At 33.0% G+C, this 72,089-nt stretch overlaps 2 protein-coding genes across 2 annotated transcripts in view; both read left to right on the forward strand.

Annotated features, from left to right (window-relative positions):
- Nucleotides 1-8,911: 8,911 nt before the first annotated feature.
- Nucleotides 8,912-28,693, forward strand: LOC111042860 (neurogenic locus protein delta). The gene is given in 8 exon segments (XM_022327568.1): nt 8,912-9,592; nt 13,988-14,254; nt 17,339-17,396; nt 20,131-20,406; nt 23,621-23,681; nt 24,297-24,621; nt 24,966-26,179; nt 28,028-28,693. Coding segments are annotated over 8 exon segments (2,385 nt in total). The 5' UTR covers nt 8,912-9,532; the 3' UTR covers nt 28,152-28,693.
- A 40,371-nt stretch (nt 28,694-69,064) lies between these two features.
- The window catches only part of LOC111042867 (putative glutathione-specific gamma-glutamylcyclotransferase 2), a 9,997-nt gene continuing 6,972 nt past the window's right edge, over nt 69,065-72,089 (forward strand). Inside the window, exon 1 of the mRNA XM_022327575.1 lies at nt 69,065-69,705. Coding sequence (XP_022183267.1) covers nt 69,553-69,705 — 153 coding nt within the window. The 5' untranslated portion in view covers nt 69,065-69,552. The remainder of the gene's footprint in view (nt 69,706-72,089) is intronic.

A 72,089-nucleotide genomic window follows, 5' to 3' on the forward strand; every position in this document is an offset into this window, starting at 1 on the left:
ATTTTTCTGTACCGTATTATCTTAATAACCTATTTATAGTAAGTACTAGACAAAAGCTAATAAGTTATCCTTAGTACACATAATAATTAATAATTATTAGACATAAGCTGTACATATAAAAATTTTAAATGTATATTATATTAATCAATTGATTATACCTGTTAATTTTGTGTTAAACATTTTTTGTTTTCGGAAAAAATAATATATTCGTGCATTTAAAATGACAATAGCTGATTTATCCTATAACAGTACCTATCGACACTTTGATGCAAATAATGTCATTTTAATTTATAACTCCATGCACGTACAAGATTATGAATATGAATGATCAAGTGTTGATTATTGCATGTTTTTATAAGTAAAGTAATTATTAAGTTGCGCTGAATGTGATGAATATTATTTTTACATATTTTAAATTTAAACGACCAATGGTTATTATTTAGCGCAATTGGTAAACTCCCATTATGCGCGTCGTTTGTATGATGTATAATATTTTTACTGTATGTTTTGACGGGTTGACAGCAATAAAGTAATATTATTATATTAATATTACCCATTACTATTATTATTATTACTATTATTATTATTATTATAAGGTTGTCTCATCAGCCGTGATCCGTCTAAACGTTAACATTTACTCGATCGTTATCTACAGTGTGAACAATACATATTTATTTTTACCATATATATACGCGCGGTGTCTGTCCGTCATAGAAAACGTCTGTGTGATGTCCGTGCTACCTACCGCTACCAAGGGATACCTATCCCACCCCTTTAAAAAAATAATTTTTTTTTCCGAGGCAGCAGGTAGGCAGCCGGCTCCGACGTATTATTACATGTTTTATGTACCCTCCTCGTTAAACCGGTGGCCGACGTGTACCTACCCTGCTGCAGTAGTGTACAACAACTATATAAACTAAAAAGGGTTGAAAAAAATGTTTGTTGGGATCGTGTGCTGCATATATAGACCACAAGCCGCCGCCACCACCGACACGTTGTCTCGTCCTTTTCAACAAAATTATATGTGTACTGACGTACATGTATATCGTTAATTTGTATGTACATATACTACCATAGGCCATGTAAGTTAATGCACTAAAAAACGTATAAATAAGCATACACTCGTGCACAATAAACAGGCAAATATGCACTAACAAGTTCGGAAATATAAATGCACTTCAAATCTAAAACTATATAGGTGCACTTGCGAGGTAAAAAAATCAAAAGTAAATAATCTGAAATAATAAGAAAAACCCATTCACAATTCATCCCATTTAAAAGTTGTATTTTGTTCCTTATGATTTTAATCGATAAAATTGTTTTCCTAGAACTGCTGTAAAATTGATAAAACTTATAAGTACGTACAAATATAAAAGAATAATAAAAATGATCCTAAACAAATATTTTAATTGAATTTTTATAAAACAACATGTACTTTTAACTCTAAAAGATCTTTTACAAAACATATAATATGCCAAAACACAAAAAGTGTAAAGATGCAAAAATAAACTTTCCGTTTTTTATTAGTATTATGTTAGGGAAACTGATTTTCACCTCACTTAGCACGTTTTCTTATGTAGATAGCAAAAAGAAATGTGCAACTGCATCATGAACTTACAACTTCTACGATATTACGATTTGAATAATATTATGTATGGTTTACATCACGTTTCAATATGAATTGATATACCTATAAATTATATAGTAATAATATACATATAAATATATAATGTGTATGTGTGTGTGTGTGTGTGTGTGTGTGTGTGTGTGTGTGTGTGTGTGTCTGCAAAGCTGTGAGAAAAAATTGGATACAATCAAAAATACTCTGTTGTGTGCCAAATTGGCAGTTGGCACACTCACCATATATACATAAACGACCGTTTTGAACGGAATAGCAATCTTGTTACTGTTTGGATACGAAGTGTACGGTCTAGCTATGAGATCACACAACCTCGTTTATAAACTATTAATGACCTCCCAGGAAAATATAACTACTACGGTTCACTGTATAGGTATATTATACCTACATTATTTAGAGTCTATCGATCTTTATATTCGTCGTTTATAGTATAGGTACACTATGAATTGAATACGAAATAATATATATTATTATATTATAATAAAAACGACGTAAACAGGTTTACGATCCATATACCTGCAATGTGCATCAAACAAAGGCATACAATTTAAAAAATAAAATGCATATAATAAAGCAGCAGCAATCGTCTATATATTATATAGATACCTATTATATTTCTATATATATTATTATACTTACATGAGCGCGTGTGTAACCCGTTCAAAAAATTATACGACCTATATAGAGTACCATATACTATTTAAACGATCGTTTACGCGTATTCACTTTTAAATTTAAATTTAATATTCGCGAAAACGTCCACTTTTATGTGTCCTGCATTCGACGTGAGCTTCTTATTCTTACCATGCGTGTGTACATAATATACTTTTTAAATATTTCTGTATCATATATATACTATAACGGTAGATAGCTAATGTAGAACCTTAGGATTTATTAAACTCAATTGTTGAGAGTTCTCAGATAGTACCTATTATAGCTGTTTAAAAGTTTTATGCTTTACATTGTAAGTTGGTTTTATTAATTTTTGGATCATTTATAATCCGGAATCCCGATCGGTGGGCAGTTGGGAATTAATGGACAAATTTGAGAAAATCCAGAGGAGGTTACTCAGATTGCTTATAAAATGAATGCAAAACTGTTCTCTTATAGTGCAAAGTGTGTATCGTATGTGCGATTGACTCACTATAGCATATATACGCACCATATTGGCTGATGTAAAATATATAATATTATGTATTAGGTTATCAACAGAATAAATAGTTAAATAGTAAATACTCAAAATTATCAGAAGAAAATAAGTGGAAAGTGGAAAACCCAGAGTCCATGTTACCTTCCACCAGACCTTAAACGCACTCGTTATCATATTATTATGTTAAATTAAGTCTTATAAAAAATAATCGTATGAAGAATTCATGCAACTAAGTTCAACTTCGGGTTTTTTCATGATCCTTTAAAGTGGTCACATAATATTTTACATAATCAGTTTATCCTAGGAATAAGAAATAATTTTAACTTAATGCTTATTATTAATTATATTGCATCTTTAATGTATGATCTATATTTTGAATTAGGCACGTGATTTAGTTAATTGGTATATAATTTTAATTTATAAGCTCTGCAAGTTCTTTCGGCATTCGGGGTGTTTATAAAAATAAATAAATATAAATAGCTAAAAAAAAGGGCACCAAAAAACGTAGAAAAAACATTTTATTTTTTTAAACAGAAATATTTTATTCTTTTTGATGAGTTAACGAAACACGACTTCTATCATCGAGCGCACTGCGACGGGAATACAATATACATATACAAATATATATATGAATGCAAGCAGGGGCGCTCGGTCGGAACCCCTCCTATTATGTTAACGAGGGGTTCGGAGCCAAAAACCGTTACAACACCCAGTAAAATAATAATAATATAACGTAAGCTGTTGCGTTTTCTATATAATATGCAGTGCGTATGTGCACTGGACACGAATCACAAAACCAAATGTACGTAGGTACGTCTTGCGAGCGTATATAATAAAATATATAATAATATAATCCACGAGTGATTTATTAAACGTTTTCATTCTTTCGCATCCGCTGAAAAGGTTTAAAAGGCGTATTTTGTTACTCGCGCAATAAATCCCGCGTTTACATTAAACGTTGCCGCAGCGGCGACGGCGATCGAGGGATATTTTGTGTACATGCCATACACCACGGGCTGTCTAAATAGTACCTATTTTTATATATATAATATAATATACTTTACACGTTTCCTGTCAGCAAAACGTCCGAAAAAGACAAAACGGCGTTGTGTCTTTTATAATAATACATTACCTACATATAGGATATACGACTATAATATTCAGGAGGTATATATTTACTGCCTCTGCTGCAGCTAGGTGTATGGCGGACCCACGTTGCGATATTCTTCTTTCCCGCTCTCATTCGGTCGTCCAAGCGAAGAACATTCGTAGGTATACAGAGTGATTCACCAAGCTTGCTCGACCATATTTTTCTTCAATAATGCAGTAATTAAAAATCTGAATTTTCTGATTCGAACGAGTAGCTGTTGAGTTATTTTAGTTTATATACCAACATTAATATGGGTTAATAGATTATTAAGATATGGGGCTATGGTAGTTTAAATGAATAATTAATATCAGTCAATCCACATTTATAATTTATAAAAATGGTCCAGGTATAATAAATACTATAGATCCAGTATTACATCTATTTTATATTTTTGTAAACCATTTTTAAAGACTATGTATACCCTTAGTATAAACATTTTAATAACTGAAAAACTACTACTTTGAATTTCAAATTAGGTGAATTAACATTTTCAAAAAAATCATAAACTAAATAATGTATGGTAAAAAGGGAAGATTCTCATTTTTAAAACAGAATTTTGTATCCCCAGACAGACACTATCATTAATTAGCTCAAAAAAACTCATGGGTTTGAAAGTATTGTCTTCAAAGTTCAAATACATTTAAAAATTTCAAAAATCTGAAATTGAATACATTTATTGCAATTAAATGAAAAATGGAATAATAATTCTTGATAAATCGCCCTGTATATTAGTAAAATCCTATTTTAGGTACAATTCTTTTGTGTAGGTATAAATGGCGCGCAGGCGTAAATCGTAGGCATAAGAATATTAGCGTATAGATATTAATTAAGGTTATTCCAGATGTATTCCCGCATAAATTAATTCTACTCTAATGCAACGTATATACGTATACGGAGTGATTAGCTAAGCACGGCAAACCTTTAAGAATATTCTTAAAAAACATACACCTAAAACACATAGAATATTTAGACAGCGTTTAAGGAGTATAATATATATCCTGTGGCATTACCAAATTCTTTCTTTCAAATGATTTATCGCCTTTTTTCGAGTAGTTTTTGTGTTATTTAACTTTATGTACTAACTACTAAGGATACGATACATATCCACGATATAATAGGTTTGTAAGATGTGGGGGGGATACATTTATCTATTACCTACCTATTCAATTTTATATAATTTATAAACATTGTCTGAATATAAAAAGAAGGTGTATATTTGGTATATATTTTTAAAAATATCTTTAAGAATTATTGTCCTTATACTATTTGTTTTAATGACACTGAATTTACCCATTTTGATACATCAAAATTTAAAAAAAAATAGTTTCCTTAACGATTTAAAATGCTTTGGTTCTCATTTGAAAAAAAATGTTTATAACACCACTGGATACTATTCTCAAATAATGGTGTAGAAAAATCCAAGTATTTGGAAACAAGGGTCATTAAATGCTACACTTGAAAATTCCAAAAACAAGAACTTAAATAAATGCATTATTAAAGGAAAAATGGGAGAGGGGTAGGAAATTTGGCATGCTTAGTGAATCACTCTGTATATAATATGTTTAAATATTGTATACATAATATTAAAACTAAAATAATTGCGCGTTCGTTTAAATCTGCAAGCTATATAGTATATTATATTTTAATTTATGTACCTACCTATAGTGAATAGATATATGGCCGGTGCTGCTGCAGTAGTGCAGTGGTGGACGGTGGTGTCCGGAAGTTAAACTCTTCCGCTCGCGCGCAGTTTCATACACGGACGCGTATAATATTATACAGTTGGATAACGTAATATTATTATTATTATGTTTGTTTGCTAGACCGTCCATCGCATCGCCCATTGTTTTCGTCCACATAAACGCTGCGGGGCATATCATCATCGTCAGTTCTTATTATTAATAAATTAAAATATTAATATGCAGTTTCGACTACTTTCGAACGTCTCGAAGCATTCTCGGACGAATGTATAGATAGCTGTATATCTATATATATATATATATATATATATATTAATAGGTATCTTTTACTTTGTATTTTTGACTTTTATTTCAGCAGTTTATTTTAATTATAAAACTGCAGAATTTGTGAGTTCCATTAAATTATTCAGGTCTTGTTATTATATTATGTATCTAGCTATAGGTGCCGTAATACAGTCACTTTTGGTCGTATATTATATTATTATACAGTAACGAATGCAGGTTTAGTTTATATTTAAAATCGTTAGAACATGGAGGTAGGTAGTACTTATTTTATACAGTTGAGTATAATTTTACTTCTTGGTTTTTTCCTCATAATGATATAGATTTTTTTACGATAAGTCTGGCAATGAGTGGACCATATCTCATGCATTAGGTAATTCACACATTCCAAATCTATAAAATGTATATACGAGACATATCTTGGCTTTACTCGTTTATATATGTAGTATTTTCATATGGCTCAATAGTTATTTGAATCTGAATAAATGAGTTTTTAGTGCAAGTTAAACGACGAAGGACAGCGATCATGTACAATTTGGCACTATAAAAATTGGGTTAACGTTGATTTCCAGCGCGGCAGCGTGATAAAATTAAAAAAAATCACACGATGAGATTCAGCAACATTTTACCATGTTGAATTCTCATAATTTTTCGACGCCTAAAACAATAAAAAAACAAATAGTATTATTATATAATATAATACATGCTTAGTTCATTTAGATAATGTTTTTAATCCGTTTATTATTGGTATATAGTATATATATCATAATAATTTAGGTATGTATAGTTACTATGTTAATAAAAAATCTATTTCTCCTGTTTTAAGTATTTAAAAGAAAACGAAAAACTGCCATTCATGGTTTCATATTGTAGACTATACAATACTCATTATACTGGATATGTAAATGTTTAATAACCAATAAAATCGTACTGTATAAATAGGTAAATCAATGATATAGTATGGACACTATTCATCATGTATACATTAAATATTTGGATGAATAAAAATGTTAATTGTCAGAATAAATAACACAATATTATTCACTTATGAAAGTATAATAATAAATGTAAAAAAGTTTATAAAATACAATAAATCTGAAAACAACTGCTGTCTTTCGCATAATTTTGTATGGCAATATCGAATTAAAAAACACATATCACATTATCGCTCTGACCAAAATCTTAAATAATAATAAACAAAATTGTAGCAAAACCATACCAAACTCCAGTCTCTGTATTTTATTTGATAACACGAAACACTTGTACATTATGGCCGTGGAGCCGGTTGAAGACTGATAGATAAGACAACATAGGTACGGCATATACCCAAATAGCTCAAATTTTTGTTTGGCGTAGTTCCCACGCCTCCTAACTAAAGTTATCGACACACAAATACAAATTATTATTTACATCAATCACGTCATAATTTACATTCAAAATCTATTTTATATCCACAAACTATATTAGATGGCAAAAATTGAAATCCACATATTTTTTATTGATTTTAATTTTAAAGTCGTAGAAAAAATTGATATTTACACAGATTCATCATCCATTTAGTCTTCATGGAATGAATATGATACCACAGTGATGGCGAGAGGACGACTTATTGTTTCGGAATAATTTTCCGAGAGACCGACGACGCGACGCGCGAGTAAAATAATATTATAATATATAGCACAACATACACAATAACATTATTACGACATATCGTGTCCAACGAATACGGGAATTGCATTTTTAAACGTCCCACGCGAATTTTTTTGTAGGCACGCAACACGGCGGTAATTTAACATTCAAATCGTGGCGCGTTTGACGGAAAAAATCGTATCGTGGTCTCAATTTTTTCTAAGAAACAACAGGTCCTATCTTATAATATCAGACAGCTATTATGATACAGTGATGAATAAACAACGCATGCACTACAATGCATTGTACAATTATAAAAAATATATAATGTAATAATTATGCTATTGGATGTAAAATAAGACTGCCTAATTCCTCAGAAATAAATGATTACCTTATATACGTAACACTTCAAAAATTCCCTTTACACTATAAAATAAAAATATTTTCGAATCATTTTGGACTTAGGAGTTATGACTATAGTATGCCAGTTTATATTACACTTGTATTATATATAGATTCGTAAGATCGGTTAGCAGAACATTTTGATTTTAAATTTTACCGCAATATTGAAATTTTGAAGTAAGTACTCATTGAGTGTACTTATTATAATAATAGTTGGAATAACAGGAGTCATTTTTGTATATAAGATGCATGTAATAGAACGAATCTAATATCGAATCCGTGCATCGTATAATAGGTATTATATAGAATGGAGATTTTCCTAGTATACTCAACCCCAATTTTACTTTAATTATGATTTTTGGAATTTTTAAGCATATAGCTTAAGGCTTATGTTTGAGGACTACCTATATTTTCAATTATTAAGATTTTTCGTTAAATTGTAAAAGCAATCCAAACGTTTGGTAAAATTTACAGTTTAAGTTTTAATTTAATTGTTTTTCCAACTTTTGTGTCAAAGCAGATTTTTTTCTTTTATTTGGGACTCGGTTCGAATAGTGCACACGGATAACGTAATAATATAATAATTTGTATACGTCGTTTGGGCGTTTGGCCATCGCGATATCAGAGTATAAATATATTAGGTACGTCTCTGTTTCGGTAGAATCGGTGGTGGTGGGGGTTGGGTGATTGTGAAAATAATAATAGTAATAATCGTAAAAAAAACTTATTGTAGGTATAATAATAATAACGTATAAGCCCCGAACGCGGCACAACCACCCCGCGACGAGAGAGGGGTGACTACCGTGCGATCGGCGGCGTGTGTCACCTGGTGCCCGGGGGGGATGGGCGTACGGTGCCGACACCTGGCGGCAGACTGGAAACACGCTCACGCACGGGCACCGCCGCCGCCGCCGCCGCCGCCGCAAGAACGTATCCTCCGGGTCGGACGACGCGGCCGGTATCGTATAATATTCGTATCCGTCACACCGTCAGTCCGCCACAGTCGTCGATCCGCGACCGTTCGATAGCGCTCGCGCGTCTCTCTTGCTCCTCGGCGCCGTGTCTCAGTGGTTCGCGTTATCGAAGTTTTTTCCACCGACAACAGAAATATTATATTAATAAATTGAACATTCGTAACGTAAATTATTTATAATTATTATTATTTTTGAAAATTTTTTTTCACTTTTTTATACGGTTTGTGTGCACATGAATTATTATATCACATTTATTATTACCTCCTTTAGTGCTGTGTGATAATTAATTTTATACTTATAAATATTACTCATTTAATCGTGCGTTTTTATCGTCTACCACGGGTGTTCGTCTAAATATTATTATCGTTATTGTTGTTATTATCATTATCAATCATAATAATAATCGATCGTGTGCTTATAGTCACTGAATTTCGCGAAAGTGTTCTCTGCGATGCGTTGCGTTCCACGTACACGCGTTCCGGACAACGTCTAAGTCCAAGTCGGCGGGATATTCGCCGCGTGTTCTGAGAATAAAACTAAATATCATTTTCGCGCACACAAGTGTCGCGTCCGTTATCAGTGCGCTGTGCGTCGACGACGACGACCATGCGGTACCGGTGGTGTCTGTATTGCATTGTATGCATCATCACATTCGTAGTAACAAACGTGAGTAGACATTTATACATGTTATTATTGTAATAAAATATCGCTAACCGTCTTATTACGCACATTTTTTTTTGCCTTCCTCGGATCATTATTATTATTGTTATAATATTCCCACGAGGACCACACCGATAGATTGTTGTCGACCAGGGTCGTGCCCCCTCCTCCACCCGCTATAACGTTTTTATCATAATAATATCATTGTCGCCGAGTGACGAAAATAAATCTGACACAAAATCTCGTCGGCAGTCTGCAGTAGTTGTTGTTGGTATTATTATTTTCCACAACCTCGGTCGCGGTATTACACGGATGATATAGGTAGGTATGCCAAAAACTTGCTCTGACCACGGGACCGGCCGTCGTCCATCACTGCACGATAACGCGCCGACAATGTCCCGAATCCCGATAATAATAATATCGTAACGCACACGCGTCCGAAACACACCGTCATCGTCACGATGGCAATTAATAATTATCATTATTATCAAGTATAATACTTACGAATTCCTATCGTCTCGACAAGCCGCGGACGACCGTTCTCGTTAAAATCCTCCTGTTCAACGTCAACCAGACTCAACGGCCGGTATAAAATATAATTAAACAAAGATGCCCATAACCCGGTTTTTAATAATAATACGGTCCGCTGACATATATACGGTCTCGCGTTCCCCACGCGCGCCGCGTACCTTCCTCTCCACCTCATCGTTGCCTCGTTCCGTTTTATTTATATCTCTCCCCGTTCAAGAAATATACATATACACTATATTACTATCGTCATAACCGATGTGATACGCGTGTGTTGGTATATATATATAATAGTTTTTATTTTTTTATAACTATCGTTTTTTCGATGATTTTACGCGCTAGGAGTGTTAATAATAATAATAATAATAACAATATAACCCCATAAAGTCCATCATCGTCGGCGCGGCGGTCCCATATAGTATTATGGACTATGGAGTATAGACCATCCATGGTGGCCGACCGTCCGGCCGCAGACTGCATTTTGGAGTTCGTTTTTAATTTCTGTTTATAATTATATAATAATTTAATCGTTATTATTATTACATTGTTTAGCTCGTGATAACGAGTAACGACGTCGTTGTCGGATATTATTGTTACGTTCGAGTACTCGACGTAAGTAATTCCGTCTCTTCTCGGAACCGTCGCGGTCGTTATCGGTACTTGGTGAAGGGGTGAAGTGATGGGATTACCTGAGTGCCGATTAGATATTTCGCTCCCCCGCCATAGTACTACCAAACAATTCATTTGTAGTCGCCGACTAGACCATATGAGTATAGGACAATATTGTTCTGCTCGGACGTTGACTTATTGGTTTAGTGTTGCATTCGAACTAATCAGCATAGTCGCAGATAAGGCACATGACGCGTGGTGCGTACAGATAATAAAGAAACGTATAGGGCCTTACCCATCGATAATGAAGTGTGCCAGAAGAGGGAAGAAAAGAGCTAAAATAACCTTAAGGTGCTATTGAAATATGCTTATCAACAAAATAAATTATCAGAAATGTTCTCTAAACTGAAAACAACTACCTTCCTTGTGTGATATCTAACGTTCTCTTCGGACCACAGACTTCTGCAGAACATCTTAATGGCTTTTTTTTATTGGCTTTTGAATTTTTATATGGATAACATTTTTACCAACCAAAAAACACCGCAGAACAGCTTCAATAATTATTATTTTGTATTCGTTTTATTCTGAGTTAGTTTAATCTAGTATAGAATATTATAGAAATCTGTGCTGCGGGTCCACAACGATGTTTAATCCGTAAATTAGGATTCGGCAGCTAGCTAGGCCCATCCATTTCCTTATTATCTCGGTGGTGTGCCACGTCTCCGAGATTTCTACATCGTCTGGGAAACTGCGAATCGGAATGCGGGGGCGGTGGGATAATAATGTAATCATCATCGTTAAATGATAATGTTTAGTCGTAGTCGACGGGCGATTATGACGCCTCGATCGTACTCTCGTTGTGTTGCTGGCCCTGCCACGTTTATTGCAAAACGCGAATCGAAAGGACGACGGTGTTGTGTGTATGGAACAAAAAAAAGAAAAAAACCGTATTTCGGTATATTTACAAACACGAGTGGCTCTAACAATGAGCGCATTACCTAACTTTATTAGAAAAAAAAATAAATAAATAAAAAGAAACTTTAAACGTGTCGAGTCATTGGTTATTATTGTTTTTTTTGTTTGGAATGAATGACTTTTATAAAATGCAGTAACACACTCGCGCGTCTTTAACCTATGTCATGATGTTGTCGGCTGAATAAGACGCGTGTCATCATACAGAATTTAGAGAACGACGACGGTGACGATTATAATAATAATATTATATACGGACGAAAAAGAAATAAAACACATCGGGTTCGGGGGCGCGATGAATTTGTTGGAAATCAAATAAATAACGATGATGTCGGGAAACGACTGCGACCGTAGAATAGCGACAATATAATAGCTTACCAACAATATACCTAGGTAATAATATCGTACGTGGCCGCGGTATGTTATGTAGGCCATTCATACACCTTATAGAAAATTGTGATGTAAAATAATAAAAACAACGAGTAAATCGCCTGCTATTATATTATTATTATATAGGTGTAATTTACCCTGCGCTCAACGTCTGAGAATGATCGGTTTTTTATGATAATTATTAACGATTCAATAGAGCCGCCATGGCGCGTAGCAATAAGTAATAACTTACACGACGATATCAGTTTTGGACTCATTAATTAATTAATAGAACACACATCAGAAAAATAAAATAAAATCGACGAATACTTTTTCTTCATAACGGTATTATTATATATATATACAATGTCGTAAAACGTGTACGATTTGTTATGCGGTTAATTACTCGAACCCATTTAGAGGTGTACGCCGTACGTACAGTGATAGCTGCTATACACCACCACCCAGCGCCACGATCTGCAAGGGAATTTCTGGTTTTCTGGTCTAACATAATAATAATAGTAATAATAATATAATGGCAATAATAAAACGCGTATGATATTATGCCCAATAAATTACGATTACGCGTCGCCGTTCACACACACACCTCTCTATAATATAAAACGATCAAAACCAGAAAAATGCGTACCTACTGCCGTCGTCGCGTTTTCCAACCGGCCCCATATTATTGTAGTGTGTGTGAGATCGTATATCGTAGAAATGCGCTTCATACGGGACACGCACGCACACACGTACACATATATTATGTGCGAGTCTACACGACGATAATAATATAATACTCTGCACGTAATAAAAGTATGGTTACCGCCGAGATAGCGCCGCCGCCACCGCGGTATATTATCATCACGCTCGTCGACGACAATTTTTTTCACCTACATACGTATTACGGTCGGCGAGGGCTGTTCGTGTGTGTGTAATGTTGTAGATTCACGCCGTCGAGGAGAAAAAAATTCGCGTGTTCTCAGGCTATTCGCGTTTCCTTCGAATTCCACTTCATATTATTGTTACACGGTATTAATATTCTATCGGCCGTTGTCTGTCGTGGATTTCGTATCGGTAACTTTTTCGCCTCCGAGAACTACGCGTGGAGATGCATGCAGTTGGTTTCTTTCTTAGTGCCAACAATATATCATTGTTATATTGTTAAGAGGAGAGATAGCCATACCACCACCCCTGCATGTGTATGTCATCCTATCTCATCAATTGCCTTAAATAGGTCCTTTATGGTTTCTTTTATATGAAAAAATAAAACGAAAACGCGTCCCTACCGAGTAAAAAAAATAATTCCAGAATCGTTGTCACATACGCGTGCGACCTTTGATCTACTCTTCGCGGTTTCCAAGCAGGCGATCCTCGTCACCGTCATCGTCGTTATATTGATATCCTCGGGCAACACGCGTACGTGGTGCACAGGACATTCCGATTTAGGTAGTCGCGCTTTCACCCATTGTTTTGGCTCGCGCCGCCGCTGCCGTCCTTTGAGCGGAGACGACCTTTATGTCCTCTCGTCAACGTCACCACCACCTGTCGACGCGTCGTATCTCTGTCGCCAAGCTCGTTGCGCATAATATATAACGACGTGGGTCTGAGTACGCGTTTTTCTCGCATTATTATTATAATATTACTGTATTCTCGTATATTCCATTTTACCCGTTGGGCGTTAACGTCGTCGTCGTTGATTGTGAAAAACGATTGCGAGCTCTCCTCCGCATAAATATAATGCGTGTGACACATGCCTATTATTATTATTATTATTGTTATTATTATTATTATGACCGTATACGCGTTCGTTTTCGTACGGCGGTCGCGTATTTTCGCGTGACGATATGTTGTTCGGAAATAAATAAATAAATAAATAGTGTGCTAATAGAATTTAATGAAATGTCTGTGTTGTCTATATAGGTGGATTGCAATGGCGTATTCGAGCTGAGGATAAAATCGTTAAGCAACGAGTTGGGCCGAGAAGCTTCTGGCCTGTGCTGCGGCGGCGTGTGCGGTACGCCGTGCCGGACAAAGTTCCGGGCGTGCCTAAAACATTACGAGACCAACATAAACGTAAACTCCACGTGCACGTTCGGTGACGTCGTCACGCCCGTGCTTGGCGAGAACAGCCTGACGCTGCCGGCCAACGCCACGCCGATAGCGTTCCACTTCAATTTCACATGGCCGGTAAGAATATACTACGTGTTACACTATACTACATAGAAATTATTGCTTAAATGTCCTAAATTTGTTTTATTAATATGTATCCACTTGTAAAATCGATATAAAAACTATAACATTCACATAAATATTTAAATACGTATGTATTGTAGATATTCAGTCTTTGAAATTTAACAAGCATTGTTTCTTTTAAATATATCATTTTATATATGTGTAGTACTGTAATTTGGTAATACATTGTTGCATTTGGTTTGTGTTTACTGATCATTAAAGTAATAAGTTGGGCCGTATCGATTTTTTTATTTGTTACATGTATGGAATTTCAAATCCAAGACTCAATACAAATACTCTATTGCTTGTAATGGCAGTGGAATATAATTCCGTTATATATCTTAAAATAATATTTTCTCAAAAATTCCAAAAATGCAAAATTAGTAAATAATCTGTTTGACAAGACGTGAGAGAAATATGTACCAAAACGACGATCATCATACGTCAGCAACCATTAGAAGAAGTAAAAGCCAACGAGCATTGAAATCCCAGCCCTACCTCACAGTGTCTATATCTCGTTGCTCCAGCGTATTGTTGAGTTACGCGTGTATAATACGTGTACGCACGTACATGACGTTTCCGTGAGCAAACACAATAATAATAAAATCGTACGGAACGAGGAAGAGGAGGCGGCGGCGACGACGGTCTTGTGCTATAATATTATTGTCGCTCGCTTCCTCCTTCGTCTCGCCACAGGAAACCTATAATATTATATTATTATACCGGAGGGATAAGATAAATGGGATCTATATGTGCACACATACCGTGCGTATTGTAAGCGCCCGCACACACACACACACACACACACACACACACACACACACTACGTACCATTATGTATAGGACATGCTCGCATAAATATTCGAGAAATCTTGTCTTGTCTTGTATTCCAACAAAAGGGTTGACCTGCTCCGGTATATGACGGGATAGGTATCCGCCGTTGGGGTTCATCACGCCGGATTACTGCTGCAATAGATATATTATATTATATTCTTTTACCGTCGCGTGTTTGTATGTTATGTACGTTTTTTCCAGAAGCCTTTTCTTTTGTACGCCACACCCCGTCCTATGCCCATACGTATTATGTGCGCGTTTAGGGGTAGCGGAATTAGAGATAATAAATCCTCCCCGGCGTGGCTGCGGACCGTTTTACCGTTACGTCCCGGGGAGCGACCTTAACCTTCAAAAATGCTAACAACGGACGGAAGAAAAAACCCCTTTACGAGGCGCGTACACAATATTATAATAATAATGTACCCGTGCGATTCGGTGTGCCGGAGATAGATACCCAGGGAGTGTGAAATCAAAACCTGTCAGGAACGGTAGAAATTATGGGAGTTTTTTTTCCGTTCTCGTAATATTCTTCAGACATAAGACGTATATTTTATTATATATAGGTAGAATACACGATAAACACACTGGGAAACTAACTTCCATTCGTGTATTTCTCTGTACATTCGATGTCATAAATACCAGTTTCGAATATTGTATATGTTAAAATCGCTCCCGTTTTATTATATTTTTATTTTATTTATTTTATACACATATATGTTTGATTTTTTTTAATTAGATCTTATCACGCACTATTGATTAAAACTGGTTTTATTTCGTGCTAGAAAATTAGTAGCTCTCCTTGGAAGGAACGCCTACTCGTTAAAATCCCGATTTTTCGTTCGATTAAACGATTTGACGTGTATAATATAATAGATATCCGCTTAAAGCTCAAGAGCTTTGCAGGAGGGAGGCTTAACTGCTGCTGCAGCAATGTGACTCACGCATGTCATCTCACTGGGGAAATAATACACTGCGGCATTGCGGTCCATTTGGCGTTCGGGTGGTGGAAGCTGACCGATTTCCACGGGGAGTTGAGGAAACCGGAAGGGGTGCATTCGTTATAATGTTATAATATATATAGACCGAAATCGATAGGCTTACGCGCTTCATCTCCCATATGGCACGACTTCAGATACTTGCCACTGCTCGTCTCCATTTGACAATAAATAGTAATAATAATAAATAATAATAGTAATAAATAATAATAGTACACATGGAAAACGAGTTCGAGTGCGTTACGATATTTCTCTCTCCCTCTATGATGTGTGTGTGTGTCAGTCAGTCTGTTGGCGCTACTTTTTTTCCCGTTCCTCCTTTGAAAGTCATCATCGTCTACAACCATAATACAGGTGGATATTTTAATTGGTTCGGAAATATTTCGAGATTACCTGTCACACGACTGGCAATTAGAGGGTATCCGATTGTTAAAATAATTGCGGCCGAGCGCGATGGGCGTGTGTTGTACGGACGAATAAAAATTAATCGATCTTTTCATTATTGGAATTATTATTATTAGGATCTCCTTTACCTGCAGACTGCTGCTTGTCAATGCGCCTCTCTCTGTATAATAATAATAATAATAATAATAATAATATGTGAGAAAGGATAGGTTTTCTTCGTTATTTTTATTGTCCCGAAACAAACCTCAAAGAATCACAATAGTTATTTCAATACTATATATGTATACTACTACTTCAAATAAGCCCACTATATAATATTATATACTATCTTTATATCATCATTATTATTATTTTTTTTATGGTCGTCTGCTGCGGCGCGCGGTACACGCCAAACCGACGACGATTGTACTCCGTTAACAGTTTACACGATCAAGAAACTAGATGCACAAACATTATTATTGCATGCGGGCTATTCCTGTACGCAACTCGATAAATTATTGGGTTTTTTTAAACATTTTTTTTTTTGCATAATTTACCCCGGTATCGATTTTTAATCGAAACCGCCTACCACGATGGTATTTCGTGATTATAATAATAATAAAAATAATAATGAATAATGATATTACAATATTGTTAAATACGCACGCGTCATGCTATAATAATAATATGACGTTTACCACGTGGCTTAAACGCCGGTACCGACGACAAAATAATATTATAATATTATGATAAATGATAATACAGGTTCGTCCAAAAAAACCTCGTTTAAAACGTTGTTAATTTTTGTCTTTTTGTTTGTTTACAGGGTACATTATCACTCATCGTGGAAGCGTGGCATGAACCTTCTTCGGCAAGAAATTCAGGTACATATTATATTATATTTTTTAACGATAACGAATCGGTTTGTTTTAGGTTTCGAACACAACACCTACCCACGTATTACGTTTTATTTTTACGATTATCTGGTGCGCACTCGGCCGCGTGTGATCTCGTATACATAATATTATTATTATTATTATTATTATGCGTCGTAGGTAAATGTCGGAAAAAAATATTATGTTTCTGAGTCAGTAGGGTCGTCTGCGCTCTGTGTGTGAGTATCTGGGTCTATATGCTATATACCCAGAAACCCTATACTCTCCGCACGCCCTCGAAATATATGTGTCCTACCCTTCTGTACAAGTCACAAACAACACCTGTTCGGTGTATCCGTTTTCCCACGAGTCGTACGCGCGCACATTTATATAGGTACATATAATAATATACGCGTATATATTATAGTAAAATCGCGGCCATTGGCGACCTTGGACCGCCGTGTTCCATTCATAAAAACACGACATTAAATCGACAAGTCCGTAAGCGCGCTGGCACTGCACGACGACGACGACAAAGATTTGACACAAACTACTCTCGTGAATTTAAATGTCTTAATTACCTACTCTTATTTCCGGTTCGGCTCGGCTGTTTTATATTAACGACGACCGGCACAATAATAATAATAATAATACTAATACGTCGTCTTCGTGTAGTATACGGCACATGTGAAAACACATTTTATCGTATATATATATAATAATAATAATAATAGTATCGTGTACTACTCTAGCGGTGACTCAAACGCCGCCGCTCCAAAGTGACTTATCGACATCGTCGTGCGTTTTGATAAGATCTGTATGGTAGTGGTGGTGCCTGTTTGTGCATCAATATTTATTCTGGAAAAAAAGCGTAAACGTTTAAATTTTTTTACGATTGAGTAATATATTATTATTATTATTATTACATAATATTATATTATTATATATACACTTCTGCAGCGTTATTGTTTATTTATCTTTGTTTGCCATAGCGGCGGTAAACTTAAAATTAAAAAACTCCGGACGTCGGTGGGTGGGGAAGGGTGGCGTGTGTGTGTGTGTGTGTGTGTGTGTTTGTATGTGTTGGCTCCGTCCCCGTATATACGCAGTCGTCTCAAATAGTCGTGTGCTTATATACATAATATTATATAATAATAATTCTTCAGATTTTTGATGCGACGAAATCGCATGGGAAGAAATCGTTTGGCTCGCGAAACGGCGAACGCCGTCGGACGAAATCGAAAAGGGTGGCGGCGGCGTGTATACAATTATTCTTAAAATTCATCTCGCGTATGCGTATAATGTATAAAAATATATATAGGCGCGCGCGTTCCCGTGTTCTTTTGTGTGATTTGTGTGTGCTCCGTTGGACAAAAAAAAAGTGGAAAAAAAATGCATGTCGTATTCTTCGCGGCGGCGGCAGGGTAATCGCGAAGCGCATAAATTTCAACGCTTTTGTCGTTGAATAAAATCCGGACCAGACGTCGTCGTCGTCGTCGACGGGAATTCTTTTCTTTTCTCTCTCCCCGCTGCTGCTGCTGCTGCTGCTGCTGCCGCCGCCGAGAAGCCGTCTCCTCGTCATTCCCTCCCCCGCCACCCCTTTTCCGACGATATGCCTGTATTTTATAATAGACCTTTTATTTCGTCGTTTCTCGGGTTTGTATTTTTGTATATTTTTTTTTTTTTTTGTTTTCCTTTTTTGATCCCGAGCCAAGCCCCGGGCCCCGCGGTGTCTCGCATCCCCGTGCGACATAAAATACGGCGGGTCCAGAAATAATCTCGTCACGGAAATAATATATACGGAAATCGGTGGAAATGATAGGAATTCCGGGCTCCCGGAAACGTTTTTATGGGTACCGAAAATAAAACATTGTCGAGGATGCTGCGCGCATCGATGACAACGACACCGAAACACGTCATTTTCGAAATAGTTCCACTATTATTATTACTACTATTATGTCGATATAAATAATATTATAATATAATATCCGTAGCCGACGCCGCTGCCGCCACCGCCTCGTGGCTTATTGGAGAGTCGAAATCACTTTGTTGTTTGTGCTGTATTGGCTCTTTATTATTATTATTATTATTATTCCATTTTATTCGGACGTTAGAAACGGCCGAAGAAAACGGTAGGCACGTAGCATTCATACGGCGTGTGTAAGTATTATATGCGCGCGCGCGTGTGTGTGTGTGTGTGACCAATTGTTGGGCGGTGGGTGACCGTCTTATTCTCCCACGGTGCCTCTGCCGACGTGTCTGCCGCGTTCGTCCGCCGGCGCCTCCTCCCGTTCGTCGTGTACACACATACACAGTACACACACACGAGCTCGCACATATTATATGAGAACCGAATACTTTTTACACACGACACATTGTTTTATTGTAAATATTTTTATTTATTATTTTGAGCTTGAGATTTTATTAAAGCCTAAAAAATCGCAAAAAATTCCCTACAAAAAAATGCAAAATGCCTTAAACTAATATCCACTATAAAAATGTACGTTAAAAAGTTCGTACAGTTCAAATATTATTTAACTGAAACGTGTTGTTCAATGGTGATTGTTTTCGAGAAGACACTATAATAAAGGAACATATTGTATTAATAGCATACAAAATATATAGATATAATATGATAAAGGTGTGTCTCATCGTTTGACACTAGCTATTCTAAATTTAATATTATGAATTCTATTTTCATTCCTTTACAATTTTATTGATGTATTTTTTCTTTCCCTTGCAGGAACGACCAACGGTTCAGCGCTGATCACGCGAATCACAGACCAACGGTTCCTGAAACTCAGCGACGGATGGGTGCAACAGGAGTACGCCGGATCTACCGGCGGCGTCCGATCGCGACTCGTGTACGAGCACAGGGTCCGATGTGAAGATAACTATCACGGCGATGGATGCGCTAAATTCTGTCGGCCCAGGGATGACAATTTCGGACATTAACTGTGCTCGGACGACGGAGATATGATATGCATGCCCGGCTGGACTGGTAGCTATTGCAGCAAAGGTACGTCTTTATTATTGTTGTTATAATCGTATTATATTTCGTTGTTGTTGTAAAACTATACCAGATGGGTTCTCGAACAGTTCGAAAAAAATCAAGTTCAATTTCAAGTTATTTGCTATATTATATATTGTTTAAATATGGACTGTCCGTATCCTATACTGTTTATTGTTTAAACTTAAATTTCAAAATTCAAAAAGTTATGATTAAATAATTGGTTCGAGCTGGAATTTGATTTCGAACAGTTCGGGGGAAAATAAAGTGTAAAAATTGAAGTTCTGCCCATCCCTAGACTCATAACCCGTGTTATTACCGCTCTCGTGTGTATGTGTGTGTGTGTGTCTATGTACGCGCGCGCGTTTAAATTATTTTAATATCGTTATTACCACTTGCGTTTGGTTATACAGCGAGACGGAGGCGTGTTTTCCTCGGTCGTTGAAGACCCTCCTAGGACGTTTATAGGTGTATCTATATACGCACGGCGCATTTTACGTTTCGAAATTAAATTTCATTCGGGGCGAGTAACTAATTAAAAATAATAAAAAGGGAAAAATATTATACTATGATTGCGCGGACGCGATTTCATTGTTTTGCCTTCTTCCACGCCACCGATCTCTCTCCATATAATAAAAATAATAATATAATATGTAATAATATGCGTTTTAATACGTGTGTCCGATGATGATAATAATAATAATAATAATAATAATAACGAGATAATAGGTTGTACCCCGCTCGTCGATGACGATAATAATAATAATAATAATGGTATTACGGAGTAGTAGGAGGAGCAGGAGTAGGAGGAGGAGGAGGAAAATTGTAAAATTAACCGTGCCATGCAGCAGTGGTTGTGTCCGGCGTGCGTTTTATATGTATAATTTATCGGTATCCGATGATGATGATGATGATGATGATGATGATGATGATGAGTGGTGTTGTAGTCGTCCCGTCCATCGTCGGACGGGCGACGGGCTGCCGCCGTCGCTCCGGTCAACCTTCCGTCGCGCGGATTCTCGTCGTCGTCTCAGCAGTAGTAGTAATATTAATAATAGTAGTAGAAGAAGTAGTAGTAGTCGTAGTAGTAGTAGTAGTAGTCGTCGCCGCCGCCGCCGTCGTCGTTGCCTTGCCAGTCCTTTTGTGCACGGGCAGTGGTGGTTCCGTCTCTCGGACACGCCGCCGCCGCCGCCGCTCCGGTAGTCCTCCAGGTTCCCACGGTAACGTTCGTTCCATAGCTATGGGCTTCTCTCGCGCGCCGTGTGTGCCTGTCAGGTTGTTATGCGCTCAGTGGTTCCCAAACAGGCGGCCGTGGCCGCGACCGACCGGCATACATACCTCGACACCGCCGCCGCCGATCACAATCTCTTTATATTACGCTCCTTTTGTTTTACACACGAATAATAATAATAATAAAAAAATACCGTACGAGCACACATGACTCACATCGCGCGCGACAGTTTTTTTTCTCGTGCGTACGCGCGGAATACGTTATTAATATAATATTATATAGGAAAAAATGTATTATTTATGTGCGACGTTAATAAATCACGGCCGACGACGACGACGACAATAATTACATATTCGGTATAGGAGTCAGTGGTTGTGGCGGTTGGAGGTGGTGGGGGAAATGACGAGGCGACTGGCTTGTGTTTTTTACGAGCGAATTTCGGTCGCGTTTTACGACCCTTTCACGATATATTATTGTAATCATTTTCGACCGCGTCTCTTTAATCGGACCGTTCCGCCGATTGATTCGGTTGTCGTAGTCGTTTTTGGGCGAAAACTCTACCGACCGACGATCGAAAGTTTCCGACCACTGGAGCTACCGCCGCCGTCGCACACGAGTTCTTATAACCGGTGACACAATAATCATATACACACAGTGAGAGAGAGAGACGAGTCGGAGAGATAGCCTGTAATTACACGGTGGGTATCGGTTACCCGCCGCCGTCGATGTCGGTCCCGATCGCTTCGCCCGCTCCTCCGCCATCGACCACCAGAACCGTTTATACGAACGATTATTAAACGCCATTGTTTCTGTATATCCAGTTACCGGTTTTCGTTTTTTTTTCCCCTTGCCTCTCACTCGCTCTCTGTCCATCTCCGATTCCTTCCTCGTTTCATTTATTTATATGTTATATTATACATTATTATATATTATATTGTATTTCTCTCCCGCGATCGCGGCGGCGGATCCCACAAGAGAGTAATTACGTTTCAGAACCCGTGCAATTTGTCGCCATTCATAACGTTTTGAAACAAGATCAGCAAACAGATATATTATGTATACATATACATATATATATATATATATATTATTATTATTATTATTCACGTATATAAAAAATTCTTACCGACCGGTCACGAAAATCGCATTAAGTCTCTGCGGCGCGGGCGCGCGCTATCCCCCGCCGCCGCCGCCGACATTCTTGGCCGCAATCGTCGTCGTCGTCGTAATTCTTCTGCTGCAATATCACCGTCATCATCACTACCGTCCTATTTCGCTTATGTCTTGCAGTGTATACACAATCGTATAATATTTAATATTTCACATCATATATTATTATTATTTTAATTTTCCTCGGCCGCGATTTATCGTGCAGTTCGCCGGCCGCCCCGCGTTTTCCCAGCGGGGAACAATAGCTGTATATGTCCGCTGCACACACACACACACACACACACACACACCCATTCGGGGTGCTGCAGTGCAGTATTATATGTGTACTCGCGTATAGTGTGGGTCTGACACAACAACAAAAACCCATTGGGCCCCGGGGTGGCAGCTGCAAAACGCGCTCGGCGGCGGCCACTTGTCCCCCTGCAGCTCTGCAGCAAACAGAGTACACATATATATATATAATGTTAAACTGCACACACGCCGAAAAACCGTCCGCGCGAGCCCCTCGTCGAGTCGGACAACATCTGCCGGGTTCCGGTTTCGCCACTCCCGTCTCGGGGTAAAAAAATTAAATTCAATGTAATATATATATATATATATATATATATATATATATATATATATATGTATAAAGCTCCCATATATATATATGCAAACGATAAATACATCATATAACCCCGGGTGCGCGTGCGTGCGTGTGTACCTACACATATTGCACCTAGAATCATTGAATATAAAGTGTGTGCGTGTGCGCGGAAATTTTTTTTTTAAAACGTTTTGAATTTTGAATTAAATTTTCATTCGTTTTTGTTTTTTTTACAGCAATCTGCGCACCTGGCTGCGACGAGAAAAAAGGAACGTGCATGACTCCAGGAACCTGCCAGTGAGTATACCTCTATATATAATATTATACTCGCGTATCTATAAGCACTGCGAACCTTTTATGTATAATATAATATAAACATATACGAGTCCATAAGTCTTCTATTTGTGTGCCGTCGCTTTTCCGTTTTATACGTGCTGTGTATTTCTCTATGTATGTATGTATATATGTACGTATAGTATTAGTATTCTTTTTATTTTTTTTTCGAGTCGGTAATTAAAAGTCTCCGACTGGTTCACGGCCATCCATATATCCGACGACCTTAACCCCAGCACCTCTCCCACATAACCGGTCACCGTCATCGTCATGTATATACACTTATACTTATACTATATCGTTCCTGTTGTTTATTTATGGATCGATCGTGCTGCGGCTATTTATCTGATTCAATCAGCGCGCCGAGAATATATAATATTTAAACGTTTCCTCCGCGCGTCTCTCGAACTCCCGTACCCCGCCGCACCCACCCCTGCTCGTCACGGACCTTCATCTAGCCACCACCGCCACCACCCACACCGCCTACCCCACCAAACTCGGATACGAATATATACCTGCAGCTTCAAAAACAATATACAGCAATTGCTAAAAACTCGTGTTTTTCTCTTTCTTCCGCAGATGTCACGCGGGCTGGACAGGAGCCAGATGCGACCAGTGTCAAATATATCCGGGTTGTGTGAACGGTTATTGCCAAAAACCATGGCAGTGTCTGTGCAAAGAAGGATGGGGTGGTATGTTTTGCAACCAGGACCTGAACTACTGCACCAACCACGCGCCTTGCAAAAATGGCGGAACGTGCTTCAACACTGGCCAGGGCCTGTACACGTGCTCGTGCGCCCCAGGATATACGGGACCTGAGTGCAACGTCGACATGGGACTGACCAACAGACCGGGAATGGACTGTTCTACTGGACTGACGTGCCTCAACGGCGGTACGTGCAAGGTGAGCGTCGAATCTTTTTCTTTGTATTATTACCACATATAATCTGTTGAAGTTTATTATCTGGGTGGGGGGTGAAAATAGCAAAAATTAAGAACCAATCAATGTTGGTTGAATTAAATAATCTCCGTTGTGTATATACTCATTACTCACATGTATAATGTTATCGTCGTATAGTAAACTAAAGTTTAACTTAAAACTAAAAAATGCCATCTTCGGGTGGTGGGAGAGAAGGGTACATTTTACTGTTGTGTCTGCAGCTGTCCGTTCGTGACGAGCAAAATACTCGTATTATAATAATGTATTATACTGTCCAGTCTTGAACGTTTTGTGCATTGTTTCCGCAGAAAACCGGATCCGTCTCTAGCTGCACGTGTCCTAGCCAATGGAAGGGCGTCAGATGCGAGACGTCCACGCAGCCGGCCTGCGCGAGTTCGCCGTGCGGGAACGGCGGTACTTGCGTCAACGCCGCCAAGACCAACAACGGAACTGGAGGCAACAACAACGGGTACGTGTGCCATTGCCCGATCGGATTTTCCGGACCGACCTGCCACCAGACGACCAACCACTGTCAGCCGGACCCATGCCGGAACGGGGCTACTTGCGTGCCGAGTAAAGACAGTTCCAGTTACACTTGCAAGTGCGCTCCTGGGTTTGCGGGGGCACACTGCCACCTTCCCGATCACTGCCAGAAGAACCCTTGCCTGAACGGCGGCACGTGCCAAGCGCAGGCGGACGGTTTCCGGTGCCAGTGCGTGCCCGGATACGTCGGCGACCTGTGCCTGAGCGTGGTGGACTACTGCGTGGCCAAGCCGTGTGCCAACGGTGGTACATGCGAGAACCTGAAGAACGATTTCCGGTGTGGTTGCCGACCCGGTTTCGGCGGCAAGGACTGCAGACGGTACGTCAACGAATGCGTACTGTCGTCGCCGTGCGCAAACGGTGGCACATGCGTGACCACGGGCGGCAGCGACGGCGGCTTCAGGTGCGAGTGTCCGGTGGGTTACACGGGCGCCAACTGCACCGACGAGCGGCCGACCACGCTGGGCGACAAATCCAAGCACGTGTCCGCGGTGGTACAAGAACAACCCGAGATGGTGCAGGCGTCCGTCAACGGCGTGCTCATGGTAGTGCTGTCCGTGTCCGTGCCTGTGGCCGTGTTGGCCGCCATCGCGGTGGTGTTGTGCATGAAGAACCGCCGGCGCCGCGACCAGAAGAAGGCCGACGATAACGCGAGAATGCAAAATGAACAGAACTCAATACACAGCGTGGCCAAGCTGGGCGACCCACACGTCATCAGGAATTCGTGGGACCCGTTACCTGCGGCGGCCCGAGAGAACGTTTACTCGGAACCGCTGTGCTTCGCCGCGCCCAACAAAATACAGCAGCCGTCGCTGACGCCGGCCCAGTCGTCGTCGTCACTGCAGAGGCAGAAGCTGCTCAATACCGACAGACAAAACCGGATGTCGTTCAAGGAACAGGACGCGGTCAACGCGTTGGACCGCAGGATATCTGTCATATCGGTCGACTCGGCCGCCAACCAATGCAACAACACAAATAAGTAAGCATCACATTATAAAAATCATTGCATAGTATTGCATCGTATCGCATGATAATATTTAAAATAAGTTAAAACGCGGTCTACACTGTGAAGTGGGGAGCCGTCAGACTTTGGGGATTCAAATTCGGAAGAAAACTTAAGAATTGGTTTCGAAAAATTATACTTATTTTTACTAGGTTTTTCACGCGAACCTTTCTGTCATTCTATCAAATTAAATTTTCATGAACAACGCAATAGATCTAGGAGGTACCTATCCTCCTGCAGGCTTCGAATAAAAGGTTTTTGGTTTGTCGTGTTGCGAAAATATTTTTTTTCAAATTGCAGTTTCCGGGGAAAGAAAACCTTTTCCATTATATTCTCGTGATGACGATGTTTTATTTATATTTTTTCTTTGTCATGCGTATGAAACGTTTTTGGGGGCACATATATAATATATCATATACATTATAAGCTCGTCATGTTTCAACGTTTTTTCGTGCTATATTTGTGTTTGATATATGTATGTATACATCTAAGTAAGTCGTCCGAACCTTATGCGCTCTCCGTAATGACACACGTTTCAACTACGATGAGTTTCCCAAACCTCCCGAGTCGTATATATAATATATATATATATATGTTCACCACGCGTATGACGTTATCTTTTTAACAATAAAGCGTAATGCACATAAATATTATATATATACGCGTGTGTTCTCCGGACCTCGAGTAATGCTCGCGTCTGTGCGACGTACTTCACTCGTACATTTGTGTTATATTTTGTATTTATATACTTTAACAAACGTCTCGGCGGGGAGCGGTGGTGACTGTGTCCGAATGTGTGTGTATATAAAACATGTATTATAATACCGACGACGGGTCTCTCTCTATTGTATCGGCCGAATACAATATTGTATTGTCGTATTATTACGTGTGTGAGGTCTTAATGTTGCGGCGGCGGCGGAATGTCTTGATAGCACGTCAGTAGGTACAAAATAATAACATAATGCCGCGTGTACCTACCTACTATGTTAGTATACTAGCCTAATATTGCAGTTATACAGTATAATAATAATAATAATAATAATAATAGATAAAGAAATGTGTTTGATAGACACAATTATTATTCGTCGTCGTCGTCGTCGTCGTCTGGTACGGCCGCGGTCCGACGATGAATGTGTTGATGACTAGGCGCAATACGACAACGGGCCAATAATAATATATTTATATTATATTGTCGAGGACTTCATTTATATCAGCCCGCAACACTGTGACTTGACACAACGCCGCCGCCGCGTCTTTTCTCATGCTTATAATGTTACGGGCATTGCAAATGGTCAGTTATTTCGACCAAACTGCTGTACCAATCTTTTGTCGATCATCTCGTCGGACCGCTGGTAATGCGATCATTCTTTCGAAAAGTGATTTGAATTAAGTATTATGTCTACTTGAGATTGATCTAACCACTTTTTTCAAATTTCGTTCTTTATCTCTTATATATTTTGTTTGAACATTTAAACATTTTAAAATTATTCCACCTAAAATGTGGCCAACAGATCTCCAGTTCCCAAATCAGTTCTATCGCGTTCCATTTATAAGATTGACAAAAAGTACAATAATACAAATAAACATAGACTATTATAACCGCCCACGCTCGCAGGTGGTGTCTACTTGTATGTGCTCGTGAGGAAGCGCTCCGCTATATCTTTTACTGCCTTCACCCCCTCACACATTAATAATCACTTACTACTAAAACATGTACAAGACCCTATATCATAACCCTTAAAAACTCTCCCTTTGCAACAATCCCTTTATGAGCACACTGTCCGACGAATGTATTTATTAAGTTTTGGGTTTGTTCTGTTTCAGCGAGGTATCGCCCGTCAAAGCTCACCACCACTATCATCGCAACATACACCAGCAGCTTCAGTACGAAAGAGCGGCCGTGAAATCGATGATTTTAGACCAACACTCTTTCGCCACACAAGTTTAGACTGTTTATTAAGTTATATATATTATATATATATAAATATTTTTTTTTGTAAGTAGACCTCTTGATGAATCTGTCAGTCCATTTTTTTTGACCCTCTCAATTTGTATACACACACCACACACACACACACAAACATTCGAAAATGACTGGCTTACGCCGTAATATTACGATTAGACTACATTTACATACTAATATATCTATTTCTCTAACACCCTCATCTAATCCCGCCCTACCCACACTAACATCATCATATCGTATAACTATATTATTCCCTCAGCGTTAAAAGAAAACCCCGTAAAAAAACGTCGACAACTGAAAAAAAGAAATGTATTCTAATCTCAATCAATATATCTATTTATATATATATGTATATATATAATGTACCCATCATTAAAAAAAAATTTTTTAAATAGAGCCAGGGTGATGATCTCTAAGGCGTTGTGATCGTTTTGTTGTTGTTATAATCATATAATTATAAGTATTATTATTAATTTAATTAATGTGTCGAACAAAAAAAAAAAAACATGTTCCTGTTATTTAATCCCTAAGTCATTATTTTGTAGTTTTTTATACGACTTTTTTTTTTGTGCGAGTCTTTAGGACGACGAATTATTTGTTAAACATTAATGTAATAATTAATTAAAAGTAAAAGCGTTGTTAGACGCGTATTATGGTATATATATACATTATACGCATTATAAATATATATAAATCTATATATATATCGTAATCGTGTAAGACAAAAATTATACTTAAGTTTTTTGTACTGTATTTTGTAAAAAAAAAAACCTAATTCTTCGTTTGTATATTATAATATCGGAAGTGTAAATAAGTTAAATTACAATTCTAAACAACGATCATTTATTTTTCGTCAGTGAATAAATTTGTTAAATTGACTCATTTAAATGTTTTTTAAATATATTATTGTTGTTCCTTTGTTAATAAATGATTGTTTCAAATGATTAAAAACAAAAACAAAAAAAAAACCACTATATTATTATTATCATCGTAGTCATTACTTATCGTTTCCTTTCCCCAACCGTTGAGGTTTCCGTCGTGCGGTGTTCTCTTGTCCGCCGCGACGACGGGGGCACGTGCGCCGATCGGCTGCGGTCTGCAGAATGATTCCGTTTTCGCAACGGGTGCCCTGCACATGTACACAAAAAGAATTGAATAATGATATTATTATTATTATTATATTATTGTAATACGGTGACCGGTGACCGCCGCCGTGGGCATCGACCGCGAGTAAAATAATAATAATATAATATTATAATGTATTGCATCTCGTGCGATATCTATTCTCGTATCTGCTGCCCGGTGGGAACGTGCGGACAAACCGTAAACGAACAATAATAATAATAACAACGTAATGTTCGAATAATAATATATGATATTATTATAGACGTACGGAATGCCCATCGTCGCACCGCAATTGGATTTATTGAATCGAAAAAACCTCAGAAACGAATTACCAGCGGTGGCCGCTGACGGACGACGGCCCGATACAATGCGTATATACGCGCCGCTGCACGTCTTCGATTTATTACGAATAATATCATAATATTATTGTGATAAATATAAGCGATACGTTCTCAGACCGCAGACCTCCGGCGATATGCGATGCGCACCAACATTTATACGGCGGCAGTCCCGTGCCCACGTTTAACCGGAAGTTTTCATCGGAAAACTCATCACACACGACAGAGGAGATGATCGATTGCGGTCGACCGCGGAGGAGAGTGCCGGGCCGCGTTCTCCTTTCGGGGCAAAATCGACTCGGATAGGTATATAATATAGCGTCTCGTATGCCGATCGACGGTCTACGTGAAGGTAATACGCACTTGCACTCCACACTTTGCACCTCGGTGGTTCTGGAAATAATTATAGAATAAGGGTGCAAAAGTGATAAGGAAAATATGGACTGGTTGGTAATATAATAATGTAATAATCGATATAAAAATAATTAGGATACGATGTGAGGAGGGATGTGCATTAGTATATTTTTTTTGTTAAAGACGAGGGCACTCCGTCCCCGCACGTCCACCCACAGTTCAAAAACTTATTATTTTAATATGGTCCGTTGGGGGATTTAACGGAAACGCGGGTTAATTACTTTTTTTTCATAGCTTGGCCAAGAGGTGTCAGCGGAGAATTAGTTTTCGTGTCAGTATATAATCTGTGGGTTACGTTGGCGTTCGTGATGTCTAACACTACATTTATATGAAATCTTTATATCGGTATATCAACATAACTAATTTTTTTTTAACTAAAAAATGATACTGGTCACTTATTTATTAATCACCATATTAACACTGTTACAATATAAAAATAGTATCAAATATTTCGACCACGATGTACAAAGTACATTAAAGTAGCCCGAATAGGTAAAATTAATATATTATTGTCACGTATTTCTATTATATAATTTGTTATGATGTCAACCCCGGTCGACGTTAGTAAAATTAAGTACCAATTGCGTTGTATTTCCGTCCTTCTATGCCTGTGTTATTTGCAAAAATGCTACAGTTTCTCAAAATTCACAATTTTGGCCTCAACAATTATTTCTCGGTGGCGCATTTGAACCATTTTAGTTAAACCTACCGACTACCATATTAATATTTACTATAATAAGACTATAGAAAAATAAATTACTAGGTGCTATAGGTAATACTTAACAATGAATAAAATTAATTTATATACTTATTAAAATATATCCTTAGAAGTATAGACCTTCTCAGCTCAAATTTTTCATTGTATACAAAGATTTTTTGTGTACCTACCTAAGTAGAGTGAGTTCCCAGATTTTTATAATCGAATTTCTGTTTATTAATGATTTTTTTTTATTTTTAAGTACGGCCACAAGTGCACACCCACCGTTGTCAGTCGTAGGCCCTATGCCTATATACTGCATAGTGTCTAGTGGTTAATCTGGCACACCCACCGTCGTTAGTCGTAGGCACTGTGCCTGTACATCGCGCCTAATGGTTAATATGGCCCTGGACTTACTAATATATAATAGATATAATATATACTAAGATATTTATTGAGAGAGTTCTAACCGCCTGTTCTTACGGTCTTGCTGAGAAATAAAAAAAAAAACGTCTAAATTTAGACAGCCCTCTGTGGCGCGCAGATTCCAGCGGCGATGACGACGATATCGTCATCGAAAATAGGAATTTCGACAAATCGATAGTTGGAACCAGACCAGATATAATATATAGTGGAGACCTCGAGTGTAGAGACTATTATATTATTTATACAATTATATTGTGTGCGATGTATACCGCATTTTCCAGCGACATGCGTGTATTATATAATAAATTACACTTTAAAATAAAATTCGATAGTAAATGTTTACGTCTCCCGAGTCCAGACAACACGGCGAAATGAGAAATTCTACAAGAGCGACTCGACAAAATCTGCCGCAGCTAGCCAGCCGCCGTGTTTTCCTCAAAATCAGTTGAAAAAACATGACATCGTGCACTACTCGATCATGTATTATTAGAGGTACATAGGGAAGAGACCTGTTGCTGGCCGCCGAGCCCTTACCAACCATTTTATGTTGCGGAAAAATGTGTAAATGAATTTCAATAATATTAGCTTGGAAATGTACGGAAATATAATGGTACCTATGTTATAAATATTCACAAAATCAAAATTTCAAAAATGTTAATTTTTATTTCTTACTATTGAGGTGACTGGCGAAACCTATTGCAGGCCCTTTCTATATGTATGTTATGTGTTGTTGATTTTTCAGAGGAAGAAGTGTCGATCAAATATCAATTAAAAAAATTTGAATTAAAACTTTCTCGTACGGATCGGGATTGGTTGTGGAGTCACATTACTGCGACTATCCAACCGAAACACAGATACTCAATTGCGTTAATTCTATTAGCTATATTATGACTTGTTCGTCTTTGAGCGATCTCGAAGGGAGCGGGAGCTAAAAGAAAAAAATTACAGAACCTAATTCGAATTAACTTAGTTTGCAGATTGTCCACAAACAAAAATCGTTTACACAATTCTGTTATTGTGGCTACCATTGATCAACACTGAGTTATATTATTTCAAGACAGTTTTGTAATCCAAACAAATAATATAATAAGTAGCAGGTCTACTCAATATGACTTTAAGTATAAAGCATGTAAAAAAACGATGATGTTTGACTACTTAAAGCTGCCAACAAATTCCTCTTAGTGTAACGCGCATTTTCACCTCAACAATTTGTGATCTACCTATGACCACAGAGGAAAATTGCCGTTACTTGTCCACGTTGACCATAGATGATGGTATTTTATCGAAGAGACGAGTATTTGGGTTGGTTCACGAATCCAAATTATAAATACATTGAAATTGATGTACGTTGGAATCCGAATGAAAAATATTGTAAAAAAAAAAAGACCGGAAGTATATAGTAGTTATCCAGTTATAACAACATATCACAACACCTATGCGTGTTTCAGCCTGCAGGGATTTCGTTTTTGGCACAGTTGAGCCTGTTAATGTTATTCTCTCTTGTAAATCGCAAAATCGTTTTAAAATAATACGCGACGCTCGTTCGCCAGCGTTGGTCGCTATGAAGAACCGTCGTGTACTACGCGTAGTACGTGCACCTACGACGGTGTTGCGATATAACCACGCAGATTATAAACACCGGAAAATGCGTTCGGACGAAATGCTCGAAATATATGCAAAATGAATGTCTCCGCGGATGCACTGTTATACCATAATAATATGGTGTGGGTATGCGCATATCGCCGTACGGAATGGCGCGGCGGCCGTCAGCAGCAGACAGACGGACCGTCGACCGGCAGACCGGAAACTCGGGTCTCCGGAATGCGCGCGCGCGTTCGCTATGGAAACGTATAATTTGGCGAATGATATTATACACGCGATGCGGATATCGTATTGTTGTGTACGATATTATAATAATATTATTATTATTATTATTATTATTATTGTTATTATAATGAACTCGCGCGGCTGCCATCGTAGCCGTCGTGTGGTCGTCGTCGTCGTCGTCGTCGTCGTCCCGAGCACGTCCCGCAGCGCGCCAGGACGTCGTAGTCGGACGTTGAATGGCTCTGGACGAGTTGCGAGCGGGCGCGGGGGACCGGAGGGAGGGGCGTGTTGGCGAAAAGGATGCGCCGAGGAAACGACCAGGACTGATGTACAAACGATATTATTATTATTATTATTATTATTATCATTAGGTACTCATTTATTGTATTATATATACCTACCCATATATGTGCACGCGATACTCGTACACGGCGAGGTATACGCCGAGGTACCTTACTCATCTAATCTTACATGAAATTACACGTGCGAGTTTTTCGTTTTATTGTTTTCGCAGACTGCGCTCGGTCGTCCGCGGATAAAAATCGTGCCGAATGATTATATTTTTATTATTGTGTATACGTACGCATTATACTGCGTATATACAGGGTGATTCGCCGAGCGAGCTCACCCCGTTTTTCTTATTCAAAGGCGCGCAGTTATTCTAAATCTGATTTTTGGGTATTTCAAAAATACTCGAGGATACATTATCAAACTCTCGCGATTTGTTCACTTCTAAAGAAGTGTCCTGCGCTGATATAAACTTGTTGAATGGTACCCCTTATTTTTTAATGTTGATCGTTGAGTTGGGTAATTTTTATGAACATTTTTAAGGATAAAAATTAAAATTCGAACGAGTAGTTTTTGAGCTATTTGAATTTATTTACTAGGACAATAGAATAATGGATTTGAAAGAATTGGGGGGAAAAGGGGGGGTGGTTTCAATAAATAGTATCAATAAAAAATCTCAAAAACTGGAATATATGGCTTTAAATAATATATTTAAAGTTTCCAAAATGCAGGATTTGAATAAATTCGTTATTAAATGAAATAATGGGGGTCGAACATGCTTAATGAATCACCCTGTATACAACACTCGTATAATATTATACCTACTCTTTAGGCCTGTTTATTTTTCCGTCTCTCGCAGCACTGCCCCGTCCGTGTCCTCTTCCACCCGGCGTGCACAACATTCCACCGGGTTTTTAATAATATAATAAAAAAAAATAGGTATATAAATAATATAAATGTTAGACCATACATTTTATATGCGGAGATTAATTCCTTTCCGTTTCGATTGTTCGGTGCGTGTAATATATAATATATAACAGTCGCGTCTTCGCCGTTTCCTATTCGATAAGAAAAACAAATGATATTAATTATAATTTTTCATTATCATATTATTTCGGTGCGTGGTAAGTATAGTAGGTACCTACCATATCTACTTTGTTACAATTATTTTTAACAACTCGCGTCCCACGGGAAAATCGTCGAAATTACGCGTTTTCAAAATTACGTAATGTGTCTATCTACTCTGGTACGCGTTAATTCGTTTTATTGTAATCCGCCTAAAAGAGGCCTATAAAAAATGCACTATTCTCCTACCGTTTGCCATATTATATCCATTACCAAACTTTCGGCGGATAGGAAACAGTTTACAGGTGTCTAATTATTATTATACGTTAAACAATAATTTATTTAAATATATAGTACCTATATGGCTTTATGTGCAATTAATTATATTATGACTCATTTATAATTACATCCACTTCGACATTCCGAGACCATGTGATATACGGCATCTGTTCAACAAAATATAAACTAAAAGATACGAACATTTCTGTAAACCAAAAAATTTCCCAATCCAACTTGTATACAAGACGGGAGGGTCGGAGGGAGTCTAACTACCAGTATAGATAATTATGATCCTATATCACCCGGCTCCCGTGTCTATTGGTTACAGCCAAAACAAACATGTTCATTTTCGCCAAAGTGACAAAAATGTTTGATTTTCATCGTTTCCACCAAATCACACATATTAGTATCTTACACGTAGCTACTGTTTTTAAAAATGCCAAATGTGCATAGTAATTTAGTTTCATACTTTGTTATAGAAGTTTAAGTTGTAAGTTAACCTGTTTTGAATATTTTATATTTTTAATTTGTTGACAGGTACTTAATTTAAAGCTGTTATTTGTACGTACAGGTACACATTAGTTTGAACACTTGAAATTATAAGGTTTAAAATTATATTGACATTGGGATGCGATTTACAATTATTTGTTGTTTTGCATAAGGCATCACTGAAATTTAACCGTATACTGTGGGTTGAAAAGTATTATTTTCGTAAATAAAATGTTCTTAATAACTAACTACATACATTCAGAGTCATGACTAATGAATCTCAAATCTCAAACGGTAATTTCGAAAGGAAAATGATTTGGCGGAAACGAAAACCAAACCATTTTTCATTTTAGAATGAACGATGCACCTACGTAAGCAGTACTCACCAATCGTTCATAAAAACGTACGATGACGAGATGTGACAACAGTTGTGGTCTTCTCGCCATAGAGTATAGGTAACTATAATATATTGTAATGTATTATGTGTTATTATATTTTCGATTTTGTGGAATACTTGAAATGATGTGCGTCGTCCCATATGATATATACATATACCATTTTAAAATCCCTAGTATACAGAGGATCTAACCATCCAGCCGTACAGACACGTAGCATCCTTCCCTCCTCTAATTGCCGGCGAGAGGATATGTTTATTATAATTGTTGTTTCTTTTGAGCAAAAGCGTCTTGGCAAGCGACGGACTATTATAACGTATTATAATCGTCGTCGTCGTAGTCGTTGTGAACGTCCTTCTTCTCATCCTATAACTCCAGTGGTATTATAAAAGCAGAGAGTTTATTTTCGGATTCACGGTCGTACAGCAGCGACGGCGGCGCACCTATATCATCCGGAAAAAAAGGCGCGTCCGACGATGACTCGCGGTAGGAGATTACGGACCACGGTTACCTATTACTTATTATTATTTTTAATTTGGAATAGCGAACCACCCCTTTTGGCAGTGAGCACTCGGAGGGTGGGAACGACTATGCGGGTACCGCAGCCGCCAAGCCGTGTCTTATGGACATCCTATCGAAAAAAAAAAAAAATTAATAACGATAAAACAAAGCGGTCGATACCTAATTAAACTCGTGCGCTGCACACCGTATAAAATATTGTACGCGTACGTTGTTATTATTATTATTATTATTATTATTTACAGCACAACACGGACGACTGCGGACGGTCCGATTATAATATAATTAGATTATAATCGTTTGCGATGTTTTTGAAAATGTTCATATTAGTTTTTTTCGTTTAAACGATAATTCATTATCTCTCTTTTACTCTTACTCCCCCTAACCCTTCACTCCTATCGCTCATTCGCTCTGTTGAGTTTTTCCACGGACGCTCGTTGGAACGCTGAAGAAGAAGAAGAAGAAGCCGGTTGCCGGATTGTGCTGCTACGCCGGCGGCCCCTGGAGAGATTTATATTGCCGGGGGGGGGCGTGCCCCGAGCACCGATGCGCAGCTATATAATATACATACAACGTATAAATATATAATATTATATACGCACGCGGTTTGTGTACACATATATTATATTATACGGTCGTGTAATTAGTTGCGTAGGGTTTAAGGAAAAAAATAAAACACCTATACCTATGATATTATCCGAACCTACGGTCGTCTGCTGCAGCTCACGCGGTAGGAACGCTGAAAAGCAAGGATTAGAGGAAGGTGTGGCCGCGGTGGATAGCGGGAGAATGGTGAAAAAAAAATGTAATTAATTTCGAAACGATTTTCGTTCGGATGAAAACATATTAGACTATGCGATCGCGGCGGCGGTGAGAGACCGTCCGTGTGTGGTGTTGAACACGATCTGTTGTACTCGTATGGTTGGAGGTTCGTATTTATTATACTACGTAAACACACGTACCTACACATACAATTATATTATTATTATCATACATATATATATATATGTAGATTATAGGTATTGTGCTGCACCCGATTGTATAAGACGGTAATTATAATATAATTATACATTAATAATCTACTAACATTTATAACTTTTAAAACGGTCAAAGTATGTTATAATAGGCACTATACCTAGATCCAATATTCCATTTATTTTATATTTTTGTAAAACCGTAGTAAAAGACATTTATCCGTCTTATAAACATTTGAATAACTGAAAAAGTGAAAAATTTCTTGTTCGAATTTTGAATTAGGTAAGTACCTGAAAATGTTTTGAAAATTATCCTATAAATAATTTACGGTAAAAAAAAGGGCTTTCATTTGAAAAACAGAAGTTTGCCGTTTGTATCGCCACAGGACACCCCTAGACCCTTAAATTATAGTGTAAAATATGTTTGATTGGGAATGGAGGGAGAGTGAAGAAAAATAATATAATTAATTTAGAAACGATTTTCGTTCGGAGGAAAACATATTACGCAGATACGATAGCGGCGGCGGTGAAAGACGGTCCGTGTGTTTGTGTGCTGCACACGATCTTTTATGCGTATAGTTATTGGTTCGTATTTTATTGTATTTATTATAGGTACTGCGTACACACACGTACCAACGTACGTACACGTTTATCATTATTGTACATAGATATTGTGCTGTACGCGTCTATAAGGTGGTAATTATATTATATTGATATCACTATACATACGGCAGGGCAATCCTTATTTTTTCGTTTTCCAATACACTCTGAGTAGATATATTATATTATCTATTATTATGTATATACATATAACGACTTTTGGCTTTCTATACACTATATACCTACTATAGATATTATTATTATAAAATCATTATTCGTCTGTCTGCTACATAATATAGGCAGGTACGTATTATAATAAACTATATATTATATATATACATTTATACATATCATAAGAGAGATTATATCGTCAGAACCGTCGTGGTGTACGTCCCATTCTATATTAATATAAATACGGACTAATAAAACCATGTACATATATATAATATGTATGTTTGTGTTTTTATTACCTAACATTATAATTTATATCATATATATTTATTGTATACACATATTATTATTATACACATTATAATACATGCCGTTTACCCGATGCGTTCCGTACCGCCACCGTCGTCACTCCCCCTCGCTCGTCAACCGACACCGCGTTACTGCAGAGGCGGCGGCCAAGACGAACGGACTCGATTTTAACGTCGTCGTTCGAAAAATCGTTCTGCACACTTTCGACATTCCCACGCAGCATTTAGGTTACATATTATAATGCCTAAAATATATTTTCTCATCCGTAGGTATCTGTACGTTATATATATATATATATATACATAGATGGTGTATGAAATGTAAACGAAAACAAATTTCAAACATTTTTATGTAATTATTTTTTTTTTTTTTTGCAGTAGTCCCAGTTTCTCGTATATACACTTAGAGGTTTCCAGGTTATTCTTCATCGTCGAATAATATAATATAGTATTTTATTTTTTCCCTTTTACGATACTCACATACATTATTATATTTACGACACTGCAACGATGATATACGTACCTATATATACAGTGACATTCACCAAGCATGCTCATCCCCTTTTTTCTCCAATAATGCAGTTAGGTAGGTTGCACAAAATCTGATTATTGGAAATTTTAAATAAACTTGATGACCTTATTTTCAAATTCTTGAGATTGTTTGTATTACTTAAGGAGTATTTCGTGGAGTTACAATCGTGTACAAATGAGAACCACCTCCCTTTACCACTATAAATTATTCAACGACTTTTTATCAACTGAAAAATGTCTCGTTCAAATTTCAAATTGGGTACATAAAAATGTATCCACTAAATTATTTTCACTAAAAAAGAGGAGTTCTCATTTGAAAACCAGAAGTTTGTTTCGTCTCAGGGCACTTCTTTAGTAATAAAAAACATTGTAATTTTTAATACATGGTGCTTATTTAAAAATTCAGAAGTCCAGAATTTGAATAAATTCATTAGGTATTTATAAATGAAAAAAATGGAGGTGATCATGCTTGAGCTTGGTGATTCACCCTGTACCTATATAAGCTATACATACATGTTTGGCCCAATCGTTGTGTTTAATACTTTATTCTATAAGGACGTTGAATTTATCGCAAAACATCGCAACACATATAAAGTATATTAATGTACACATATTTATACTGTCATAAAATTGGAAAAAGTATTCATTTTTTTTTCGTATATAATCGACATTATTTCCGCGTTCGAATTACAGAATAATAATACTATATACAAGTAAAATACATCGATATTCCATCAGCCCAATTATCAGATATCACATTTAAACCGGATGTTTGTAGACGGCATATGAATATTAACTATCGCGCTTCTTTTTATTATACATATGTGTATAGATATTTGCAACGATCCTGCTTTGGAATCAGATACAAGTCCATTCATGCCAGTTAGACTGCATGTATAATATTATGTATTTTATTTTGCATAATATTTGTATACCTATATATTCTCACATAAAAGTATACAACTATATTTTAAACTTGAGCAAATCAATTTTCTTTAACTTTCACAATGATATAATATGATTAAAAAATTATGTTTCAATCATAATGCTAAATTCGTTTACAAAATCTGTACTTTATAAATACAAAAAGCCCAAAAAAATTCTTGTATAGGTAACGTGTGTGTGTATGCAATTGTTTTGTTTCTTGTATTTGCAAGAATGTAACTACCTATTTATCCTATAAGTAGTTTCTATTTATTTTATATTCAGTTAAATCGGCGATGTACACTTTTATAATAAATTAAAAATTTTGGTAAATTGTTAGAGACCAGCGGTATTACATTTATTTATTTTAATTTGTGCCAATATACAGCTTGCACCGACTGTCCGTCTATACACGATTATTTTATTTTACTCAAGTATTTTAAACGTACAAAGTATGACATAATATTATGAAATAATACAATTTTTCTGAAAAAATATTATTAATAATATAAATAATATTGTATTATTATGCGTCATTGTTATTCGTTAACTTAAGTGACTAATTAATTTCAAAATACTAAACTATTAGATGTACAAGCTTAAAAAAAACCATTAATATTTAAATCAACACGGTTTCATTATAAATTATAATACTTAATAGATGTTCTCTTTACTTGTTAGAACGCAGCATATTAATATTATTTTTCCTTTTACGTGCATATTTTCAAAATGAGTAATATTGAAATATTTATAAGAATATAATGTGCTCAACTAGACATGAATTAAAGAGAAACCATATATCCTGATATCTGTTTGCCTTGTCATGATACACAATTTTATTTTAATACAGTATCTGAAACACATCGCGTTTCTCACCGTGGCATGGCAGATTACATCATTAATATATACACATATTCTTTATTCACAATAATGTTATAAGTAAATTGTCAAAAATGTACTGCAAGACCCAAGGAAAAATAATCGATAAGCCAAAATAAATAAATATATACGTACATGTTTTTTTTAACATTGACCGCCGCAGTAAATACTAATGAGATTAATCATAAAACATTTCATCCTTGGAATTCAATAATTCTTTAAAATAAATTAAATGTTTGGAATTAATGGGAATTTTAAAAGTCCCCACTAAATATAATTTGATAATCGTTATAATGTAGCTTTTTACAATAATTATGATGTGGTTATACATTATAAGCACTAAGCAGTGCTTGTTTTATTTTTATTCAAATATCATTAGTCTGCGGGTACAAAATTCTTCAAAAAAAATCCGATTTACTCAACTGGAACTCATAATCAAATATTCCGATTATATTATACTCGTCAAAGACGAACGGTATTTTGATAAATTAATTTAAATAATTGATAATTCAGCACTCCTGTTTCTTGTGTTGGAAATTATCTGGGTTTTGTAACGACCGATGTAATATTCCTTTTTATAATATCTATGTATAAAATACAGTATCTGTCATTTTTATATCCCCAGAAATAATCGCGTAAATGATATATTATTTAATCGATTCGTCGTCGCGTATTACCATAATACATGAAAAACTGCTAAAATAAAAATAAATGTTAGTGAGTATCAATTTGAATATTATGTTAATATTTCTCTCGCGGTAGACTACCTCTATTTATATAGTAATATACACATCCAAAAACAACGAATTCCGTTAATGATTCCGTTTTGTCTTTTCCTATATATTTTGTTACAAATATTGTTCATGGAAATATCTGATTCCCGGCCGCAATACCTACCACATAATATATAGTACTATACTTATTAATATATTATTGTTATATGGGTAAAACAATATAAAAAAAAATTGCTGTGAAGAATCGTGTGGTGTACACGCTCATTGAGATGGGAGTAACACGAGTGAGCACTTTTACCTTTTTACCTGCAAAAAAAACAACATGACCGCGCATTGACAACTTTTTATATTTGAGAAAAAATAATACAGTATTACGCACAACAAATATTTTACATTGTTTGTTTTAAAGAAATTCACTATATTGTCCAATAATGCCCACCTGTATTTAATAATGATTTACTTATACTACTAATATTAAATTTATAGTAGGTATATACAATATAAACATGAAATATATAGATATAATATTATATAATGATATGTCTTAAATTTAAGTCTAATATTGTTGTACCTAAAGTCCTAAAATGAGAACAGTTTTTAGGCAATACTGCTCTAAACACATGTTTATTCAATTTGACACTAGTCTTAGTTTAAATAAAAATAATTTCAAAAGTTTATATATGTATAAGAATTATGTATAACCTTATTGTAATATGTGTTTACTAATTTCAATATTATATAAGTTGATGTTAAATGATTTTTGTATTCTATCCTTAGTTTGGACTTAATAATCCATCTGTTCTTGCAAAGCTATCGGATTTAGAGAAAATCCACCATTGTAAAAGTTTTTAAATATTATTATTTATTTTTAACTTTATGTTTGATGTAATAATAAATATTATTATTATTACATTTATATATTATTGTACCTTTTGTTATAATTATTGAAGTATTACGCTGTGTTTATTAACACATGTGTATTAAACCAAATTGTATAATTTATTTTTGTGTTATACACGATTACAATATGGTAGGAATATAATACACAAAAGTACTACACTAAAAGTGAATTTATTTATCTATAATAATTTAAGCCGACAGTATAAAATATTATTTGTGCTCAATTATGTTGAGTTTTTTAAAAGTAAAAATACAAAAGTGTAGAGCAATCGTATTGCACCGATTAATGAATAATGTTAGACACACACGTGCCGCAATAATTATTAAGTATTTGTGTATTTGTGAGTACAACTGCAGTCGGCGGCATTGCACACGCAGGATTGTTCGTTTTAGCCAAATGCCTTTAAAACGTTAAAAAATCAAATGTCAATCAGCCGATCCTCCTCGTTAACCTTACAATCCGCATTTTATTTATTTTATCAGCTGTACATCACGAACTATCGTATCAATGGTTACATCGCATCAGACCGACACCCATTTATAAGGAAACACCTGTACCTACATGATAATATTATATCCATGTGACCCATCTTTTTACACGGTAACAATGCCATTGATATGATATATAAGTGTATAAAAGATAAAACTATATATACATATAATAGGTGTATAATATTATGTACATGAACACACACGGGTTTGCAGAGTGTGAAATGCAAACGTAAGTTATTTATTTAATTATTATTGATATGATATTGTTGTTATTATTATTATCGTCTATTGTGTTTTCTTTCCACGCGTTTAATTACTATTTTTTTTTTTTATTTAATATACACTGTATAATAATATATATTATTATATACGCATTGTACATATATAACGTCGTGTTCGTTTTTAGGTAGTAGTCTCTGCCCCTTGTCCGTATAACACGATAATAATAATAATAATAATAATAAATAATAATATACGAACACACAATTTAACAACGAAATGCGCGTATACCGCGTGATTCATATATGCGCGCTACAGTGTCGTAATTATCCCGGCCATTATTTAATAGTAATTAGCGGTCCGCTTAAACGAAATCGCTCGTTATTGGTTATAGTTGTGTTTTTTTCTACAGAGATTTTTCCACTTTGTATAATGGGCTAACGTTTAAAAGACATAGGTATTATCGTCTGTATATAATACGACCAAGAACAGGCTCAACCCACAATTGGAAGACTGAACTCCTCCTTCGAATTTTTTTTAATCAACTTTCTATTTTCAAACTTAAACAATTTTGAATATCTCCACTATGGCATTGAATATCGTCAATACTGTTGAGTAATGATGATTATATGTAACATTTTCTGGTCTCATCTAAAAATTTGTTGCACTGTGTACGTATAATTTGGCACCACACCAAATGCCGCTACGGCTATTTCCGCCACGAAAAAAAACTCGAATTTTCGTGAGACTCTTAAAAATTGTATAATTCGACACGAGAATACCAAATTTGTTTTTTTTTCTATTCATCTGCTATGTGCGTTCGATATTTTCCAAATTGGCTAACTTCAAAAGACTCAGACCATTGTCTAACTTATAGAATAACACAATTATTATTATTTGACCCGACATCCTATTAAACCGTACATGGACTTGTATACCCACATTTTAAATCTAATGAAAATTATCTACCGATTTCTTAGCACTACATAAATCATTATCAAAAGGGTTAGGAATAGATTTCCGGGTAGCTGTTTCATTTCCCCACTCCTTCTGCAGGTATCGGATTTCCCACAATGCATGCCACACACGGGGTTACGTAAGACTGTGATATTCCGTATATCTATACCTATTTATACGTACCCTACCGTCCACATATGGCTAATGCCCGTATGGTACGGTTCCAGGCGTTGCAGCTCGACCTAATCGACCTCTGCGGGTTGTATTAGAAGAAGCTCGAGGCACCCGAAGTCCACTGGTTATACTATAGTGGTTTTGCAGTACACATACACAGATTATACAGTATACAGTAACACTGTATAATCACATTCCAAAACGTGATCTAGAAAACCTATTAATATCTGGAAATCGTAAAGTGTCAATTACTCGTTATTTATTCTTTCAGACTTTTTCCATTCAACTTGGACCTGATGCCCGCATGCAACACCTTCGTCTTACAAACATAGTAAGTACGTACATCATTGCAAATTTTAATTTAACAGAATCGATTGGGTGTAGTTAGTTTTGATATTACAGTAATTTACCTATTAATATAGTATCAAATTTAAAGATATATAATATTATCTGTGATATATGGTTAGTTTTTTTTATAATTTAATTATAAGCGAGTTATAAATATTTAAATATTAAAATACAATAATGCATAACATTTCATTTAAATTAAAATATTTTTAAAAAAAACTGACATGAGAACATGTATGCAATTCTTAACTTGAAATTTGGTAATCGGTTGGTATTTGGGCACTGGAGTACTATAAGTCTATAAGTAACATCATAAATTCAGCAATTAATTTGGTTTAATGTACGACGAATACAAAGCAAATGGTATACTACCAAAAAATCCGAGTTAAAAAAGTCCCAGGAAAAAAAGTCTGAGTAAAAAAGCCCACTACATATAATTAGGTAAAAGGGAAAATATGATGTGAGGCACAATCAAACTTTCAATTAGTATTAATATAAATTGTGAATAAATTATTTACCTGACGATAATATAATAAATAATCTTATGGGTACCGATATCGGCTAAATATTCGCAAAATATATCGGTTGAATAAATTATTTTAAATATTGTTATGCGTATATACCAACCTTTCTTACCCCGGGCTTTTTAGACTTAGGACTTATCTACTGCGGACTTTTTATGCCTAGGACTTTCTATTACGAATAATCAGATAGACCCTGATTACTTGATCAATTATAATATTAACTATTAAGACTTCAGCATAAATATTATTATTTATAATTATATTTGGGTACTGAAGCAAGAATACTACTAGTGTTTATTTTATTTATTTTTTAATTTATGAACTCTACTTTTTAATTTTTGTAATTAATAGTTGACCCCCCAATTGTATGATAGTAAATAGTATATTTTATTATGATTTTAATTTTTCTTCACGACGTGTAAATAAATTACTTAACGGATTTCCTTTTCACACGACATAAACCACGTACAATATAATTATTAAAACAACTAAAAACTGTAGATAATAGATATACAAATTATGGTAATAACTAAACTGTGTATTTTTAACAACATACTTCTTAATTACCTATTAAAATGAAAAAAAATTAATCTAATCCACATGCAACATGATGTTGCCAATATTGCATATTACAAATGAAGTTAAACCTACTTTAAATAGGTCATGTAATAATAGGTAACATAATTGTTGTAAAACATTTAGATATTGACATAACTGAAGCATATTATTAATATAGGTAGTTATTATATTAATATATATAATTAATACAAATATATATTTTTATATTGTTATGTATTATATAATATTACTATGTTATATAGTATACTTATACTTATGTTAACTCCACATCAGAATCCCATACTTGTCAGTATGTACTTTGTATTAAGAAGCAATCCAAATAATTTTATAGCAAACATCGAATTACAATGAGTCCTTTACAAAATAGGAACAAAAATCACTGATGTAGGCTGAAGGCACTATTTTAGTATTTTATATCGTCTAAAAGACTAAAGTGACCATGACTGTACATAAAAAAAAAATCATTATTATAGTATGTTAAGAAAATTTAATTAATGTACATTTATTATAATTGTGATAACATATTTTATATTTTTCATGCGCAATGTGTTTTGACGAAACAATATGATTCACAAAAAAAAATTTATTTATGCAATTTTGTTTTAGTTTTTGTTATACATTTAAAAACATTAAAGGAATCACACACATAACAAGAATATTTTCATCAGAGGAATAGTTTACACATTCTTAATTAGGAGGTACTCTCAACACTTTTCAATGAAGCAGGGTATTAAATGCATATTTTCATTTTATAAGTAACTCCCTATATACCCACTTAATTATGAGAAAAACAGCTAAAGCAATTTTGTTCACGAAATTAGAGCACGCGCTCTGTTACTGAAGCATAATAAAAATAATGACGAACTGCTAATATAATAATATCTATAATGTACCTAATTCTTTAATATAGTACCGACTTTATCATAGAAAATACAGTGTGTCTACGATAACTTCAAACGCTTTGCCTATATCTCAGTGTAGAATACACAATGCAACAGGTAATAATGTTCAAATGTCAGAAACGCATAACTAAAATAATAGCGACTTCCAACGGTGAACAATTTAAATGATTTATTAGTTATACATTTGTATTCTAAAACTTGTAAGTATATTTCCTTTATAAATACGGTTTTAATGTGAGTGATCCACATAATTATTATAACTACTTCGCTGCTATAAATACGTGTTTTATTTTAGTTAAAAAAAAATAATAATAATAAAACAGAATGCGGCATGAACAAAAAAACAGTTTCGCCAGTCGGTAAGTAGAGTGGTCATGGGAAAATATGTCCCGTGGTGGGCCATTTTTTAATTAATTCCTCGTATTGTATATTATTGTGTGTATGGAGTACCTACCTATCCGCCTCCGGGGCGAACATATTCTCCAATTCTTATTCAGACACATCAATGTCCGTCTCGATTATAAATCTTAGAATAAAAATCGAATACCTTATACCATGTTCCTTTTGTGTGTCACCGGTCGCCGTGCAGTACACGATAGTCCCCAGAAATGTACATGTATATAATATTTCTTTATGACTTATGCTGCGATATTAGTGGCCACTTACACTAGTACATAAACATGAAGGCTGGCTGTTGGCACAGTTAAAAATAAAACTGACACATATCACACCTTGTGTGTGGGCCGTGCAGAAAACCAACAGTTATTGACATGTTTGGGTGTATTATCCTTTTGAAAGGTAAAGACGTGTAAATGTCATCGATGTTTTCAAGCAATGAACAGGCGCCCCGCTGATCCGAGAAGTTGAAATCCGCAGAAGGGTTGTTCGGACGGGTCTCGTGTATAATATGTACATGTATAAGTGATGTGTTTGGTACGTGATTAATGTAGGTATTCCGTATACACTAAACATGTGTACAATATAAACCGAGATTTTGGTTTCCGGAATTTCAAATAAATACACTGGAAGATAAAGAGGAATAAGTGAGAAGAAAACCCTGATAAATTCGATTGGAATCGAATCTGTAACTGAACACTGATCTTTGTGAATATAATATAGATTATAGGTTCTGATGATGTATACTCTGGTACTCATACTTCATAGTATACAGTGACAACGGAGTGAAAAAAACTAAATATATATTTGTACGTACAAATACGGGGTGATTCAACAAGTATGCTCACTTCTATTTTTTTTTTTTTAATTCAAATTTTTGGAAATTTTTAATTTAGTACCTATACTAACGATTGTCGTTTATATTTTCAAATACTCAAATTTCTTATGCAATTTAAGAAGTCTCCTGTGGCAAACTTCATTTTTCAAATAATAACCATTCTTCTTTTTACTGAAAATTGTTATGATTTTAAAATTATTTTAACTAAAATATAAAACTTTACTTGATACTCAATAGTCAATATTTACAGCCAACAATTGTTTATTTTTTAAATAATTTTGGGGACGCCCTTGACTTCTGGAACCCCCTCCCTATCAGATCTTTATACGCAGGTGTTAAAATAATAATTACTTAGTAAATGTATTATAAACAATATTGATTGTTTTTTTTATGTCTGAAAGATGTGAACAGATGAATTGGATGTATTAAGAATATTTTTTTTTAAATAGAATATACCGTCCAGTCTCGAATAAAGTTATTTACAAACTGAAAGCAATACATTTTCAAATATGAAAGACTTTCAAATTATGTTTAAAGAATAATAAAGGTTAGTATGTAGGTAATTACACATACTTTGTTCAATCAATGCGTAATAATATAATCGAACGACGAACATTAATTAAAATATAATTCATAAATTAAAGGAACTATATTAAAAAGGATAGGGAAATTACAAGCCATGCTCTGATACAGTAAATTATCTCTATGTTTCAACTGATCCGAAAATTATAATAAAATAAAATTAGTTATTAATTAACAAACAAAATAAATATTTTATATTATGCTAACAGATAATATATACATAACTTACTTCGTAACATAGGATTTTTATAATCCTATAAACATAATAATATAATGATATATATAATAATATTATAAATTAATCACATTTTAAAACAAAACTAAAATTAATTCTTAAAAATCTATTACAAAATAGAATATAAATTAACTTAAGAAAAACTTTAAAACTTAAATATAAATTTATTGATTGATCCATTAAATATTTTGATCTTTGTTTTTTGACCTTCCATTAAACAATTTTCCTATCCCTGCTTTAAAGTATTTCAACATAAGTACCTACCTATTTTTTCAGTAGGTATGGAACAAACTAAAACCCCTTTATAATTTGATATATTCTATAATTAATTCCAATAACAACAAATCGTGCAACTATTTATTCTCAATTCTCATATATCTTAAGAAGTGGTAGAACACTATAGGACCGCCATTATAACTCCTCAATGTAGTGTGTTAAGCGTTTTTTTTCATTTTCCTATACTACATGCATATAAATTACAAAATAATTAAAACAGTGATAACGTTTTTACGACGTAAACTCCAAAAGCCGACGCACTACAATACTCGACCAGTGATTATAGCTGAGATTTAGTATAACAATAATAATAAAATAATGTCGGTAAATTTCTAATGCTGAGTTTAAATTTCGTCTACAATTTGAACCAAAAATTATTAGGTACGCATGCAATTGGCCTTCCATATTTCAAACATTTTTCCTAGAGCTGAGTTCCCTTATTGTTATCATGTCTGAAGTTAATGAACCTTTTGACCTTCTTCATTGTTTCATAATAACCATTATTGTCGTGGGAGATGATTTTTTAAAAGTATTGAACGTTTTAATTGAAATAATAAAAACTTACACTTAATACCATAGTTACTAGATACTATATTAAGTTTTTCATACTTTATAATAAAAATTAGCCAAATGAAAAATAACTATTTCAAATAAATTCTTAAAAATATTTCTTTTTTTCCACGTCTATTTACTTTTATAGTATTAACTAAATTAAAGGTATTATTTCAATTTTTTATGATTTTATGAATATCCATTATCCATGTATTTGTATTTTATGTTTTAAGCTAATGATACCTTTTTATTGTATTTTGAGTTCATTGTTATTTCATGAACCTATGTCTTTTAAATATCCACGTATATTATAACATATACGCTTACATTGGCGTTCTTCATTTTCTAGCTCTAACTATTTTTATACCTAGTCAAAAGATAATTACTTTATGTTAGCAACTCGCTCATCATGGTTACCTCACGCATTTAAATTTGAAATTACTCATGTTGAACATTCCAATTATACATTTAAAGATCTATTTTAATTTATAAGTTAATTATTTCGCACAATTATTATAAATTATTTATTGATTAATATATATTCACTATTCAGTATTTACTATTTAGTGAGCTTATTTTAAACCAATATTAGGTACCTACCTCGCTTTTACAATCAATAGACAATAATAAGACATTGATCATTAAAATATATACATCGTATAACTACTATAAATTATGTAGACTACTGAGTATTACAATTATTGAAGTATAAGCTAATCAAAACTTAAAAAAGATACAATTAGATAAGTTTATTGAAGTCTGTATAGGAATGGCCAAACCAAAACGAATGATATATATCAATGTGGAAAATGACTAGGTAGAAAATTATCTTTTAAAACTTCACGTTTCGGATTATTGACTGTTATTTTTGGTAATAGATTCCCGAAAGGAAAACACACAAACCATTTCGGTCAGGTTAATTAATCATAATTACTATCATTACACATACAATAAGCAGGCAGCAGTATTGTTTTATTATATAGAGGCCATCTCGGACTACACATATCATAACGGTATACCAGATAATTAGTGAAGTACCTAGCGTCCATAATATAGTTGAAGACGTGAGTTTGAGATACCGAATTTTAATTAGTCTAGAGTTCATCGAGCTCCTTGCATTTTATTATTTCATATTTTATATTCCACATTCCGAATAATTATTAATTTTGTTTTTTAAATAATGAAAAAAAGGAATTAAAAAGGAATTAAAAAAGGAAAAAGCACCATCGAGTTACAACGATAATTGTATACAGGTATATAATATAGTTGTATATTATTATTCTAATCATGTACACCATTTTAAATAGCTATCGAAATTAAAAGTATTTTACTATGGGGAGTGCATGCTACTTTTTTAGACATTGGTTCCGCTTTTTATTTTTAAGGGGTAGTAAAAAATATGGTGTTTTATAAAAAGGAACGTGTAAATCATATTACTAAACTGACATGATATACGCACGTTCTATAAAAAGAACGTCCCTGATGGCCGTGCGGAAATTTATTTCGTCATAATTAATAACCGAAAGGGTTTTTTTCTAAAGTTATGACGTCTGTTACCCCTTCTGTTGGATTTAGATAACCGTGAACAGGAAAACACATGGCCAGGAAACTAAAGGGCATGTTCTAATATCTTTCACGTTGGTCCGACCACGTACCATCATATTTATTACTATTGAACATTAAATGGAATGAGAAATAGGCTTATTTTTAATTGTGAAACATACCTACATCAGTTAATTATAATGATATTAATTTTTGGAGTTCTAGATGGAAAAACTTATTTTTATAATACTTATTAAATTTTTTATGTTAATCTTTCATTTGTATGATTACCCAAAAAATATAATATATTTTGATAAAATACATCAGATGTTTTAGCAAAATTCAATAAAAAATTATTTTAGTTGATATAGGTACTATTATTAATGAAATAAATGATTTAATAGCATATACCTAATATTCATAATGTTTCAGAAAAACAATTTATTGCACCTATATTGAATATCTAGTATAATAATAAATAATAATTTAGATGTATGTATGCTAACTGCATACTTAAGTCATAAATAGATAAGCAAAAAAAGAAATAGAGGAACTGGCTAAGATTCTGAGAGATGGAAATGGGCGGATTAGCATCTATATTTCATAGAATAATGTCTAAGTCACATTGGGTTTATATTATAATTAGCATTTGCTTGATTGGTCGGTTGATCTATTTTTTTACAAAAATTTGGCATAAAAGATTTAATTTAAAAGTAAATACCAACCACAATCATAGATATATAATATAATAGATCAGGAATGATATAAAATACGTGAAGCTAACTTGCCAGTTGCCAATATAAATCTGAGGAATACTCAAAGAGCAATCTAAGGATTTATCAAGGAGATTATGGAGTATACTAGCTTTACATTGTTTATCTTTTTAAAAGATTACTTCGAAATTTCGATTATGTATAATCGGCATTTTTAATTGAAGCAAGAAAAATGCAATAATGATAGGAATCATGAATTAAATTATCAAACTTTTTCTCTGAGAAACGAACATTTGATCAACATAAATCGAACGAAAAATTTGAAAGTTTAAAATGTCTATGAAGTATAACAGCTCAAAAAGATCCAACATTTTTTAAAATGATACTATGTCTAGAAAACTACAGTATAAATATTTTATGAAAATTCTCTCTACGAGCACCTATTTCTTTCTGAATACCAAAAATAAATAATAAAATCTGATATGTAAATATCAACTATAGTTTAATTTTTCTTCCAGGAGACATTCTTAATGTTGATTAAAAGTTCTAATTTAAAACACATTAAATGCTTCAAAACGTGATGACAGGAACAAAAATTGTTTTTAAAAACCCACACCACTAAAATTTATATAAAAATGTGTGTACTAGATTTTAATACGAATTGATAACAAATAACAATAGTATTAATTTTTACTTTTTACTTAATTTAATAACATGTACTTTTTTGCAATAGTACACCTAACCTAACCTACATAAAGATGCTACAAATAGCTAAAATGCTACCGTGTATAATACAATAATACAGTGAAAACCATCTATAAATGCAGAAGATAAACTCAAACATTACATTTTTATGAACTAAATGTTATTAAAATCATAGTAATGAACTTGAAAAATAACTCATATTAAATCCGTAATGAAATAAAATGAATTACGTACAAGTAAGTAGGTGTAATATCCAGAGAAAATTACACTTATATTTTGTATATTTTGAGAACCAATACGATTATGAATGTTTATAACATGACCAAAAATGCTTAATGATTCTAAGACACAAAAGGTTCCCGTTCCCAGTCAATTATTACCTCTATAAGCGTTATTATGAGCTTAAAATTTCAATTAATAACATGAGTATCCCATTAAATATCCAAGGATGTATTTCAATATACTTAATGGTTTTAAAATCAATTGATGCGGTTTATGAAATAATATCATACACAAACTCTATTAAATCTTTGGGAAATACCACACATAATACATTAGGTATATCGTAGTATATTCAATCTAAAAGACTACGTATTATAATATGGGCATCAAATTATGTTATCCTTCAATAATTTAGAATCTAAAATAGATATCAATATATAATTTTTAAACGTGATTTCTATAGTTAATTTTTAAGTAGATACCTACTATAAGAATTTTGAGTTTTTACCATTGAGAATAATAATGTATAACAAATTAAAAGTCACTGTAAAGTGGGAATGTGGAATAATTTATTAATGGTAATATATATTGTTAAATCATAAATAAAATATGAACATTTTGCTAGGTTTAAATTGAAACATGTCCAGACTCCAGAGTTAAGAGAACGCAATAGTACAAATGTGTACGTACCAATTAGTATTTCACATTATATAGAGTAAATACTAAATACGTACCGTACACCAATATACCTATAACCTTAAAGAACGTATGTAGACTATAGTGAAAACAGCACACCTTACTTCCAAATTTGTTTTTAAATATTAGACCATTGAAATATTGAGATAAATATTATACGTAACTAAATATATTAATAAACAATGGTGCACATTAATATATTATACATACATGATACACCTATGTTATAAATTCATAATCCTATAGTAAAAAATAAAAGTTATTGAAAACAATTTTGTCCAAAACTATTTTTTAAACTCTGATTCTATTAGGTAGTTTTAAAAAGTATGCTCTCATCAATGACGTTACTCATCATTTGTATTAAATTTAACAAAAAATAGATGAGTTCAGATTTCAATTCATTCTGATTGGAAAACAAATTTTAACCGTATAATAGGTACCTATTACCCATCACTAAACAGTGTTCCTGCGGAAACAGGAAGACGTTTCAAATATAAAACCCCCTTATGTCTAGTATAATTTTCATTGATTTCGAACATATTATCATCTGCCACTTTGAGATATTATCATCCTACACCGGGCTATATACAAGTTATACGACACTGCATACACACCCTTTTTTATTTGAAATGTAGTGTCACTACCTATATATATTACATTGAATGTTTAAGAATGAAAACTAGATATTTTTAAAGTATCGCCATGACATTATTACATTAACGTAGATATAGTTTTGACAATTAAATCATCCTGTTAAAATTAGGTATATATGAAATAAATGGGTATAATGTGGTTTATGCAAAAATACATAAATTGATTATGACGTAAGATTTCTCAATAATGATTCAGTCGAAAAAATTTACCAATTTTGAACTTAAATGTTATTTGATATATTATTAAATTGGGCAGTAATAAATTAAAGATTATTCAAATTTTTTTATTCAAATGATTACAGTATAGTAAAAAAAAAAAATTTTATGAAAAATAATTGTCAATCAATATTAATTTGTATTTTGTAATTTGTTCTGTAATAAAACAACTATTTCCATGTATTGATTAAACTCAAATCATAACAATTATTATGTCATTGATATTAATGAATAATGTCTACATTGCCTGCAGTATGCAAGTTTTATGTAATTTGGCCATAGTAAAAAATAATTATATGCCAATACCTAATTTAATATTTAATATCTATATTAATATGACAATGTTTACTATAGGTATATAAGGTGCCAAGTTCAAATTGATAACAAAACAACACTTAACGGCGTTCTAATCTATACTCAAAGTAGGTACGAGTGTAAACTTTCCTTGGGCTTAATGTGTATAATTAAATCGATGGCAATTAAAAATATAGGTGTTCGTTTTCAAACACATCGCGCGCACATTCATCAGCGTTCTTAAGATCTCATTGACCGCCTGGGTCGTCGCCACAGCAGCCGTCGGCGATACCTCTTTAAATTCTTATTATTGCAACGGGATAATAATGTACATACTCTTACAGGTAGGTACTTTTATTATGTATATATGTACAAGGTGGTATAGACACAACACACTGCATTTTTAGATGCCGTCGTTTTGCGCGTCACAGTGCTCAATTTGTTTTCTAATTGGATTCAACGTAGGTACCTATGTATAATATATAATACAACATTATTACCGTCCTTATCATTTCAAAGTGGGTGCCGTGAAGGGGGCGGGGGTACTTTGTAGCGATGAATGATATTGTGAAGATGATATATATTATATAAGTTACACTATATCATATTATAATATAATTATTAATATAATAATAACGCGTCTAAAGAGCCTCTTGTTTAGAACCACCGCCTCCGTCGAGTGATCCGAAATAGAATTATTAAAAAATTTAAAAAAGCCCGCACGTCGGCGTCGGCGGTCGCTTACAAAAGGGTTTTTTTTCAGAGTGAGTGGCCGGGGATATGCTATTGTGTGTTAGCGTGTATGTGTGTGTGTGTGTGTGTGTGTGTGTGTGTGTGTGTGTGTGTGCGTGCGCTGCTGTCGTCGAGCCCGCGGGGGCGACACAGGAAACGGATTTGACAAAAGGAGCGCGGTGCCGTCGTTTCGGTTGCCATGATTCAGGTGGTCCGGGCGCCCTCTCGCGCGCCACTCGTCCTTCCTCGGTCTCTCCTGCATGCGCACACACACACGCGTACGCCGTACACCGGCACACCGCTCGCGACCATAATAATAATATATACCCCACACTCTCTCTCTATTTCACTCACGCATCAGCCTAGTCGTTTTGTCTCGTTCTAGCCGCGTGCACTTGCAAGGATTTGGGGGCAACCCGATACGGGAAGACTGGAGGTTTCCGATGCTTCCGCCCCGCAAAAAAAAATAGAGGAGAAAAAAAATCGTATAATGAAAAAACACACGATCGCACTCGCACACAGAATCATCGCTTCCGGTACCTACCACATTATTATATACACACTCCCTCTTTCGTTGACGCTTACGATGCGTTTAAAATATGCATATTATTATATCAGACGAAGGGAAAAAACAACCATACAGTACCTACGCACATAATATATAATATACATATTATATATATATATGAGTGTGTGTATTAGTATTATATATTATTTTCTAAGGACCTCTTCTCCAGGAATTTAAACCTCTTAATCTACGCCATGAGTGTTCGTGATCGATGCAAAAAAACGGGGAACTTTTTCTTATGTCCTCGACGATTCCGATTGAGTGATCTGTGAGCTATAATACATAATTATTCGTAGCTTGGGGTTCACTGCGCTTAATTATAAAAAAATAAAATAAAAAATCTGTAATCAACTGTAAGTTGCAACAATATTGTTAACAATAAATTATTAAATTTTTTAAATATTTAATTATCGCAACAATATTGTGTATATTGTATCATTATTATAATATGTATAAAATGTATGAACGTCGTCAAATGTAATGGTCGAAGAAAAGAAGATCTAGATCACGAATTGCTATTTTGTTGTCTTTCGTGGTAATGACTAATACGAGGATTCAATTAATCGCTACACAATAATGATTATAACCATCGAATTAATAATCATTAGAAAATCAGTACGCTTCAATTATTTTCAAAAAAATTTAGATATATTTTAGTCTCCTTGATGGGTCAAAGTTATCTAGATTTTAAAAAGTCAAAAGTTGCACATAACGTTTAGGGAAAATAAATTTCTTGAAACACGGTTTATTACTTTAGAAGAGTTATATAATACGGTAAAATTATAGTTGTATATTATTGTGTAATTAATTTATACAGTTATTCAATGCATAAAATGTAAAGCGATTCGCTATAATGCCTATATTATATATGTTGATATACCTTGGGAATTCTTGAATTATAATTACATTATGTTAATTAAATATAATTTTTAAGTCAAGTATTCAAGTTTTATATTTGAAGACATTTAATATACTGCACTGAATAACATAGGTAAGTATAAACACTAAATAATACAGTAACTATTAACTAATTAAATGTAATCATAAAAATTAGGTGCTAAAAATGTATTTCACATACTTGTAATAATATATATATGAATATGAATATCTCATATATTATTCTGAATGATTAACAAACAATATTAATATAGACGATTTGTGTTTATGAATAGTAATTAACAAGTAACAATAAAATACCTATTTTAAAAAATTAACATTTATACAAGTCACATATATTTTTTTACTTTTAAACAAAATTGCATTACTTCAATAATAATTTCTTCCCAAACAATAAAACTAGTTAAATTAGGGCTATGCATTCAATGCATTAAAAATCATTAGATATGAATTTAAAAAGTTTGATGTCCTATAGCAAGTTATATTTTTATAAAACGAAAATGAATGATTAAAAATTTTTAAAAATATTCATAAAATATGAGTAAAAACACGAAAAAAATAATTACAAATTAAAAAATTACAAAAAAGTACCTTAAGAATAAAAAATTTAAAAATGCCAAATTAAAAGTTTCAATGTTGAATTCGGTGGTACCCATTTTACAATAATTTAAAAATAACATTGATTTAGTTCCTAATTGATTATCATTAACAAGACTCCAGTATTAAATGCTTTAATTGTTAATTTCGTCTTACAACTTACTATTGGGTAATATAGAATATGTACAGAATTTTTTTACTATAATGACATTAGAATTATGAAGACAATATAAACAAATTGTTGATAAAAAAAATACCTTTAATGTATGTGTAAAACCATGTAGAACTATTTTACAGGCTAATAATATTTACTTTTGAAGTCTTTTCTTTAAAAATAATTTTAAAAATTTACATTTAGCAGTTCAAGTTTCATTATGTTTAATATTTAAATCTGAGCTGTTGCCAAACTTAAAGGTAACAACATTGTGTGTTTTTTTGAAACTAAGTATATTTTCAATGTTATAATGTTCAAGCTAGTTAAAATAAGTAGGTACCTATAATATAAGTATATAAAATATTGCAATTTTAAAATACTCATAACTCAACTCAAAATTAAAACATCAAAAAAACTCTTCCAAAACCACACATGGAATTTCTTGTTAGTAGTTACCATTAATGTTTGTTTTGGTTTTCTGTGTCAATTAACTTAAATATTAAAACTAACGAAACCAAACATTAGCTGATGAACATATATTTGCTATATGTTACGCGCACTTATAAAACAAATACAAAAATGCTGGTTAACAATTAACATAAATCATTATAGTGTCTTCAAACTTAACCTACCCTAAAAAAATAACTAAATCATAAATAATCAATAATGTGTATTTAATTAAATAGTAGTTATGACCAAATTCACCCATATGTATAGGTACGAATTTGAATAATAACATGTGAATGGATATAATATTCTACACGCATGTATACAAATTGCAATTGCAAAAAGTAGAGGCGCGACCACAGTAAAAAACAATGCAATAAATTAATAAATATTTTTACTAACTAATAGCATAAATAGATAATGAGAAATACTAAAATAATTTTAGTCCAGCTATAATAATTTGCTTGTATAGATATCCTCATTAAAAACTATATCATATTTTAACTAATTTTACATAAGTTATTAATGTGTATCAAGGATCACAATATTTTTAAAAACTTAAAATTTAAATGCACATAAAGTGTTAATTTCATAATTTTATTTAGATGTATAATAATTTACATTACAGTCCATTTTCAGAGTATTTAACCATACTGCATGTGTGTTTGCATTAATTTTATAATTTACAAAATATATGGAAGGCCATACATAAAAAAATCTTAATTAGCCTATATTTTGACATCGCATTATATAATGAATTACTCAGATAATTATTATATGAATAAATATACATTCCAATAAATTCAACTTCACCTTAACTATTGTTTTGCTCTCGTTATCGCCAATATTAATTCCTTCATTAAATACTGTGACTATTGGTTTCCTTATAATATTTATAACCACTTTTATAAATTGTAAGAATAATATTATATAATTTCTGTAATGTTTTTTCCATAATTATTATATTAATAAAGGCAAAAAAAGAGGTACATTTGTTTGATTCCAATGTAAAGACTAAAATTATTGTCAGCATCTCATTATAGGCACGATACGATAATTAACAGAAAACTAAAACTGTTTAGTCCGCCAACCGCTTTTTCTATTTTTTTGTATCCATGACGTGTTAGAACCTAATACCTATTCGCCGTGGTATAGACAAGACTAGGGACGTGGGAATATTTTTACATAGTTTTCGCGCAGATAAAGACGACATTTTGATAAGAAGCTTCGTTTTTCACGCCCACCTGGACGCGGTGTTTTTATCTTTTGTCTCGCTGAATTCACATTTCTCACTTAACACAATAATACCACTTCTACCGTTGTAGATTGTAATATTGTATTATTTGTATTTATGAATATATTATTATTTATTATCATTGCATAACTATTATAGACTTGATACTTATATGGCTATATATATAAATACTTAAAATATCTATATTTATGAATGATATAAAACGATGATAGGTATTAATAATATTTATGTATTAGATAATATGTAATACTAATATGCATCATATTCATATTATATTTACTAAACTTGGTTATATTACCTAATTTTTTTGGAAAATTGTTTACAATTTTAATTGTCTTACTTGAATTTTACAATATTAAGTCAGCTGTTTAAGTATAATATACAATATAAAGGTATCTAGTACCTATACACATTATATGGAAATCCGAAATACTATAATATACAATTCTGAATAACGGTCGTATATAGATGTACAGCCGTACGAATAAATGTCTATTCCTACGATAGACCTGCAGTGAGTAATAATATTTATAGTTCTTCTTATAGTTCTTACCTCGTAGAGCCTCGGTGGAAGTAATCCTCGGAAAACAGGTGACGCCTATTTCGTCGAACCGTAAATTATGAGGATTGAGGCTTGCAAATAGTATATGAGAATAAAATGCACCTTCTTACAAGACTTCTCTCACCAGAATTTCGAAGCACTATGGTACATACCTATACATGCACAAATTAAATTAATATCTTAATAATTTATATACAACATAATATATTTACACTGGCAAACGGCCGACTGCTCAAAAACGGGTATATCGAGAATAGGGCTAGGCGACTGTTGTGAAAAGAGCAACCGGCGATTGACAGTTTTCCTAGTACAGATTACTGATAAATTGATTGTGGTTATCCCGCTAGTGCTAGTATAATAATTAACATGGTATATACAAACACGGAAAGCGGTATACTTAAGTTGAGTTTATACAGTGGTCCAAAGTGGTTACAACAGTACTTGTGCGCGGGTAATTACTAGTATTACATACATACTCGTAGAGTACAATATATTACTATATTATATATTACAATATATTACCCTAGGTTACCAGTTACCACGATATATTCGTTGACCTGGCTCTCGAATAACATTCATCATCGGCCATATTTTCAGTGTTGTCCAAATAAATACTTGTTATGTATAAGTCTCAACTTCCAACGTATATGCAATTCATATACTTATTGTTCAATTATTTTTGTCATTTGCCAAATCACATTCATGAAAAGATTTTAAATGTATGAGTTAAAAAATAATAAAATAATATAATATGATAGTTTAATCATTTTATCAGCATCCATATTTTTAGTTTAACCATCAATTTTAATTTTAAATATGATACCTATGCAAGGGTACTTAGAGTCTTTGATAATTGCATTCTTTAGTGGTGTAAGTTTACCGACAAGTACTGTTTTAATGTTCAATCTTCAACCCCTTCATGATGATATACTTTTCACGCTTGTCAAGACCCTTCATGCATATCCTGTTCAATTTTAACTATTAACGTTCTTGTAAGCTCTATTTCTAAAGCCCTCTACTCTTATAGTCCTATATGTAACCCTATTAGCTATTTATAACAGTTGAATATACCTTGGTATATCATGTTGATTTCCGCTTATAATTATTGCCACTATCGTATGTATAATACTATAATGTATAATAATAATTTACCATGTACCTACCTAAATTCTGTTTTATGTATTATTTCTAGAAACAAGAAGCCTGAATATGGACCAAGATAAAAGGTTAGATTATTAATTTGTAAAAACATACAATAACATGAATTTATAACAAATAAATAAATTAAAACTGTACATTTTATCAAATAAGAACAGAAAAATACCTAATAAAAGTAATAATTTTAAAATTGGGTAAGTATCTAAAAAAACGGTTTTGTTTATTACATCTTATTATGATTTCATCTATAAATATTTTAAAAGTTCTACCCGCTGTAGTCTAGAGTTGTAGTATATTCTGAATAGTCGCAAGACAACCAAAATCGTTTTTATGTTGAAGCCGTTAGTGATTCAATGTTTTTGGATGTTTTTCGAATTTATTATTTGGAATACTAGCTAAAATACTATAGCTGTTAGCAACTATCAAAAAATACTTTTGCTAAGTAATACTCTCAATGTTCAACAATCAATCTAATAGATATTTATATAGTTATTATTAGACTACATTCTACAAAGCACTTTTGTAACACTATTAGAGAGAAAAGTCGTATCTCAAAATGGGAACAATCAGAACATAATAAAAATAAGAGTACATAAAACACATCATAGTAAACCATTTACTAAAATAATATTTAAATAATCATTAGTTATTATTAAACTTGTTAACAATAATTAATTTCTTACCAAAAATAAGACATTCATGCATGATATTATTAGTTTTAATTATAAATTATAATTTATGACCTTATATCACTTAAAATAGGGTTATCTCAGATAAAAGAAACATGATGCGTTTAAAAGGTTATATTTACATATATTGTTTATTTTATAAACTGCACCAGTAAACATTATATGTTTAATGTTTATTGTATTTATAAAAATACTTAATAATAAATACACGAATACGTCATATAATAAAATCTGCTGCATTGTGTACCTATATTGTGTAATATATATATACAGGGTGTTCCATTTAATGTAAAACATTCTTTATTTAATAAACTAGATTTTTTATCTTTATCATTTTTAAGTTTTTACTCTTTTGAATGACATTATACATTTTAATAGAATATTAGATTGAATAGAATAGTATTTGGAAAATTTCGATCTATCAAAATCTAGTTTCTGACAAGTAGTTTTTGAGTTATAAGTTTTTACAAATGGACTAGTGGACCAACATTTCTCGAGTTAACTCTGTACTACTCCACTCCACTCGTAAAAACTCTAAGTACTCATAAAGTCGAAACCCATACACTACACATCCAAAATTCAATTATTATGTATTAAAGTACTTAAAAAAATTCTGCTTTGAAATAAGCAATTAAAAATGAATGTTGTTATTAAAAAATATTTTCTATGATTAATGTTATATTTAACGACTTAAAATTATGTGAACAAAATATTTTCAAAAAAGTTAATAATTCTCGAAACAATGAACATCTCAACTTAAATGGATCACCCTGTATTTCGTCATATAATATATTAATACAATATGTAAGCTAATTAGGAATGTAATAATACTTAAATTACCCTTTATTGGCAAATTATTATAATCATTTTGAATATTGACGCATTGTATGTTTGTATTTAGTATTATATATTTAGGTTAAGGCAGTCTTAATCAATCTATTATCTAGAACCTATACTATAATTTATAGTCTAATATAAAATACTAGTTTTAATGTTGAATTTGTTTAAAATACACAAAAGCAAATTGATTCACACAATTTATGGCAATTTAATAGCAGAAATCGTGCCTATACCTGTATGTATTTCTATTATTGATGACTGATGAGTTATAAGCAAACAAGGAGTATATTATGTAGAAATATAATACTTGATATAAATATTATACAATATACATAGTATAACATATTATATATAATATAATTAGAAATCAGCCTACCTATATTACGATGAGTGATAACGTTTTTGTTCTAATAGAAAAATATTCAGAATGCTCTTATCTTCTATAGTGTAAAAGCAAATAAGTAGATGATTTATCCCAATGTATTAGGGAGGAATTCGCGAATGTATTAATTTTAATAATGTATAATACTTAAAATTCTTGATTCAAATTCAAATTTATAATTCGAAATTGTTTATGCTTATGATTTATAACTTCAACTTACAAGATATATCTAGTTTTATATTGTATCATATAGATATACAAATACATTATATAACTATACCTACTTTATTATCAAAGATAAAAATTAAAAATCATTAGAACTGCATGTTTATAAATCACATACATAAAAATTCTGGTTTATTTGTATTTTGTATTATATATCACGTATAATTACATGTTTAAGGTATTAATATTTGATATGATTAGCCCGAGTTACTACACATTTTTATCATCTTGAACATTTTTTTTAATCTCAAAATGGAATTGTTTTGATCTAGCCAACTCTCACAAAATGGTTTAATTTCCGTTTTTAATTTTTGCATTATCCCACATCTTTTTTTAAGTGGAAACATTTGATTATGAATTATGATTATTTTTAATAGATTATTATAGTAATCATATTTATAATTCTCTAGTAAAATTATAACGGGCATTGGCTACTGCCTAAAAAAAATCAAAATTATTTGACGAACGAAAAATATTATAGTTTATTATTTTAATGTTAATATTTTACTTGGATATTTATAATTAAACTTGGCTTTAGGAACTTTATTGAAATTAATTTATAAAACGCAGGTACCTGTATTTTACTGAACAACTTTGAATTTTGAATACTTTTTAAGTTTTTTTTTAAGTAAAAATAATAATTTACTTGTGAATTATAATTGTGTGGTCAGTTAATATACATAATGTAATCAACAATATTTTCTTGCGAATATTTGAGAATTCAGACTGTGTTCTCTTACTTTTATAAATAAATTTGAAATTAAATTTTTAAAGTTATTATCTGTGTTCTTGATAAGTGAATAATTTATTGAACATGAGTATAAAAAATAATTATTGTACTATATGCACGTGATCCTGTAGTGATAATCATTATTATAATATAGTTACTTTATACATTAACTTAAAAGTTATACTGTTAAATATATAGAGTACACTAAGCTACATTGAATAAATGACAGTGGTTCTCAATCAGTTGGGGGTGGAGGTGTATTAATCCAATTTAGGTAACGCATGGTAACGAATATAGTAGGTATAGTAAGTAAATTACGAATATATCATTGAAATCGAATTATCATAAAACCGATACTAAAATAAATAAAATAATATTATTACAATGAACTATTTTCCTGTGTTTACTCTTAATAAACTAGTTTATTATTTTTTTTTTATTTAACTTTTTTTAATTCTAACTTTATAATGTACTGTGTATTGTGTTAACTGTTAAATATTTAAGGGGAACCCATCTGACTTTTGGCAAACACTAAAAAAGTGATCGTGAAATTTAAAATGTTGAGAAGTGAGAACCATTGGTACCTATATGGTATGTATCTATCGTTATAGATATGGAAATGCTTATATAATTATTCTATCACTGAATACTCATTTTTTAATTGTAGTAATGTAGTTATCAACATTAATGCCAGTAAAATGTAGGTTTAATATTCAGTGAAATGTTTATATTCAAATAGGTAGCTACTAAATAGTTGAATGTAAATTAATGTAATTATCGAATAGGATAATCGTGCGAGTATTTTAATGATACTTCCAATTTTTATAATAATATTAATTGATATAAATAATAATAATATATGTGTATTGACTATTGACTATTGAGTACATCGTTTCAATTTGTTGATAGAATAATATTTTTAAATGTTTTCACAAAACTTAGTAACAATTGAATTAGTTAACCAAACAATAACTTTGAATACACATATTTTAAGAAAAAGGGTAATAATGTGTTCCGTTTTTAATCTTGGTTAGAGGTTTCTATAATTTATTATTGAAACTAGAAATTATTGTGAAGCAAATTGATAAATATGAGGTGATGTCACGGCGCATAGGTGCCTACCTAGTTAAAATAGATTTGTTTTATTTCAAGTATACAAAGAAAGTTATTTTATTTATTAAGAGTACCTATGTCAGAAAATTTTTTTTGCATCTATTCGACCCATTCACAACATAACACATTTTACGTTCACAATAATGATTATAACCAATATGATTATAATAATCATTATTGTGAACGTAAAATTTGGTATGTTGTGCGTCGGTCAGAGAGAGAACAAAATAGGCAGACATCCTCTTCAGATGACAAAACAAAACATTTATTCAAAATAAATAAAAATAAATAGTAACTATAGCTCGTGAATAGTAATATCATAGATTTTACTAAACTAGTTTTACTTAATCTGTGGTAATATTCCCCATCTATAGTTACCAGAACAACATTTTTTCTTAAAATTATTATTTGAAGGTATAGTTTTGGTTATTTTGTATTGGACATTTTTTGGGTTGAACTATAATCCATTAAACTTTTAAGGGTCTACTTAAAAACGCTTAATATAACTTAAAGTATTCTTATTTACGTAATATAGAAATCTCATTCATTACCAATTTCCATGCAACAGCTTGTGCTCTGGTAGTGGTTGTCACAGACAAAACAATATGACGTGTTCATTATGAATTACAAGTTGAACTAAAGCGCCATCTATTGGAATATATTTTATAATTGATTAATAATATTTTTAATAAAAAACAGAAAATATAGGAGTATGACATTCTTTAGAAGTAGGGCATTCTCTTCCCGTGAGAATTTTCCTTCGTATTTCAATTTACATTATACCTACCTGTCATCAGAAAAAAAATTACATCAGAGTAAAAAGTACTCTAGTCGAATACTCGAATGAAATTATCTCCATTTGCACTTATTGTTTGGATTTTGGCTATGATCTACAAAAATATCCTATTTGTATCAAGATAATTCATAATTTGAGTGTACATTTTTTTGTTTTATTGAGTTTTGAGAATTTTTTAAGTCACTATTGCAATTATGTATATACCTTCAAATTAAAAATTATAGTTTAAGCTTTCCTACAAATGTAGAATAAAATATTAAATTTTTAAAAACCAAATGCTTTGTGTTTCATTTTTACTATTACCATATGACATATGGATATACTGATAAAGTTGGTGTTATCGTGTTATAAGTATATTATCTAGTATTTGTGAAATGGATTATAACTTATAAAACGTTATAAACCATTTCTGTTCTAAAGGTAATCTGTTGTTGTACAGGTACTCAATGCGTGTGTCGAGTGTTTCTAAAAAATTAAGGTTGAAGGTATTCTACAAAGATCCATACAAGACAAGTACATATTTTTAAATTGTATATAAATTATACTTATATATACTGTAATTGCAACCTTTTCATAAAAAAAATAATACTTTTTTTTTACTTCCTTTTATACATTTTAATCAAAGAATAATTGTTGAGGTTGAGCTGTTATGATTCGCTATGATATAAAATGTATGAATTAAAAAAGTACATTGTTATGTCTTATGTAATGTAATTATCTTTCCGTTATCTATAAAGTATACTCGATGCACTCCTATATATATATATTTAATTTCCTTTAAAAATTCATAGCATTAATTTAATATGGTATTCGCATTTATAGTTTATCAAACATTTTATAGTAATTAGCCATTTATTTTATTTGATATTTAATTCATAAGCCATTATAAAATAATATAATGTTTCAACATAGAACTGATAATAATATTCTGTATGGTGTACCTCAAATAAGGTTTCAGCTTAATAATTATTATTTAAAGTTAATTTTTTTAAATATTATAACAACTATCTTAAATGTATTAATGGGACTAAACTTGAGTATTGACTATATACAAGTATACAACCAAATCCAATGGGAGTTGAGGACTTAAGGTTTATATCCTCCTCCCCCTCCATTGTCTTATAAATCACCTTATGTGTCTTTTTGATACTACCACACTACGACTACAATTAATTTTTATTTATTATTACTTTAACACCCCTCCACTGATTACGGAAAATTAGCATAATAATCACCCAAAAGCAGTTTTTATTAAGATTAATTTTGTTTATCGATACTATTCAAAAATTAGTAATAGGAGAAATTTGAAATATTGACCAAATCTTTATACAAGCATTTTCTGGACATGATCATTTTTTTTTAAAAATATTTTTGCTTTTTAAGACATTTGAAATTGTGTACGTTTAAAATTTATTTTTCGAGAAAATATGTTGATTAAAATTTTTATGCTTTTTAGCGAAAATCTTGAAAATTTAGTAGGAATTCCTTATAGCAACTCAAATATATTAATATTCTAAGAAAATTGTATATTTACATAACCAAAGTAATAATAATAATATTATAGTGATATCATACGTTGAAATTTAAACACTTATCATGTATAACATTTATTGTCTTATACTTACATATTATCATTTTCTATATACACAATGATCAATGACATATTTTTCAAAATATTTGGACCAATTTTAAGCTATTTATAAAAAGTTCTATACGGTATATGGCTAAAGAAATTTTAGTTGGTAAAATAAATATAAAATAACAAATAAAATATCGTTAGAAATGGAAGCTGTTCAACATCGGTTTTTGTATGCAATACATTATCATTGAGTTAAAATTTATTAAAATATATCCTACAAGAGTCATTACTCATTAGTTCGTTACTGCAGTGACCTAGTCAATGACGAGGTACACTCGAAACCAAATAAACCTTCCTTGTTTTTTTTTTAAATTTTTTTATTAACGAACATAAATATTTAGTTGTACAATTACTGTAAATAACTTCAGTATTATGATTCCATAACTTAATTAAATAGTTTATTAAAAATTAAAAACTAGTATTGATTTGCTTTTTATTTGTAGTTCTTTTTACTTTTTGTATGATAAAACTTTAGTTTTGATAAATAAACTATCAGTAATCAATATCCAAAATGCAAAAATATTAATTTTTATCAATAATAATTTAATTAAGTATATAAACTTCAAAGATTTTCAATATAGAAAATTATTTTGGCACCTTCTTCACTAAGAACCTTGAGTATATTTTAATGTATTGATCTTCTATACATTTAATTTTAGAATATTATTTTAGGCTGTTCATTGTGAATGAATTCACGAATCTTTTATTTGTTTTAATTTATAGTTTACACTACATTATCAATCTTTCTATGCAAACATCGGTTGAATTGGTTTTCTCAAGTATAGTAAGATTATTAAATGCTATTTTAAACTAAAGCAATTGAAATTAATCCAAAGACTTTAAATTTAGGATTTTCTCGAATAACATGATTTAAAGTACCTATGTTTACCTTTTCATGAAATACCTACTTAATATAAGTCTACAAGTCACAATAACCTTAAGACCGTCATGCGCAACCATATACAGAATTGTTATTGAATTATATCTAATATGTAATTTTTGTAAAATATATAGTCAATGTCTGCACATAGCACATCAGAACATGGTTTGACAGTTTGCAATGCAGTTTGTACTGAAATGTAAACCAAAAAAATTTTTAAAGGGAATTACGTATTATAATAATGTTAAATATCTATATCTTAAATAAGGGGTTGCAAGTAATATCGCAAATCGCAATAACGCGAAATTACTTGATTAAAATTCGAAATTTATGATAACGACAAAATTTGTGAATAAATCAAATTTTTGTGGGAATGAAAAAAGCAGGAAATATTGGCTAAATATCAATTTCAGATTATGGTATGTGCCTATATTGTACCTATGAGATAAACAATTGAGAAACTAGGATGTTATTCTTCGAGAAAAATAGGTCCAACAACCTCAAATTCGTCACGATCGAATTATTATCATACTCGTTCAGCTAAAGCGCTCCAAATGATAATAACATGTTATTAATCTTACGCCACAAACGTGCGTACCTGTAGGTAGCTACATTAAAATAATTGTGCGAATGTGTGGTTCTGACAACTTACGAGGACTACGACGTCGAACCAGTGATCTATAGCACATAACGTTATGTAATATATTATTATAATTATTTACTTACACACATTCAAAATTGACGTAATTACGTGCATTTTATTCGCGGTTATTGCCTATATAATATACTATTATATCATAATATTATTATACGTTACGCGAACGTAATTATTATTATAACATATAAAATGTTAATATTATGCGAGTATTTTGGTGTAAACAGAAAGGGTCCGCTGCCACACATAATATTTTCGCTCGACCTTGGCGTTTAGGTTCGTCGGTTTGTTGCGCGAGCTCATTTTTTTCGCGCTACCGTCTAAAAAAGAAAAATTAATAATAATAAATACGTACACAACGAAAACGTCTGTTGACCCGGTGGCAGCGATAGCGCAAACATCTGCAGACAAACAATATTATTAGCGCGAGTTTATTATTATTATTATTATTATTGTAGCCATCAACAAACGGCGGCGGCAGCGGCAGCGGCACAAAGATACGCGACAGCGCGCAGAATCCAAAATATAGTATAATCGCGCGTTATTATCACGCCGCGCCGTCGCCACCGCCGCCTACCGTAGGGGCCGGACCGTCGTCGTCGTCGCCTGCCGACGCGATCGGACAACGCGTCGCCGCCGCGCCGTTACACGGTTACGTTAGTTGTCGAAAAAAATCATATCGTTGTAATAGACTACGTACAAGCGACTCGCAGATCAGTACCGCTCGCCGCTCGGCGTACTTGACAGCGCACGTCTGGAACGTGCTTGGTGCTTTTAAAAATTATTCGCATACTTTCGGAGCTCTCGCGCTTTTGTTATTTAAATATAATATATTTATTACAATATTGATCGCTCCACTGCAACTACTTTACATCATATAACGTATTGTCGTATTATTATATAATATAGTATTATCACACGTCGTCACTATCATCATCATTTTCTCGGAGGGACACCTGCCACCAAACTACTTTATTATAATATTATTATTATACATCTTCGACTGACGACACACGACGGGCGTAGTACAATTTTTTAACCCAATCCTCCACAGTCCAGAGTTTCCATGGCCGCTGATCCCGAGTACTGGGTGTTTGGATACGGATCGTTGTGCTGGAACCCGGGTTTTGAATTCAAGGATTCCATGGTCGGTTATGTGAAGGGTTTCTCCAGGAAGTTCTGGCAGGGAAACATTGCACACCGAGGAACTAAGGAAAAGGTAATACGCTTTGATTATTAAATATTATTAATATTATTGTTATTATTACCACGGTTTTCGAATTTTTATATTTTAATATTTACTCGAGCGCACGTGTAGTCTGTTTTGCGTCTTATCGCGAGATAATATAATAAAATAAATATATAGATACAAATGTACACGTGTAGGCACACGCTTGAGCGCATCCGCCCGTGTGAGTGCATGGCTGATGCAATGTTTTCATTTTGTTTCACGTCTGTATTGAGAACCACTGACTATCGCCTAGTGGTTCCGCTACCGCTGAGTGGTTGCCGCCTTATTGGGGAAACAATTATCACGACCCCGTATAAGCCACGTGACGGTTTTAACGTTAACGCCACGTTTCAACGGTTTTTCGTCTTTTACTGACGCTTGGAAGGGTCTCGGTGTAAATTACCAAAAATTGACTACACAAGTCAAACCACTTGAAACTGTCCCTTTATTATAATCATACTAAAATATGAGTAGTAGCTACAGAATTTACAGTACGCATACCTATACGCAAAATTGATGACCACGTTCGATTTTCTCTCGTTTGCACTGCATGTTAACTGTCAAGTTTCTATAAAATTATGCCCATGAACGACCTCCTATTTTTGTTCTGTAGTAGGCAATTCGAGTAGGCAGTTATTTCCCAAGTCTAGTCTTAATAATTGTGAATGTGTTCTGTAAAGTTGTAGGTATATAGAGATACAAGGGGTTCTCAGAATATTTATTTCGCTATTTTGCAAAAACTATAATACTGCTGAGATTATTTTTTCTTACATTGTAATTACTACTATTACGTTAAGACGTTTTTTACTTTAATTTTTAATATATCCACCACCAATATATTTCCGCATTTTTTATATCGATTCAATCAAACTGGTTTTCAGTAGATAATTAACCCATAAAAAAGTACAATTCTTCATAACATCCATCTAAACATGAACAGTTTTTGTACACATCGATTTGATGTGCCTATACCTTAATTTATGTATATTTCATCTGAAGTTTGGTAAAAATTAAATTCAGCACAATATTCGTAAAAAAAATTTTTATTCAGATGATTATATTTTCCCCACAATTTCTAGTTAATAGTTTTTATTGCATTATCTATAAGCGTAGATGCATAGTGTCACCAAAATGCCTTTCACTTATACGTTATGCCTATTCTTTAACTAATTGTGTCACAATCGATACAGAAATTTTCTTTGTTAAAGATTAAGGTCACCCTGATTTTATAAATTTTAGTGGCTTGTAAAATTTCAAGATATACCTATGAAAAAGTATGCTTTATTAAGTTTTATATAGTTTATTTATTAAACAGGTTATTTAATCTAAATTTCTGTTCATTAATGACTGAAGGCCCAGGGCCACGGAATTTTAGACAGACTAGAGTAGTTTTCTTTTAAAAATGACCTCCACATGACCACATATTACCCGAGTGAAATGTCTCAGACTTACCAACAGTTTGTACATAATTATATTTTATAATAGATATTAGCTATCAATCAAAGCATTCAATTTGAATTCATTATTTTTATTTAAATATTATTTGCAGTAGCATTTTAGCACAGCTTGTAATTAAGAGTAGGTAATATGGTTTTGATATTTATTTGATTAAAGATTAAACTGTTAAAATATCGTACGTTGTGATTCGTGGTATATAATTATACAATTTACATAACTTAGATTGTAAATGAATAATAATAATTCTAAAAAATACACAAAATATCAAAACTATTAATAAATATTAAAAACAATTGTACCTGCAGTTATTGTAGATTAAATATCCATAACAAATTAAATAAATAATATTATTTATTGATTGTTGCAAATATTAATAAGAATTATTCTTAAGTCATTACCGTGTGCATATTATGTTTTTAGATTTTTTGCTACTATGTACATTTAAACAAAACACAAATATTTTGTAAAATTGTTATCGTATTTTCTGTTTATTTGTTATTTGTTATTTAATAAATTATTCAAAACGTAGAGAATTTTAATACTTTATAGTTAATGCTATATTAATAAATGTAGGAAAAACATTTTTATAAAACTGAATAATTAAGTCATTAAAATGAAAATAAATGTAGCTAGGTACTTTAGCCTCTAAATTTTAATCTTTCCTTTTAAAACATTTAAAATGAATTGTAAGTGATCTTAACTTTTTTAAATTCATAATTTTGAAAAAAAAATTTGTAGATTAATATATTATATAATGCATAAATGGGAATTGAAAAATATAAACCCATCCACGATTTTTAATTTCATAAAATTAATTTTTATTTTGTGGGATACCTTATTATATATTTTATTTATTGATATATTAGTAATGACTATAACTAATCAGTAATCAGGTTTATATAATATACAAAGCA

Source organism: Myzus persicae, unplaced genomic scaffold (assembly GCF_001856785.1).
Source record: "Myzus persicae strain clone G006 unplaced genomic scaffold, MPER_G0061.0, whole genome shotgun sequence".
Taxonomy (NCBI): domain Eukaryota; kingdom Metazoa; phylum Arthropoda; class Insecta; order Hemiptera; family Aphididae; genus Myzus; species Myzus persicae.